Below are 51036 nucleotides of genomic sequence, written 5' to 3'. Positions count from 1 at the left end.
CAAATCAAGATGATACAGGCTTATGTAGCCACTTTTAAGGATGGGTGATCACACAGGAGAAAATACTAAAAAAAAAAAAAAGTCAAATGAAGGGAGTATTTCAAAGATCATAGACCACATGACTCAGGATGTCAGCGTTCCACGATATTTCCAGTCCAGGTTAGATGCTGTCCTGTGATGACTCAGCATTGTGGCCTTATGTCTAACACAGCATCTACCACACTATTTGTTCCTTTACTTTATGCCCACTACACTGTAAGGGCAGGGACTGTGTTACCAAGACTTGTATTCCTAACCAAATATATAATGTTTGTTAAGGAATATATTTTGTGAAGTTATGACGTGTCAGGCACAGTGCTAGGTATTTATAATCTTGAGACATAGTCGGTATTACCCTCAATTTCACAAACAAACTGAACCTCTGAGAAATTAAGAACTTAAAACAACTGGCAAATGGGTGGCACCAGTACACCTACTTCCAGAATATATTTTGAGTCAAGGTTCTGTTTGCAAGAACAAAAAAATTACAGGCTTCTAAGTATTTCTTGCACCTTGTAGCAATAGGTCTCCATTTACATACATTCTGAAGATGAACAATTTTTGTCTCATCTAAAATAATTAAGTTGCAGTCAACCCATCCTGACTCTAGAATAAAAGACTGAGAATACAGGAAATAAATAAGTTTAATTCAAATGTTACTGAGAAAAGGTTATCTATATTATAGTATTACAGCACTGATAACTAACATTCATGTCAGGCACCATTGCAAGTACCTTACATGTATGAAGTCGATTTTTCATTCCACTGTACAAAACTAGCAACTGAGGAAAATCTGCTAAGAGTGAATAGTCTCTATCACTGTACAATCATAATCCTTTACCTTCGGCAGAGACCTGCATACTATCTGGATGAAGGGCCATAAAGCCTTAGGAAAGATAAGCTGTAAGAGAACGGAGCCAGAGGTGGATCAAGTAACAGGAACATTCTTCCTTATCAGGATAAAATGTTTATCACTTTTCGAGCAAAGTCATCTCAAATGGAAAGAGACAGGAAAGAACATGGTTAAATGATGGAAAATGAAGTAAGAAAGGAGAAGCTGACCATAATCTTATAGCTGCAACATTATGAAGGTAAGGTCTGAGCTACGATAGGGATGAGGTAAAAGATATTTATATATAGATCAAAGAATTTAAAATTCTAGTGAACTTGAATAACCAGCCATATAAAAGGCATCTTATTGTGGCTCATATCACAAAAGGCCATAAACAAATTAAGAAACAGTGAAATAAAGAGAGCAGTAGGTTTATTCTTGGTAGACAGCCCGTGCTGCTTCTTGTCCATCCAAAAAAAAAAAAAAAGAAAAAAAGTGGGTGGGAAGGGGCATTCAACCTCAAGACTTTACTTCGCAATGTGGTTCCAAATGCCTCTCCACAGCATACATGACACGCTCTTTCACACTTGAAGGGAAAAATCCAGTTCACCACATTTGGGTGTTGTTATTTTTAGCATAAACTTTTGTTCTTCTGTAAGAAGCATCGCTCTGGATTCAAACCACATGAATGTCAATGAATGTTTTTTCCATTATATAATCATTTAAAAAATCACCTATGAATTGAAACTTGACATGATGCACTGATAGTTTAGGATCATTTTTCACTAGTCCCATGTTCTTGTAGTTGATTTCAAATGTTTGGTACAGGTGATTATAAGACAATATATTCCATGAAAACAACATTCATGCTGGAATCATAAAATCACATTTGTGATATTGTCTTTTTAGAAGTCTGTTTTTAACTTTTGTCCTCAGGAGTTACTTTCTTCTTGCTGTTCTGACCAGTGACCTTTTTCCTGTGACAATGAAAGGAAAGTTGAATTAGAAATTTTAGATATATGTACTTTCCAAAACTCTACCAGTTTAATAAACATTTACTGAAACCTCCTGTATAATCAAGTATACGAGGCACTAGGAACACAAAGATGTGTCTTTGCCCTTTAGAAAACCACATCCAGGTAAGTGAGACAGAAACACCACAGTAAACTACACTACAACATGGTATAAAAGACAGATTCTGATCCTGAATTAATAAGAAGAGTTCACGTTGATTAAATGCCAGATACTGTTTATAAGTCGTTTATATGTATCAACTCAGATAGTCTTCCTAACTTACGAAGAAGATTCTATTATTATCCTCATTTTACAGATGTGGAAAATGAGGTAGAGTGGTTAAGTAACTTGCTGATCATCACACACTGGTAATAAATATTAGACATGACACTGGTAAAAATTTTAGACATGACAGTCTGATTTTAGAGTTTGGTGAATGGTGAATGCCATCAACTAACTGTTAACACAGGAAAAGGAAAAAAAGTTTTGAGAAAGTAATCAATATTCACATACTACAGTATAGTAATGCAAAGTTCTTAGATGTATATCAGTTCATTTAATCCTCCACCAACTCTGAGTGGCAGAGTTAGTATTATTTATATAACTATTTCCATTATATATAGGGGGAAAGAGGCTTAGAGAAGTGAAGTGACTTGTCCAAAGTCACACAGGAAAAGGTGTTATTAGAGCCAGTTATTCTGGCTCCAAATCCAATCTCCCCTACGCCCTACTATACCAGTTTGAGTTTGCAGCGCCTGAAGTGACACCCACTAAGCAACAGGCTTCAGGTTTATAGCTCAGTTGGGAAGCTGGGCTTGAAGATATGGACTTAAGATTTATCAGCATAGAGCTGAGGCCACAGGTGTGGGTAGGATCATTAAAGCAACATCTACAGTGGAAAGGTAAGCTAGATTCAGGTCAGATCTTGTTTGTATGCTATGTTAAGAAGTATGGCCTTTAAATGTGAAGAAAATAGAGAACCAAAGCATCTTAAGCAGGGGGCTAGTGACAAGGTTTATACCAGGTGTCCTCAAAGTCTTAGCACAGCTTTTAAGTTTTAATAACCTCAGATCATTAAAAGCTACAAACTTACAAAAATCAGCAATTAAAGTGTCATTACTTAAAATATTGACTTTATTTTTACAGTTCAGCACAGCCATGACCTTATGCTCTAGTCAATTTTCGACCTTTGTAAAAACTTTTATCAGCTGCAGCTCAGTGCCTGAAAGGACTGCATTTCCAATCCTAGCTTTGAGATCACCCAAAGAATGAGGTTCTGATGTGTATGCAACAATTCTGCAGCAGCCCACCACAAGAAAAAGTCTAATGAGACAGATAAGGTGACCAAGCAGGGCAACCTTCTCTACCAATCCACTGGTCTGTCACCCAGGAACTGTTGCCACAAAGAATAAAAATAAAAATGTATTAAGAACGCACAAAACTGAATAAGTACCAGTTAAATTAAAATAATCTTTCAAATGATGTAGTTTTATAAGGTTGTAACATTTATTTTTCCCAAGTTATTAAAGCTTAAAACCACCAAACCCTTTGGGACACTCTGTACAGTCTATGTACTGGGGCTGAACATTATTTCCCACAACTAATACAAAATGTCAGGCAGACTCTTTCACTTAGAAGGAAAGTGCAGGTTTTCTCACCTGGGTTCACCTTGCTCCTTCTACATGCCTAAATTTTACCCATCCTTGAACATAATTCTACTTCATTGAAACTTTCTGTAACTACACCAATCCATAATGATTTTTTCCCTTCTCTAAACTTCTGTTTTATTTTAAAATTATTATCTAACTTTTTTCATGTATATTAATCTCCTTTCCCTAACTTCAGGAAAGGGGTCGTCTCATTTTACATCCATTCATACACCTTACTACATATTATATATGTAGTAAGACTGAAGGTGAACAGTAGAACTTGGTAAATGCCTACATTTTATATATGTTCTATATTAATTGGTACTGATAGAATTTGAAGAGTGTCATTTTTCCTTAAATAGTGGAAAGAATAGTATGGTGCAGAATATTTTAGCCCACCCCTATGAAATCATGTCGTTTCCTGGCAGTAATAGGCAAAAAAGGTAGTCCTTTTTTGTGTATGTCCTTTTTTGTGTGTATGCTAAAAAAAAAAACACCTATACTTTAAAATCCTCAAAAACTCAGCTAAATGACTACAAATTTACTCAAGTCATACTGTTCAGAGGTGTTACAGTGTGCTTCAGCATAAGCCCGAAATCCTGCCCAGAATATGGAGCTTGTAGGAAGACTCCATCAACGTGAGTCAGCAGTCCTAACTACTGGCCTCAGTAGTGTGCCCAGATACAGGCTGTGTGGAGATGGTGGACAGTGCGATTCTAATTCATAGTGAATTGAAATCATATTTTCAAAGATGGAGAAATACAGATCATTAATATACAGATAAAGAAAAATTCCAAGATTGAATTATCCAAGTTTCCAAATCACAGGCAACCTAAGATATATTACTTTTATTACATTCTATAATGGACTGTAGACCTATCAAATTCTACTTCTAAAAATCTATCCTAAGGAAAAATAATGCTTACGTTATAAGAATATGCCAGAATCAAACAGTAACTTTTACCATATACTTACCGTTTATCCTTAGCTTTTTCTAAGAAATATTTTGGAGTTGTACTAATGCTCTCTCTTTCCAAAGGCTTCTTAATCATCTTTTTCTTTTGTTTACTGAAAGTTACAAAGAAAGAACTGAATTAAGTGCAACTTAATTTAAAAGAGCTAAAACTAGTTTTGGTTCTTTGGTTCACAAAATTCGTTTCCTTCATCCACTTACAGGTTTACAGGGACACCACTGTATCCACTTTAATATACTAGGTTACCTAACATCATCTAGAGAGGTAACCCAAAGGGATGATAAATTCAACCAATTTTTTAAAAGGCACTGATTATGATTAAAATATGTCGTGTGTCACTCTTATATCTTGTGTTAACAAACACCAGAGTTTGATTTTGGCCAATTAACTGCTTTTTATCAGTTTTATGAATTAGAACAAAATCTCAGCATATTTCACTCATGTTGAATACTACTTTAAAAATCTGAATACTTAAAATTTCAAGGATGAAAAACTGGCAGGGAAAGAACAGACAGTATTCACAAATATTTAAAAGGAAAATTTTTAATCTTAAAATGTTCTAAAAATAGTAGTAGTATTAGAACTATAATGTATAAGAGTGTGAAATCAAGAATATATATGTAAAGAGAGAGAGAGAGAAGCTCCAGGTAAATTCAAGATTGTACCTTAGTAGTTTTTGGAAACCTTTTATGTATTCTGGGACAGGACATCCGGCCTGCTGGATAACATTGGCAACACTGAAAAAGGTACCCATAAACATAAATTTGTATCTTGTCAAACTGATGTTTATGTACATAAACCCTCTGCACAATACAAGAGGAACTAAAACTACACAAACAAAAAAGTAATCCAGTAAAGTGTTCTGATAAATTATTACCAATTATTACCAGATGCAGTCATATTGGATTACTGAGAGAACGGTCTGCTGGACTGAAATCAATGTCTTGATGAAAATTTTAGATAGCAGCTGTTTCTACTCAATATTTAACAAGCCCTAAAAAGCTACTAAGCCCAGTATTGGATGAGACACTGACTGAAGTCAGAGTCATACTTAAATTTATTAAATGATAAAGCTTGACATGGTCTCAAGCTTCTCATGTATACAGTAAGCCCCCTACACATGAACCTTCAAGTTTTGAACTTTCAAAGATGTAAACATGCGTTCGCATGCCCAATCAGGTAAATTAGTTCACATGTCTGACGTACATTGTCATAGGCATACATCCTCTACAAGAGGTTGTGCTTTTGTGTACTTTACTGTACAGTACTGTATAGAGTACAGTAGCACAGTATCTTTGTTTCAAGCCCAGGGTGTCCGGAAGCAAGCGTAAAAGCAGCGGTGGCGTAGCTGGTACTGCTAAGAGGCACCAGCTGTTGTGCTGCACTACTGTACTTCTCAAGGTACTTGCACTGTAAGATTAAAAGTGTTTTATTGGGGGTTTGTTTATTATGTGTTATTTGTGTGAAAACTATCATAAACCTAATACAGTACATACTATATAGCCGGCTGTGTTAGCTGGGTACCTAGGCTAACTTTGTTGGACTTATGAACAAAATGGACTTAACGAACACACTCTCGGAACGGAACTTGTTTGTATGTAGGGGACTTACTGTAGTAACTTATTCAATCCTTACAACCCTTTGTAGTAAATACTATCATTATCCCCATTTCCCAGATGGAAAACTGAGGTACACAGTTGCACTGATATGGGGGTCATCAGATGCACATGCTTGGAGTCGCTGAGAACTCAGGTGAATCTAGGCTGTTGGAATGTACTCCCCTACACACATGTGAAAGTCTGATCACAGCAAAATCAAGGCTGACAGAGCCAAGGCTCAGAAGGCACGAAGCAAAATCTTCGCCAAAAGTGATAAACAGAATAAAGTACAAACTGCCTACATCCACAACTCAACTTCATTTGTTAGAAATACGAACTGTTGCTAATTATCATCAGCCTAAAATTTCTGTAGGCAGCTCAAATGTAGGAAACTCAGCTTCTATATTAAAATCTATGACAATGGGCTAAATTAAGATAAGATTCTAAAAGTGTATCTATCATAGGTTACCCAGGCTTCAAGGGGCTACAACTGAATATTAGAGTGTGTTACTAAAAAAGTTTTTCCTCTATGACAGGTGATCCTGGAACTAAACATAAAACTCCAGCTGCTCCTAAGAGTAATGGGAAGAATACACCCATGCTAACAGATCATCTTGACGGGGCTATAAGAGACTCAGGGGTTAACTTTAAACTATTAATTAATCCAAAACCTTAGTATTACATTTTGAGTAATATCAAGTGAAGGCTATTGGGAGAATTCTGTGAGTCTGAAACTTTTTTTTTTTAATTAATTAATTTTTGCCTGCATTGGGTCTTTGTTACTGGGCGCAGGCTCTTTTTAGCTGCAACGAGTGCGGGCTACTCTTCGTTGTGCACAGGCCTCTCATTAAGGTGGCTTCTCTTGTGGAGTACAAGCTCTAGGTGCACAGGCTTCAGTAGTTCTGGCACATGGGCTCAGTAGTTGTGGCTCGAAGGCTCAGTAGTTGTGGCCCACAGGCTTAGTTGCTCCGTGGCATCTTCCTGGACCAGGGCTCGACCCCGTGTCCCCTGCATTGGTAGGTAGATTCTTAACCACTGTGCCACCAAGAAAGCCCGTGGGTCTGAAACTTAATGAATATTCCATTGTGAATATTTCCAAAATCTAACAATGGAAGGGCAAAAACGAGGCCCTTTGATCATTTTTCTTTTTTTCATGGCTAAGGTTTGTTTGACTAATACCATAACAGAATTTGGGACACAGCCATTTTGTAATTATCCGTTAACTGTGTATGAGAATAATGAATCAATTTTGCCAACTTAATGCTAAATTTTTTCTCCTAATTTACCTTCTTAATAATGGTTTATCATCTTCAGTGAAAAATGTAACAGCTTTTCCTTTATGCCCGGCTCTTCCAGTTCGACCTAAGAGAAACCAGACCATTAAAAAAAACCTACTTTTGGGCAGAATAGGACCTTCAAGAATCACATATACAAGTCACTGGATTTTCACAGCACTAAAAACTTGAGCATGCTGAAGGGACTGGTAGTGGTGCTAAGAGAGGTGAGTAGAGGGGTGGGGCACACGACTCACCTATCCTGTGGATATATTCCACTGAGCTGGTTGGAAAGTCATAGTTGATGACCAAGTTCACACCTTTAAAATCGATCCCTCTGGCTAGCAAGGCTGTACAAATAAGAACCCAGATTTTTCCTGCTCTGAAGCTATGGACTGTGTTATCTCTCTGGTTAACAGAACATATATTAAATGTTTTAGTACCACTCTAGGAATGGAAAACAAGTACTTCATAAATTTAATGCCAATTAAAAAAAATTTAGTTGTTCTTTATTGCTTTGAAAGTATGCATTTGACTTTACCTGTTGCTGAGTTCTGTCTGCATGAATAACATCCACATTAATACCTTCATATATGAGCTCATGAAAAAGTTCTTTAGCCCTTTCAATGGACTGAACAAAAACAAGAACAGGTGGATTGAAACCCTAAAAGAAAGCATACATAATCCATAATCAAGAATATAACTGCAGTATTTCATACGATTTTAGTTCATTTTAATTTAGAAATTGACAAATTTCTTAGACCAGAGGTCCAAGTCTGCCTGTCTTCCTCACCATCCATTCTCTACAATGTGGTTTTCTCTTGTTGTGGAGTACAGACTCTCCATCTAATTCCAATAATCTTGTCTTATTAATTCCCCTTCATCTTTCTACAGCAATGGATGCCCACTCTCTGAAATAATCATCTGATTGCTTCTGTGCTTCAGAACATTTTTGTTTCTTCTTAAAATGTAATAGCTGTCATTTTTTAAAAAATAAATTTATTTATTTCATTTATTTTTGGCTGCGTTGGGTCTTCGTTGTTGCGTGTGGGTTTTCTCTAGTTGCGGTGAGCGGGGGCTACTCTTCATTGTGGTGTGTGGTCTTCTCATTGTGGTGGCTTCTCCTGTTGCAGAGCACGGGCTACAGGTGCATGGGCTTCAGCAGTTGTGGCTCGCGGGCTCTAGAGCGCAGGCTCAGTAGTTGTGGTGCACAGGCTTAATTGCTCCACGGCATGTGGGATCTTCCTGGACCAGGGCTCGAACCCGTGTCCCCTGCACTGGCAGGCGGATTCTCAACCACTGTACCACCAGGGAAACCCCAATAACTGTCATTTTAATCTGTTATTTATCCTAACTGTGGGTATTCCCCAAAGCTTAGTCCTTGGTTCTCAGTTCTCTCAATATAATCTTTATCTTATCAAGTTCCATAAAATCTCAGTTATCAACCAGCAGCCCTAAGCAAATGATTTTTATTTTTTACATTAATATCATCAAACCCCACCTCTCTCTCAAACCAGCTTTCTATATTTTTGACTGTCAGCATTAGGGCTTAACCTTATTATTTTGGTCCACGCACCCTTTCAGAATCTAATGAAAGAAAGCTATGAAGCTTTCTAACAGGCAACCACACATTCACACAAAATGTTACATATAATTTCAGAAGGTTCACAGAACTCCTGAAGTTTATACATGGCTAAAAATCTCTGGTGTATAATTCCATTTGAGTATCTGTGAAAACCTTAAATTTCCTACTGCCAAATGATATCCTTAAGAACATTAGTAAAACATGCACATAATAGCATTTATTATGTGCCAAGCACTACTGTAAGTACTATATTTCTATTAACTCATTAATAAAACAAAAAACCCCACTCTAGTGTCCTATTCATTAATGCCCCAGTTCTCTAAGAAACCAGGAGAGTGATTGGGGGAGATTCAGGGGCAGATATATACAGGCATACTTTGTTTAATTGCACTTTGCAGATATTGTGTTTTTTACGAATTGAAGGTTTGTGGCGACTCAATGTTCAAGCAAGTCTATCAGCACCATATTTTTCCAACAGCATTTGCTCACTTCACGTCTCTGTATCACATTTTGGTAATTCTCGCAATATTTCAAACTTCTTCATTATTATTATATTTGCTGTTGTGATCTATGATCAGTGAGTGATCTTTAATGTTACTGCTATGACTCTGAAGGCTCAGGTGATGGTTAGCATTTTCAGCAATAAAGTATTTTTAAGTTAAGGTATGTACATTGTTTTTTAGACATAATGCTATTGCACACTTAATAGACTACAATATAGTATAAACATAACTTTTCTATATACACTGGGAAACCAGAAAATTCCTGTGACTCACTTTATTGTGACATTGGCTTTACTGTGGTGGTCTGAACAGAACCCGCAGTGTGCTGGTGTGGAAAAAGGAGGCATTCAGGGCAGCAGGTAGGTCTTTCCCTGGCCTACCCCGAGCTGGGAACAGAAATCTTAATATATTCTGAGAGGAGAGCGTCTCCTCTTCGAGACAAGAGTTGCTCCAATGTGCTTCTTACCAATTTACCACTGGATTACTAAATATGACGCAGGAATAGCACTCAACCTCCTTTTTTTTTTTTTTTTTTAAGTTTCTAAAACCTTTTATTTCATCTTAAATATGGAAACAGCCAGGGCACGGAGGGGGGCCCACCCAGGAATCCTGCGGCAGGACCCCCTCAATAGCACACAGCTCAGAGACCCAGGCCACAGCACTGATCACCCTACCTGGGGACAGGGAGGAGAGCTGGGGGCCCTGCAGCCAGTTCTGGATGGGAGTTAGAGTGTGGGCAGGGAGAAGCTGGGACAGAGAGACCCCAAAAACTGCCAGCAGGAGGCGGGAGACCCAGCAGAGCCCCAGTCAAGGGTCTGCCAGGAAGTTAAGCGCTCCTAATAAATACGTCTTCCAAGGCTAGTAATACAAGTAATTGCTAGTAATATTACACCTAGTAATACAAGGCTTGGTGAACATTAACAAAACTCAAGAATGTAGTCCAAATATACCTTTTTAACAAGTTCTCTCATGGCCAGAAGTTTTCCAGTCTCAGACCCAACGAAGAGAAGCTCTTGTTCTACGGTCTCTACTGCAGAATTCCTAAGAAGAAAACATCCCTTGTAGTTTGCAAGAGCCATTTTTTGTTTCCCCCCTTGAATTCTAAATAAATGAAAACATTTACACACAACTCCAACAGAATGACCTTTTCCACTGTCAATATAAGTACTGAATTATTTATATTTTAACTTAAAGACAAAGTTGTTATTTTTAAATGTTTTATTCGTTCTTTTAAAACATTTTTAATCCAAGTATAGTTGATTTACAATGTTATATTAGTTTCAGGAGCACAGCAAAGTGATCCAGTTATGTGTGTATATATGTGTGTGCTTGTATATATATATTATTTTTCAGATTCTTTTCCATTATAGTTTATTACAAGATACTGAATATAGTTCCATGTGCTATACAGTAGGACCTTGTTGTTTATCTATTTTATATACAGTAGCTTGTATCTGCTAATCCCAAACTCCTAATTTATCCCCACCTCTGCCTTTCCCCTTTGGTAATTGTAACTTTGTTTTCTATGTCTGTAAGCCTGTTTCTGCATTGTAAATAAGTTCATTTGTATCATTTTTTAGATTCCACATATAAGTGATATCATACGATATTTGTCTTTCTCTGTCTGACTTACTTCACTTAGTGTGATAATCTCTGGGCCCATCCATGTTGCTGTATGGCATTATTTCATTCTTTTTTATGACTGAATAATATTCCTCTGTGTGTGTGTGTTTAAGTGTGTGTGTGTGTGTGTGTACACCACATCTTCTTTACCCATCATCTCTCAATGGACATTTAGGTTGCTTCCATGTCTTGGCTATTGTAAATAGTGCTGCTGTGAACACTGGGGTGCATGTATCTTTTCGAATTATAGTTTTCTCAGGATATATGCCCAGGAGTTGAGATTGCTGGATCATATGGTAACTCTATTTTTAGTTTTTTAAGGAACCTCCATACTATTTTCCATAGTGGCTGCACCAATTTACATTCCCACCAACAATGTAAGAGGGTTCCCTTTCTCCACACCCTCTCTAGCATTTATTCTTTTTTCTTTTTTTAATTTTTATTGGAGTATAGTTGATTTACAATGTTGTGTTAGTTTCTCTAGCATTTATTCTTTGTAGACTTTTTGATGATGGCCATTCTGACTGGTGTGAGGTGATACCTCATTGTACTTTTGATTTGCATTTCTCTAATAATTAGTGACGTTGAGCATCTTTTCATGTGCCTACTGGCCATCTGGATGTCTTTGGAGAAATGTCTATTTAGGTCTTTGAATGTTTTGTTATGATTATAAAAATGTTATCTCAAGAAAATTTTAAAAAATAAAGACATAAACAATAAAATAAATTACCCACAATTCTACCATTTTAGAATAAACTTTGACATTTTGCTGTGTTCTAGTCATAAATTTTCATGTGTCTAATTACTTACAGAATCCTTCTAAAAGTAAAATTATTGGGTAAAATGAGAACATTTTAAAGGGGGTTGTTACATATGCCTAAATTTTTTTCTTAATGGTTAGCAAAGGTTTATTTATTGACAAACAGTTGGGGTGAGGTATCTTTAGGCTTTATTAACACTCTATACCATGTATAAATACTTTTTCCATTCTGTTATCTGCCTTTATAATTACGTTTATGGTTAATCTGTTCTATTTTTCTTTTTATACACAGGAGTTTTATGTTGAAAGTAGACAGGATATTCTTTACTGTTTCATTTGGCTTCTGTTTTACTTAACATGGTACTACAGGCACCTTTTCATATAGCTACAATCTTCACTCTGACCATTTCATGCATTGCATTATAGTATATCAAGTGGCAATATCATAATTTCATAAGACTTTTTCTCTATCATTTAGCATAAATGCTCCCCAAAATATTTTTAAAAAGCAATTATAAATCAAGTGGCTCAGTAACATCAGCTTCCTTCTCTGTGGCCCTACTTTGTTAAGCCATCAACGAGATTAAATCCTTTGGATGGCCACAGAGCTCATGTCATACTTTGTGGATTGGAAAAACCAACTAAACACATGAGGATAGGAATATTAATATGACAATATGAGAATCTCCCTTTGGATTATTCTAAAATAGAAAATACTTAATCAATCTTGACTTTAAAGAATATATTTCTTTCAGTCAAACTCTTTTTATCAATCTTAGGCCACACAACCTATCTCTTTTAGTCTAAAATAATGACTTGTGTTTTTTTAAAAAATGAGTGGGATAGTGTGGAAGAACAATTACCTTGCTCCAATGGAAACAGTAATGACATTATCCAAGTTGAGTCTGCACCACTGCTCAACATCATAGGCAAAAGTTGCACTGAACATAGCTCTTTTGACCTTGTGGGATGTGCAGGCCAAGAAAATGGAAGCCAGCTGGTCTCTGAACCCAGTTTTGCCATCTTCAAACAGTTTATCTGATTCATCTACTACCAGCCATTCAACACTAAGAAATAACAAAAAAAACTTGTGGGTATTGAACTGAAAGATCCAAGATGCTTCACTACCTGTGGGAACACATGAAGAAGTCCAACCACAATGATGCTTCTCAGATCTACATATCATACCAGAAAAAGGTATAAGAAAAATAAGCAAGAAAAAGGTAAAAACAAGATAAATATAAATTAATGTACCTATTCCATTAGCTCCAAAGATATGAGGTTCCATTGGCAATGACAGAAGCTCAGATAAACCTTATGAACGCCATCACCATTGCTGAAAGATGTGAAAATTTCTAGGGGAATTCTGTACTAACTGCTTATCGGAATCTGTTAACTTTCTTCCAGACCAGGATAGTTACTTTTCTATGAGTTTAATGAAAACCATTTTTCTCAGCATCAACATAGCAAGCTCCAAAGAGCAATAATACAAGTAATTGAGGACAAAATATAATCAATTTAATGAAAAACACACATAAAAGACATTATTAAAGTAATGTACCTTGTTAAGTCTATTCCCGGAGGATCTTGCTTTAATAAATAGATTAGTCGATTTGGAGTAGTCACAAGAATATCTGTAAGGAAAAATAAATGGTACAAATTGCAAAAACAACATTCATCCCTCTTGAATTAGGGGATTAAGTCTCCTGAATTTCCGTTAATAACCTCAGGTGGGGAGAAGCGGTTATATGCACTACACCAACAGCACAATAAGCTAACATACATATTTTTTTAATCCATCATAGCACAAACTACTATATCCTTACTCTCCTTTTATCTGATCTGCTTTCTCAGCTTCTAAGAGGCAAGAATACTATAATCCACCCATTTGCTTAACAAACATTTGTTTGTTTTTCAGGAAAGTACTTTCCTGAAATGCAACTTTACTCAGAAGCTCAAGATAAAAGACAAGTAAAACAGATTCTCTGGCTGATCTAAGAGTAGGGATGTAAATCAATCTTATCTGCAGAATATTTCCATGGCAGATTAACAATCAATAGAATAAGCAGGGATTCTCAGCCTCAGCACTACTGGCATTTTGGTTCAGACAACTCCTTGTTGTAGGAGGCTGACCTGTGTGTTGTAGGATGTTTAACAGCATCCCTGGCTTCTGTCCCTATACTAGTAGCACCTCTCCCCAGTTGTGATGACTTAAAATGTCTCCAGAAATTGCCAAGTATCCCTGGGATAGAGGGTGAGGTGGGGGTGAAGGGCAGAATCACCTCTGGTTGAGAACCACTGGTATATATTTATATATCTACTGGGTGGGGGTAAGGAGGAGATCTCTTTCAGCTTTTCTAAAACTCAAACCAACTACACTTTAAGAACTTCTAGGTAGCAATTAGGATACTTGTAATTTCTAAACCCCTTCCATCTCAAGCACGAACCCCCTTACCAAACTTCTTAGATGATTTAGGCCCAAATTTCTTGGCTGCAACTGCTGCTTTGTGGATCATGTGTATCCTGAATCCCGTTCCCTCAGATATTTTTACTAACTCTCGGTGAATCTACAACAGAAAATGATGAAAACATTAGCTGCTAAAATACTTGGATAAGATGTACAGTCTCTTTTTCATTATTAACAAAATAAATCTAGTATCAACTCATGAATACCTGAAATTAAGCCCATAATAATCTGTAGATTAACCTGGAATCTCAGCATTTTGGAACGTCAATACTAAGTAAGATTCAGTAGTTTCTTCCGGTCTAGTAAACTAGTTCCAAGAGATAAAACCAAAACTCTTCCATTCTGTTACATATTGTTTGTAGAATACAGTACTGTTACAAAACTATTTCATACTTGGCATGCATTTTATATTAAGCACATTGGGAGGGTAGAGTGGATCATTGTATAGTTTTACTTTCTCAAAAACTGAGATGAGGTTTCATTTCTCTAGGTGAGGAAAAGAAGTTTTAGAGGGGAACTATATATGATAGTAGCCTTCCAACTTCAAGGATCTTAGAGCATATACCAAAGTATAAATGTTAAGAACAACATATTTTATAAAACTGAAAAGACGTAAAAGACTGGCCCACATGCAGTAAGACACAGAGAAGTGTGCTTTGAACAGAATATGTGACAATGAGAAAGACACGGGCCTTACTCTTTTGGACCTTTCTATTACTCTCAAATAAGAAAGATGACTGACAAACACAAACCCAACCTCTTCAGAAAGTACCAGTCATACCTGGCTGGCAAGTTCTCGTGTTGGTGATATAATCAGGGCTCTGAAGCCTTTGTTTGTGGGTTGTTTCAGGTGCATTAAAATAGGAATGCTAAAAGCCAAAGTCTTTCCAGATCCAGTAGGAGCAGAAGCCAGAAGTTCTCGACCCTAAAAACAGAGTATGTTAAGTACAAGGAAGAGTACATACATTTTTCAGAGCCCAGTCAAATAATGCTACCAGCCATAAAAATAACAAAATTATACATAATAAATCCAAACACTCACATTCCCATCACTCTTCTAACTTCTCCCATATTTGCTTTTCTACCCACCCCTGCTACAACCGCCCCAATAGAGTTTCTGAGCATTATTACTAAAGTTCATTTGAACTGGGTAAAGAAAGTAGATAACTAAAACCCAAAGATGACTCACAACCTCATTTCCATTATTTCAATTTTTCTTTCCCCTAAACCTCTTTATCAAAGCAAAATTACAAAACCAACTTTTTGACCTGATATCTGCATTGCTCCATCCTTAAGGAAAGTTTTAATAAATAACAGAATGGCTAAAAGTAAGAAATAAAAAGTGGTGAGGGCCTCCCTGGTGGCGCAGTGGTTGAGAGTCCGCCTGCGGATGCAGGGGACATGGGTTCGTGCCTGGGTTCCTGCCCCGGTCCGGGAAGATCCTACATGCCGCGGAGCGGCTGGGCCTGTGAGCCATGGCCACTGAGCCTGCGCGTCCGGAGCCTGTGCTCCACAACGGGAGAGGCCACAACAGTGAGAGGCCCGCGTACCGCAAAAAAAAAAAAAAAAAAAAAAAAAAGTGGTGAAAACCTGAGTGACAGAGTCATTTATAGGTGACAATCTTCAAAAAGTCACTGTGATTTTTAAAGCTTTAAGTTAAGGTCACTACAGAAACAACCTTAAATGAAAACTAAAAGCAAATTTACTATAATGTCAGTCAACAACATCATTCAAATATATTCTTATTTCAGTTCCCAAAGAAAATGAAAAGGATTAGTATGGATGAGGAGAGAGGGAACTCATATCCTTTGGCTACTAGAACTGAAGGCCATCTTGGTTATGTTGGGGAAAAAAGTCAGCTCTCACCACTACAAAAAAAAAACCTCAGAAAAACTTAATTTCTAAAAGTCTAAGTTAACTCATACCTCTATCAACAACACATAAACAAATTATGGTATATTCATACAACAGAATACTACTCAGTAACAAACTACTGATATATGCAACATGGAGGAATCTCAAAAACTGTATTAGAGTGAAAGAAACCAAAAAGAGTAAATAATGAATGATTCCACTTACATGATTCTATAAGAGGAATAACTAAAACATGGCAATAGAAACCAGAAAAGTGCTTACCTCTGGGCGGGGGTCAGGTGAGGACTGAATGGAAGGGGTATGAGAGAACTGTCTGGAGTGACAGAAATGTTACACATCTTCACTGAGTTGATGGTTACATAGGGTATGCACAGTTGAAACTCACTGAACTGTGCACTTAAAATCTATGCATTTTTTTGGTACTTAAATAGACTTCAATAATAAAAAGTACTGGGATAAAAACAAAGTCAGGTTATGTACAAGAATTCTGTATTTCTGAAATAGTTCTTGAATATTACAAACTAAATCATGGATGAAAAAACAGAACATAGTCCCTATCCTCAGAAGATTAACACTCTTAGTTAAATGGAAGAGATGAATATAATTAATGCAAATATATAGTAAAGTGTAAGACAAATGTTGCAAGAAAAAGAAAACACGTGGAGAACTGGGTGGTAGGGGAAACAGTGTTGGTAAAGGAAAAAGATCACATCTAGCAGTAGTGATCAAGACAAATCTTACGGAGGCACAGGTATTAGAGACGGACCTTGAAATCAAGGGTAGGATTTCAACAAGGGGAGATAAGGCAGAAAGGAACATTTCAAAGACAGAGGAAAGAGAATGAACACACACACACACATACACATGCACGCATACTCACTTACAGGCCTTCATACTCACATGCAGCATAACTGGAATGGCTTGCATTTGGATTGGCGTAGGTATCTGGAAGCCTGCATCTAGAATGTTCTGAAGCAGTCGAGAATTGATTTTAAATTCCTGGTCAAGTTGCTGAAATGTAGCAATTGGGTCAGGAAGATCAGTTCCCTGGACATGAATTTTATGTTTATTCCGGAAGAAGTTTATCTGAAAAGTGAAATAAAGGAGTCGCCATGAATGTGGTCAAATACAGTGTCAGATGCTGTAAAGCAACAGTAACGGCTTCTGGGATAAGCTTTAGTAACATATGAAACTTTCTGGTTAAATTCCAATCCCTACAAGATACAGATATTAGGTATAATTCGTGCCCTTTCACAGAAGAAAGACCTTCATAACAATGAAACCTACCTATCCACACTTTCCTCATATTAATGTCAATGCCATGAATAATGTGTTATTCATATTAACGTGCTACTGTCACAGTCACAATCTTATATAAACTTCTAGAAGGCAGGCACTGAATCAATCTATTGTCTTTATATGGCACTTAGCAGACAAGTGCCAATGCTTTTTAATGATTACCCTAAACTCTACTTATTAAGACTGAGTGCCAAAAGCAGAATCAAGTGATGTTGATTTTTTTTTTGTTTTCCCATTCTCTGATCCAGACAGCCAAATTCTAGATTCGGGATTACTAACTGAGCTGAACAATACTCTCCATCTGCAATACAGCAGGAGAGCAGCAAACACGACAACGGCATATTTGTTGTTTCTTCTGAATTCTACTCCTCCTAGTCCCAAGTCATAAAATAGGTTCCTTAAGAATTCTAACTCTCAAATCCCTGTTGGAGGAAATCCTTCTAAACCAGTGTGAGCTTAACATAAAGGAGAAAGGGGGCCAATTTCATGTTTATCAAAAGGGAATAAGAAATTTTAAAAATTTAATTCTAAACACATCATCAATTTGGACCTAAGTTTCAAAATTTCAAGATACTTTCAAGAATTTTAAACTTTAAAACTTTCAGCCACAGCACAAACACTACTTTGCTTTAAGTTTCCATTAAAGTAAAATCTAATCTAATGTAAGTAATCTTCTAAAAAAAACCATACTTGCTTTTACCACCAGAATAACTCAAGGATAGCGAAGAAGTCATTAGGCCAGAAAAACAACTGGATGAAGCCATTTTTCTAACCTTTTCTTTTCTGAGCTGCTCCAACTTTCCTGAAGTTAGTTTACTTTCTCTTTTAACTTTTTTATCTTCAATCTTTGCTTCCACAGATGATATCCACTGTATAGTAGAAACTTCTTGAGAGGTAATTTCTAAAATATATTTTTAAAAAATTAAAAGATTTTCAGTGCAACATTCTTAGGTGGCACAAACAGGCCATACCTTACCTTCACAGTAAACAAAAGAAAAAGTACTAGTGGTTGCAACTAGATGAAAGAAAGTAATAGGAGGTATAAAAATTGGGGAAGGAGGGCTTCCCTGGTGGCACAGTGGTTGAGAGTCTGCCTGCCGATGCAGGGGACACGGGTTCGTGCCCTGGTCTGGGAAGATCCCACATGCCGCGGAGCAACTAAGCCCATGCACCACAACTACTGAGCCTGTGCTCTAGAGCCCGTGAGCCACAGCTACTGAGCCTGAGTGCCACAACTACTGAAGCCCGCGCGCCTAGAGCCTGTGCTCTGCAACAAGAGGAGCCACCCAATGAGAAGCCCACGAACTGCAACGAAGAGTAGCCCCTGCTTGCCGCAACTAGAGAAAAGCCCGCACGCAGCAACAAAGACCCAAGGCAGCCAAAAATAAAAATTAATTAATTAAAAAAAAATTGGGAAAGGAGAAGCAAGTTGTGTGTTGGTAAAATCAGAGCTCTGAAGCTCACTCTTTCCTTTTTATTCTTTTTAGTTATTTCAGCTTTGTAATATGTACCTAAATGTACACTTGAAAACAATGAGGGATTAATTCAAAAACTATTTAAACAGTAAGAGATGTCAATGAGGCAGCCAGCTTTTCTATATCCACAACCAGCTAGAAAATAAATACGATGCAAGAAAAGATTTCACTTATAATAGCAATAAACACAACACAATACTTAAGGACTACTCAATATTATAAAGAGAGCAATTCTCACTAAATCTGTAAATAACACTACCTCAATGAAAAGTAATGATAGGATTGTTTTGGTAACTGGAGTAGCTGACTTTAAAGTTTATATGGGAAAATAAATATGTACAAATACCTAAAAAATTCTAAGAAGAGTAATGAGCAAAGACTACTTCTGGAATTTCTTTTAAATTTTTTCAACTTCACCGATGTACAACCAACACAATAAACTGCATATATTTAAAGTATACAACTTGAGGCATTTTGACATTACGTATGCACCTGTTAAACCATCACCACATTTAAGACTATTTCCATCACTTCCCAAAATTTCCTTGTGGCCCCTTACAGTGCATCAGTCCATCCCTAGGTAACAACCTGTATTCATCCTTCCTCCCTTCCTCTCTTCCTCCCTTCCTCCCTTCCTTCCTTCCTTCCTTCCTTCCTCCCTCCCTCCCTCCCTCCCTCCCTCCCTCCCTTTCTCCTCCCTCCCTCCCTCCCTCCCTTTTTTTTCTTTTTTGGCTGTGCCGCACAGCACGCGCAATCTTAGTTCCCTGACCAGGGATTGACCCTGTGCTCCCTGCAGTGGAAGAGCAGAGTCTTAACCACTGGACTACCAGGGAAGTCCCCTGTTTTCTATCACTGTTGATTAATTAGCTTTTTTTTTCCTGGAATTTTATATAAATGGAATCATATAGTATTTAATAAATTTAGTCTGGTTTCTTTCACTCAGGATAGTTATTTTGAGATTCATCCATGTCGGAGCATGTATCAATAATTTTAACTTTTTATTTACAAGTAGTATTCCATTGTATGGATATACAATTTGTCTATCCTCCGCTTGCTGAAGGACATTTGGGTCATTTCCAGTGTTTGGCTGTTACATATAAAGCCACTATGAACACCTGTGTACAAGTCCTTGTGAGGACACACGTTTTCCTTTCTCTTGGGTAAATTCTAGGAGTGGAATAGGTGGGTCACATGGTAACTGAATGTTTATTTTTTTAAAAATCCTTTTCAATTTCTACCAGAAAAGCCTACTAGAGTTTTAACTGGGTTTGCACTGACTCTATAGATCACTTTAGGGAGAAAATATCCAGTTGCCCAATCAATAAAAAGAGTATGCCATACCACTCTACTGGAATTTATAAAGTAAGGCCACATTAATTAACACAAGCTGGTACTGGTGTAGGAATACAGAATTAGAAATCAATGAAATAGAATAGAGTCGAAAGACCCAAATATATATGGGAAGTAAGTTACAATAAAAGTTGTATTTAAATCCAACAGGAAAAAGATGTAATATCAATATATTAGGACAATTAGCTAGACATCTGGAAAAAAATTAGTTCCTCATTCATTCCTTATACCAACTAAAATCCCAGAGGGTCAAAGATTTCAATATAACAAAATGAAACTACAAATAAGAAAACATGGGAGAATTTTTGAAAAATAAGCTTAATGCTTAGAATGTAAAAACAAACCCAAAAAACCATAAAGGAAAAGTTAACACATAAAATGGCAATAAATAAAGACGATAAGTGACAAGGGACAAACTAGAAAACATATCTGTATACATAGTATGCTAGAATAGAGCTAACTTCCTTAATATATATAAGGCCTAACACATTAAGAAGAGACAGATGAACAATATTAACAGTAAAAAGGTGCAACAGTACACGAGGAGGCAAATTAATATAAAAAGGAAACTCTCGTACATGGCTGGTGGGCATCACCAATTGGAATGACTTCTTTTTTTGGAAAGACTTTTTGAAAAAATAAAATTTTGCTCCCTTTTATGAGACAGTTGGCATTAACAGACCTGAATCATTATTTATCCACAAGATCTTGAATTTTCCAATTAAAACTATATATATGTCTATCCACACTTGTTGCTAAATGGTTATAGGACATATCTGTGTGTTTCTGGCTACCCTGGAAAACAGGGCAACCTAAGCTTGTGTCAGGTCTTTTTTCAATTCATCTCGGTGGAAGGCTTTATTAAACTTCCTTGTAACCAGGAAAGTAACATGACTTGTTAACTATGAAATTCCACTTCTAAGAATTTATCAGACAGATATACCCACACATACACACAAAGTAAAACATTTACTGCAACACTGTAACAGTAAAAGTGAGGAAACAAACTAAAAGTCCATCACATAGGAACTTGTTAAATCACTTATGGAATGGACAATGGGATACTATGCTATGTTAAAATGAACAAGGCAATGCACTTCCTACTCATTCCAAACAATCTCCAAGATATATTGTTTTCTATAAAAGGAGTAGGGGTAGGGAAGGTTCAGAACAGAACAGCATACAGAGTACACTATCATTCACGTTTTGTAAGCGAGGTATAAATACATGTGAATAGAATATCTCTAGGAAAATACCTAAGAAATTGATTAACAGTGGTTGCCTCTGGAGAAATAGGGGACTAGAGACAAAACAGTGGAAAGAAAATTTACTTTTCACCATTGTATAACTTTTTAAAACCATGTGTAAGTATTTAGTTTATTAAAAAGGTAAAAGAGGGCTTCCCTGGTGGCACAGTGGTTGAGAGTCTGCCTGCCGATGCAGGGGACACGGGTTCATGCCCCAGTCTGGTCTGGGAAGATCCCATGTGCCGCAGAGCGGCTGGGCCCGTAAGCCATGGCCGCTGAGCCATGGCCACTGAGCCTGCGCGTCCGGAGCCTGTGCTCCGCAAAGGGAGAGGCCACAACAGCGAGAGGCCTGCGTACCGCAAAAAAAAAAAAGGGTAAAATGGTTAGGAAGCTTAATAGATGTAACAGACAAAGAAAAAAGGTAAATACTCCTATTTTTGAGTACAGAAAAAAACCTTGTGAAAAACAGGCAAGGTGTAAAAACAAACAAGTCACAAAATTTGAAATGTAAATATCCAACAAAGCCTATGAAAAGATGTTCAACCTCACCAGTTATCAAGAAAATACAGGGGCTTCCCTGGTGGCACAGTGGTTAAGAATCCGCCTGCCAATGCAGGGGACACGGGTTTGAGCCCTAGTCTGGGAAGATCCCACATGCTGTGGAGCAACTAAGCCCATGCACCACAACTACTGAGCCTGCGAGCCACAACTACTGAAGCCAGCAAGCCTAGAGCCCGTGCTCTGCAACAAGAGAAGTTACCCAATGAGTAGCTTACGCACCGCAACGAAGAGTAGCCCCTGCTCGCCGCAACTAGAGAAAGCCTGCGCTCAGCAACAAAGATTCAGCGCAGCCAAAAATAAATAAATTAAATAAATTAAAAAAAAATACAAATTAAAAAATAGTTTCACTCATGAGATTGGCTAAAATGTTAAGACCAACGGTATCCAGCATTGACATGGCTGTGGGAAGTCATTTTGTATCTGTTCAAAGAAAGAAGTGTGCATATCCTTTCACCTAGTGAATTCACATTTAGGATGCTAATTACAGAAACACAGCACCTGTACAAAAAGATATATGTACCGGTAAATTATTGTAGCAATATTCATAATCACAAATACCTGGAAACAACCTGAATGCCATCAACTGACAAATAGCTGTATACTGTCTGAGGTGTAATCATAAGCTTGCATAATTTCTGTAATTGAAAAAAAAAAAAAGAAAAAAAATACATCAAGCACTAACCTGAAGTCATCTTCTTCCTCTTTTTCTTGTTCTGCTCCCTCTTCCTTTCAGTTAGGCTCTCTTCATTTTTCTCTTCATCTTGTAGCTCCTGATGAGTTCTTGATGATTCACTCTCACCTGGGACAGACTTCTTGTTTCCAAAAAAGTCCAGTCCCTGTAGCACCTCCGAAGAATCAAAGTCATATTTCCTTTTTCCTATCTAAAACCCAGAAAATTTCAAATGAAATCTATAGACAGACTGGCACTGTTTTCACCCTAGCGGTGTTGGCAGTAAGGGTGTGGGTACAGTTACTCCCCATCTTTTTTATCTTTCACCAAATATTTGTTTGAGCTGACAAGTGTGTGTTTGGGCAAATGGAATCCAAGATGATACCTTTTCTGACCTTATAAAAGTAATAATAATAGTCATAATAGCAACTAACACTTATAATCATAACACATGCTGTCAGGCAGATTTCTAAGCATGTTTAGTAAATATATTAAATTCCTTCTTCCTTCAACAACCCTAACGAGGTAAATAGCAACATTACAGATGAGAAAATCGAGGCATTAAGAGGTTAAGTAACTTGACCAAGGTCTCAAAACTAGTAACTGGCAGACCCAGGATTTTACCTGAATAATCTGGTTCCAGAGTTCAAACTCTTAACTATGCTATGCCGTCAGATAGAGAAAGAAGAAACACACGTGCTGCGCACACACACAAATGTCCCTAATCCCAATACCAAGAAATCTTGATATTCAAGATTTTCCACAATTGGGCCCTAACTACTCCCGATTTATCACTCACTAATTCCCTATGTAAGATCTCCCATTTCTAAATCGCTCTTCTCATTGGTTACTTCACACACCATGGAGTTGCGGGAATTAAAAAAAAAAACATGCCCACTAAAGGCATACTTATGCCAAGACAAACCTGGAGAGACTACAGTGAAATCATCTGTTCTCTCCGTTTGGGGTTTTTCAAATTCTTTTCCAACTGTTTCGGAAAAAAGATAACTTCTGAAAGTAGGATTCTAACTGTGCTTTGAATAAACTCAGAAAGGAGGCCGGGAGGAAACGTTTCCTTGCTAGACCCAACAAAGTCTACAGAATGATGTGAAAAAGAGTTCATTCAGAAGGCTGCAGTGAGCTGAACGCCAAGGGAGGGAAAATGCCCCACAGCCAGGCCACGGGGTCTCCGAGTGCCGGCTCCCTCAGCAGCCAGTCCCTTCTCCGGCACCTGCCCCTTCTCAGTTACTCAGGCTTCTGACGCCTTGCACACAGTACCTTGAATCGGGCAGCGTCCGCCGAGAAGCGTCTCACGTCGAATTTGGCCCCCGCGCCGAGCCGGCGAAACAAATCGTGAGCATCCATCTTTTCCCAGAAAGCTCCGCGGTCCCACAGCGCCTGCGCAGAGGACTCCCCTCCCGGAAGGTCTGGGGCTAGACCTTGGGCGGAAGTGGCTCCGCGGGGCGGAGCCTGGCGGCAGTTAAGAGTTTGGGAGTTTTAATCGTCTTACAGTGGGTCGTTTTTTATTTGTTCTTTAAAGAAGTATTTATCAAGATCCTCTTAAGCCGGGCACTGTTCTACACTCTTAGGGATAGTTTGGTAAACAACACCCCAGGAATCTCACCTCGGGAAACATATTTTAGTGGGGATGGAAGATGTTGTTAACAAATAAATAAGCAGAATAATTCCTGAAAAAGTGCTATGAAACAAAACAGTGTAATTGATAGAGAAAGGGAGAGGAGCCACTTTTAGGTAGGTTAGTTAGGTTCATTCTGATGAAGTGATATTTGATCTAAGAGGAGGCAGCCTTTCCCAGATATGGGAAACAGCATTCCAGACACAGGATACATTGTATGAAGAAGGAAAAAGTTTTGGAACATTGAGAAAATAGAAAGAAGGCCAGGGTGACTGGAGCCAAGTTGCAGTGAGGGAGTGGTACAGATAGGGTTGAAGGGACAAATGAAAATCAGATCTCATAGACTTTTTTTTTTTTTTGCGGTACGCGGGCCTCTCACTGTTGTGGCCTCTCCCGTTGCGGAGCACAGGCTCCAGACACGCAGGCTCAGCGGCCATGGCTCACGGGCCTAGCTGCTCCACAGCAAGTGGGATCTTCCCGGACCAGGGCACGAACCCGTGTCCCCTGCATAGGCAGGCAGACTCTCAACCACTGCGCCACCAGGGAAGCCCTCATAGACTTTTATAACAGGGTCATGGTAAGGAATTTGGATTTTAATCTAAGCATGCTAGGAAGCTATTCAAATTTTTTTACTGAGAGTGCAACATGACTTAGTTTATTACATTTTGTATTTATTTTCTTCATTGTATTTGTACTGTACAAAATTATTTACTTATGAGTTGCCTCCCCCTTCTAGAATGAAGTCTAGGAGCACAGAGATCTAATTTGCTTCACTGCTGTATCCCCAGTTCCTGTGTGCTCTCAATAAATATTTGATGAATGAATGAGTGAATGCTTTGTAAAAGATTACTCTGGCTATTTGGAGGATGGACCATAGAAAGGGTAAGAGTGGAAACAGTTCAGTCAAAGTAGAAATGATGATGGTGGCTGGGATTAGGGTGGTATCTGTGCTGATGGAGTTAAATGGATAGATTTGGGGTATATTTTGGAGGTAGGTCTAAATTCACCTGATGAATTTCATGTGGAGGTGAAGGAAAGGGAGGAAATACTCCTAGGTTTTTTGTTTGAAATCCGGGGTAGGTGGCATGCCATTTACTGAGCTAGGAAAAACTGAAAGGAGAACAGCTTTTTTGTGTGTGAGGTTGAGGCATGGGGGGTGGAATCAGTTTTTATGTTTTAGGCATGTTAAGTTGCCTCGTTGACCTTAAGTGGAGATGTCCAGGTGGGTAGTTGATTCCATGAATCTGAAGCTCAGGGGAAAAGGTCAGGGCTAGAAAAATAAATTTAGGAGTCATCAACATATAAATGGTACAATGGAATCATACCAAACAAGCATTTAACTTATTAAAATTGAGTTATACATATTCAGCCAGAGAGTGTGAGAAATACTTTAAATTGTGTGATTCCTTTACACTCAAAGTAAGTGTGGAGTGAGGATGAGATGAGAGATGTGAGTCTGCTGTACCCTCAGATGGAGTCAGTCCCCAATTCTCTCATTGTGGGAGCAGCTTGCTGTTCCAATTGTGTCTGCTCTTTAAAAATAAGTATTTTTCATGAAATGTGGCTCCTAAATGAAAGCCCCAAGTACTTTTTCATCTATTGCTCAATAAAAACAATTTATATCAACATGACAAGGGAAAAATAATCAACTGAGATTTTTAGGAAATGGAGTGTTGGTCTTCAGTTTGGCACATAAATATGGCCACAATCATGTGTAAAATCAACATGTATGAAACCACAACTTCTGTAATTTATAGGTGATTTAAGTAGTTTCCAAGAGTAATTACACTTCATGAGTTTTTTTTTTTTCTTTATGAGCCGACTTTAGAACCCAATCCCTATGTAAGTGGTGACAAACCCATATCTAAAAGCACGGTCATAAATGTGATCACTTAGAGACATTGTGTGACTAGGGAAGAGAAGGGGACCCAGAACTCACCTTTAGAGCACACCAGCATTTAGAGATTGGGTAGAGGAGGCTATAACTATAAAACAAAAGTTTGAGAAGCAATCAGTGAGGTAGGAAGACGAGGAATGTGGTGTCCTGGCAGCCAGAGGGAAGTTTCAAAAAGGTAGTGATCAGATGTTTCAAAGGCTGTTGAGAGGCTGAGCACGAAGAAAAAAGATCACTGAACTTGGCAACATGGAGGTCACTAGTGACCTAATATCAGTTTCAGTGGCATGGTGGCTGGAGATGATTGAGCACTAGAGGTGGAGAAAGGGAGACTGTGATGAAGCCAACTCTTTTTTCTTTAAATAAATTTATTTATTTTTGGCGGTGTTGGGTCTTTGTTGCTGCATGCTCTTCGTTGCGGTGCACATGCTTCTCAATGCAGTGGCTTCTCTTGTTGCAGAGCGTGGGCTCTAGGTGCACCGGCTTCAGTATTTGTGGCTCGTGGGCTCTAGAGTGCAGGCTCAGTAGTTGTGGCGCACGGGCTTAGTTGCTCCACAGCATGTGGGATCTTCCGGGACCAGGGCCCGAACCTGTGTCTCCTGCATTAGCAGGCGGATTCTCAACCACTGCGCCATCAGGGAAGTCCCTGAATCCAACTCTTTCCAAAGGTTTAACTGAGAAGGAAAGCAGAGAAGTAGAGTAGTAACTAGAGGCAGATGTGGGTTCAAAGGTGAGTTTTGCTTTTTTTTTTTTTTTGATATAAACCTGGAGCAAGTTTTCACAAACTCCATCTTTTGGTTTGTGCCTTTTTCATACTTTATTACATTGTTTTTTTTAAAAATCACAACAGCAGTATCAAAGACGATCTATGTACAAACATTTTACAAAAGAAACATTGCTAGTATCAGCTGTAATAAGGGCAAGTTGAAGAATAGATGCTGAGTTTCTGGGCCAAAGTCTGCCCTCAAAGACATCTAAAATGTGTTCAGGCAGCTGAAATAGGCTTCTTTCTGATGACAAGCATGTGTGGTCGGTAATATTAATACAAATGATGGTAAATGAGGATACTACTGGGCCCAAGTAGCGAACTCCTCATCAGGAAGGCCACCATACAAGTGGAGCTAATCCAATAACCTAAACCCAAGACAGTAAAAGCGCTGTTTCCCATCTAAACGCATTTAAGCCTTCAGCAATGATTGCGTCACATGTAAACGATGCTGGGTTGTCATACAGACACTTGATTCTTAAACATAACCCTATGCCAAACTTCCCTTAACTCTCGAGTCAGGTTTCTGGTTGGACCGAAAGGGGAGGAATTTTAGAAATGCTTCCTTCAGGACAGAAGTCAGAAAGAGAGGTGATCCTGAGAACAGGATCTATTAAATTTGGTGGCGGCGGGGGGAGGCAGGAATTTGGGAGGAGGAATGACTCCTTGGGGCCAAGAATCAAGAAGCGTGACTCACTTGGGTCTGGGACCTTGCTGAAATCTGATCCCCACCACACCCCAGCCCCGCCGGTATCTACAAGCTCGGTTCCTTTCTCATCTCCCCCAGTTCCTTCATCTCCACCTTCTTGTATTTCCCCGACTTCCTCCGGTTGGTGATCACCAGGACGGTCACGCCGGCGACCAGGGCCACCACGACCACCACGATGACGGCGATGAGGCCGCTGGTGAGGCGCTTCATGGAGAACTGGGGGGACTTCTCATCCAGGAGGTAGATGAGCGTCCGCTCCAAAAGCAGGGGCTCTCCGTGCACGCGCACGTCGAGGCCGCGGTGGCCGGTGAACAGCGACTCGCCCTTGACGTCCCTCTCGAAGTAGTAGGCGATGTCCGCGGCGTCGGCGATGTCCACGTCGCCGGCGACCTTCTGCGACGTGTTCTGCTGCAGCTCGATCTGGATGGTGGGGTCCTCGTAGTGTACGGCCGCCACGAACTTGGGGTGCAGCGGGTCGCGCTCCCGGAAAAGCCGTCGCAGCTCGGCCTCCAGGTCCGAGGGGTTGAAGGCGCGGGCGGACGGGCGGTGGCGCAGGTCGATGAGGATGGGGTGGGTGCGCACCAGCTCGTCGCAGCGCAGGCTCAGGTCGCCCTTGTCGGTGCGGCGCATGCCCACCGAGTTCACGCACCACCACACGGACGTCTGGTTGCACTAGCGCGCCTTGAAGCGGCCCTGCTGGTCGCAGTCCGGGTCGAACAGGCCGTCGTTGTCCAGGAGCGCGTGCTCGCTCGGCCGTACCAGGGCGCGGACGCTCTTCCGGGCGCTCACGCGCGCCTTGAGCAGCAGGCACTTGGATGTGAGCGTGGAGCAGTCGACGTCCCGGCCCGAGCCGAGCACGCAGCACAGGCAGCGGCCACCCGGGCCGCTCCGGTCGCACACGGTTATCTTGCTGGTGTGGCACGTGCAGTTGTCCTGCGCGGCCGCTTGGTCGATCACCGCCGCCAGTAGTAGGAGCGGCGGCAGCAGCGACGGCGAAAGCAGCGCGAGGCCCGGACCCTGGGCCATGGTGGGGCGGGGCGGAGGAGTGCGGAAGGGGCGCGGGCTGGCGAGCGCTGGGGCCTCTTCCGAGCTCGGGCTCCGCTGTCTGAGAAGGTCTCCAGGTGTCTCGGGTTTTGCTTTTTGTTTTTGATGTTTTTAAGGATGGGTGCTAGGGAATATTTGTAAATTGCAAGGAATGGTCCAGTGAAAAGATGGAAATTGTTGATGTAACAGAGAAGGGAGAAAATAATGGGATGGGCGTGAGATGAGATTTTGTCAGGGAGTGTTGGAGGGCTGAGGAGGGAAGAAATTATATGAAATAACATCCTCAAAGAGTGGGAAAATGAACTTACTGGGAAAAAGAAATAATACCGATGGGCAGTGAATGCTCATTTGAGTTGGAAACAATGAATTAATCAGCATGATTCAGCTACCTAGATAAGGGTGTGAAGAAGTTGCATTGCTGGATTTAGCCGGGGTTAAAGTATTTTCAGGTAAATATGATAGAGGATTATGGAAGAACTCCTTGTGCGCCTTCTCCCGCCTCAAAAAGGTCCCCTGGGATTGATAGTTCAACAGAGATTTGACCTCCTGAAACCCAAGAAGGAAGGGGAAAATCACTGGGAATGGCAGTCTTATTCAGAACAATACTCTGGGTTAGATTAATAATCCAACTTGCTTCCCTTCTTTCAGAGGAAAGAATTGTATGAAGTGTTGAATATGTGCTCTATTTTACTTTCATAAGCATATAGTTAGAGTAAAACAAGTCTGAGTTTAAATTCCTCCCAGCTGTGACCTGGTCAAATTAACCTCTCTTGGTCTAATTTCCTCATTTGTAAAATGAGGATTATGATACCTACAGCAGGATTGTTATCAGCGTTAAGCTGGGCTCATAGGGCAATGGTGTATGATGGAAAAAGCATGGGTTTTGGGTGTCAGAAAGACTTATGTGTGAATCCAGTTGTATCATTTAATAATTTGACCATTGTAGGCAGGTTATTTCACTGTTCTGTGCCTCAATTTCCTCACTGGTAAAATGGGGATTATAGGATTATAATATCCTATAATCCTACCTTGAAGGCTAGGAGTAACACTGGTTCCCCACACAGAGATCAAAATGGTGGGAATTGGCTTAGGATTCTATCTATCTATCTACATTTATCCATATTAGAAATATGTATTATGTATATGTGTGTGTTATTGTATAAAGCTTTTGGAACAAAATCTCAAACACAGTAGGTGCTTAATAAATATTAGTCCTTTTCTTTCTTGCAGTCCATTCTCCTAGAGCAATAGTTCTTGGCCTTAACAGCACTTTAGAATCCTCTGAGAAACTTAAAAAACAAAAGAAAACTTGGTCCAACCCCCAGAAATCCTGGTTTCATTGTTCTGGAGGAGCTGTCTGGCCTGTAATTTTTGAAAGCTTCTCAAGTGAATCTAATTGCACTCAGGATTAAGAATCACTGCTAGAATTATCTTTCCAAAGCCCAAATGAGACTATGTTGCTTCTCTGCTTAAAAATTTCTCATGATTTTCCACTGTCTACTGAGTGTAGTCCGAGCTCCTGTGACTTGTACGCCAGACCCTTAGCAGGGATTCTCAACTGTCTCAGGACACATGACACACTTCCATAAATAACTTCAGCTTGAGTTCAACTGCCCCCAACCCTTTTACTTAGCAGTTGTGTGATCTTAGGCAAGTTACTTATCCTCTGTAAGCTTTAATTTTATCATCTGATTTTGCCTTTGCTTCTTCTAACTCTGAACCTTTGTACATGTTTTTTTTTCTTCTTGGAATGTCCTCTCTCTTTTTCCTCTCTGGCAAATGCCTTATATTCTTTGAAATTCAGTTTATACGACTTATGGTTACCAAAAGGGTAAGGGGGGGGCAGATAAATTGGGAATTTGGGATTAACAGATACACCGTACTATATATAAAATAGGTAAACAACAAGGACCTACTGTAGAGCACAGGGAACTATATTTGATATCTTGTAATAACTTATAATGGAAATGAATCTGAAAGAGAATATATATATGTATAACTGAATCACTTTACTGTACACCTGAAACATTGTAAATCAACTATACCTCAACAACAACAACAACAACAAAATTCAGGAGCTTCCCTGGTGGCACAGTGGTTAAGAACCCGCCTGCCAATGCAGGGGACACGGGTTTGAGCCCTGATCTAGGAAGAGCCCACATGCTGTGGGGCATCTAAGCCCATGAGCCACAACTACTGAGCCTGTGCTCTAGAGCCCGCGAGCCGCAACTACTGAGCCTTCATGCCACAACTACTGAAGCCCACGCGCCTAGAGCCCTGCTCTGCAACAAGAGAAGCCACTGCAATGAGAAGCCCATGCACTGCAAGGAAGAGCAGCCACTGCTCGACGCAACTAAAGAAAGCTGCATGCAGCAACGAAGACCCAATGCAGCCAAAAATAAATAAATTTATTTTTTAAAAATTCAGTTTATATGTTGTCTCCTCTGAAGCTTACCCTGAATGTCCCCTCCTTGACATAGTCCCTCTTCTTTCTTTGAGTTTTCATGCCACTTTGTAAATGCCTCTATTTTAGCTCTTTTCCTGTTGCATTGTAATTTTGTTTTCCACATCTGTCACATACCAGACTTTAAGCTTTTTGAGGGCTGGGCCTGTATCTCATTTATCTTCATATTATGTTGGCCTAGCATGGATACTGTTTCATAGTTAAGTGGTCAATAAATCTTGTTGAATTAATGAAGTGAAATAAAATAGACAAAGATTCCTGAAACTGCCAACCTTGTGGATTTAGGAAAGGACCTATATCTTTTGCTTGGTGCTTTGTAATAAATTTTGGCTGAAAGAGCGAATAAAGTCAAATGAAACTCAGACTGATATCATTTTCTACCTTGACAATGTCCAGCTGACTCATTAAGGGACCATTTCCTCTTGGAAAAAAAACAAAGCAAAACAATTAAAAACCATCGTCAATAAAAGTGGTGAGGAAATTGAATCATGGTTTTGTATAAATGGAATTTCTCCAAAAACCAGTATGGTCTGACTGGTAGACACACATGGTTTCTCAACTGTAGCAAGTGAGAACACAAATTTTGTATAATGCTGCAGTGGGAGCTGGTTGGGATATCTTGTTGTTATGGACAGAGTGATCACTTCATGTCCTAAAAGTATGTTTTTGAAAATTTTTTTCTCCTCCACTCCCTGCTCTCATTCAACAAACTTTGGCATTGTTTTCACAGTGTGATCGGCATGGACTTGGGCTTAGAGATGCAGAGATAGACACAGTCCTTGCTCTCAAGTAGCTTAAAGTCTGCTAAGGATAGGGACTAAAGTCTGTTAGAGTCTGTTTTCAAACAGAGCAAGAAAATTCCGTAAGCACTGTATAAGTTATAGGAGGTAAGGGAGTGTTTGCTCAGTGGTGGTAGGATGGGATGGGCTTTGTAGGAAGTTAGGAAAGGTTTGTAGAGGAAATAAAGCTTGCAAACCCTTAAAAAAAGATGTTGGCAAATTAGACAAGACGGGCAAGTCTCTTTTAAATAAAGGGAACAGTAGCAACAAATGTAAGAGGGTATGAAAATGCCTGTTGTGTGACTTCCTGGTGGCGCAGTGGTTAAGAATCTGCCAGCCAATGCAGTGGACATGGCTTTGAGCCCTGGTCCTCCGGGAAGATCCCACATGCCACGGAGAAACTAAGCCCGTGTGCCACAACTACTGAGCCCACATGCCACAACTACTGAAGCCCACACGCCTAGAGCCCGTGCTTTGCAACAAGAGAAGCTACTGCAATGAGAAGCCCACACACCGCAGCGCAGAGTAGTCCCCGCTCGCCACAACTAGAGAAAACCCACCCATAGCAACGAAGACCTAGCACAGCCAAAAAATAAAGAAAAAAAAAAAAGAAAATGCCTGTTGTGTTTGGGGATCTATTAGTGGTTCAACAAAACCTGAAGTGGATGATGCAGCAAGAGGTGGAATCAGACAGGTGGGTAAGGACTAGCTCTTGTACACCTTATGGGTACGCCAAAGAGCTTGGACTTGATCTTGCAGGCATTGAGAGCCATTAAAGGATGTCAAGTTAGTGATATAAACAGCTTTTTAGTTTTAAAAGATCACTCTAGCAGCAACATGGAAGGGAGGCAAGCCTGGAGTCAGGGAAACCAGAAGAATATCACGGTAGTAGTTTAGTGAGGGAAGAAGGCAGTAGCAAAAGGGAAGAGGAGAAAGGAGCAGATCTAAAGGACATTAAGGTGGTGACATTGATAGCACTCCCTTAGTGATTAGATGTAGGAAGACGGAGAGAGAGAAGCCTAAGGTAGCTCCCAGGTCTCAAACTTTGGTGACTGGGTGAGGGGGCCTCTGTTTATGGGGATGGGGAATATTGGAGGGCTAGGATAGTGTGAGAACAACATAATAAAGTTTAATTTTGAGAAGGTCTGAGTTTGAGATTTCTGTGGAACACCTGAGTGGAGTTTCTAATGGTCATTTGGAAATAGGAATTATTTCTTTGCAAAGGGAGCTAGAACCTTCTAGATCACAGCTTCAGGGTCTTAATTAAAAATAAGCTGAGGAGAGAGTGATTGGCTATAGATAATAAACACAGCAGCCATTCACACAGACAAAAATCTCACTTTCCCTGGGGCTAAGTTTTCAATATCAAATTCTCAAGCCTTACCCATAGTCTTGTACTTTAGAAATCCAAAGCAAGTACTTAAGGAATCCAGATTCTTACACTTTTTGTACATTTCTGTTTTGCCATCAAGAGTCCAATGTACAAAATGTTAAGAGTCAAAAGTATAACATGTTCTTTTCAGGCTTTAATGGAAGTTTAACGCAATATAAATGTAACCACTCAAATATGCTCGTAATCAGGACAGAATTCAAGTAAACATCGCCAGGACCAAAGCTGACCTCACGGTGGCACTCCAGTCTTGTCGGAATAAAGGGCTCTGGAATCATCTTACTAAACTCTTAAGTGGACAGTCCACTCTGAAGTAAAGAGTTGGCATAAACTCTGGGTCCATAGGCCACACAATTAAACTACCTGGGGAGAATTTACAGGGAAGGATATCCTTTTGTTTTTAAATCCGCTCTGACCTAAGGCTGGATCAACAGTACAGGGTATGATATGGCAGCAGGTCTCCATCCGAAAAAAGAAATTTCACCGGGGTTCAAAACTAACCAAAATAATACCCTCATTATTATTTATTAATAGCTACCATTTATTGGTACCTACTGTGTGCCACATACAGTTCAGAGTGCCTTTCATATTATATGAGCTCACTGAACTCTCATACCAGCTCCATGCAATTGATAATTATTCTCGTTTTTCTGAGGAAGAAGCTGAAGCTCAAAGACATTAAGTCACTTGCCTCTCAAGTCATCCAGGTAATAAGTATCCATGCTGTATTTTGAACTCAATCTGTATTATTCCAAAACTTGAGGTTTTTAAGCAAGGCTGCATGGCCTCGTATTATTGATGCCAAAATTAAAGCAGTAACAAATGAAACTTTGTGGTTTTCTTTGGGTATAGACTGTTTGGATTGAGGTGGTTTAAATAATACTGTATTTAGGGAGATCTAGTGAGGACCCCTATTGTGAATTTGAGGCCTCTTCCTGAAACTCTTCACCACCTATAAGAAACAGGATATTTACATATTCACAAAGTATGTCCCACAAGGTATTTATTAATTACAAAGAGAAAAAGAGCAAATTTACAGTGGAGAAATCTTGCAGATGCTATGTTAATACAATAAAGTATAAATGAGAAAGCAAATGTGGTAAAATATCAATATCTGTGCCACAGAGAGATTCTTTTCCTTTTACAGTGGAAAAAACAAGGGGACAGGGAGGTTCTGTTGACAGGATTGGTCAGCAGTGGAGCAGAGGACTAATTTCTATCTTTGATCTCCATCTGTGAAAGCCCAAAGCCCACAAAGGTTTCCAAATGAAATAGTTACCTTTCTAAGGGGTAGAGAATTATTGATGAATCCTGGACTCTATATAAAGGAAGACTCCCAAAAGAAAGACACAAATAATAAAACTCCAGAATAATGTTATTATACTGATTATAGACGGTAGAGATGGGAGTTAGTTGTCCTTACTCCTCCAATGCTTAATCAAGAGTGTCAAAGCATATTTACAAAGCATTTTTTAAATGCCTTACAGACTTCAAAGCCATAAATAGCTTCTCTGTCTCTCTAGGGCTAAATGCCAGCATTTTTGTACATCCTCAGTCTAAGAGAATTACCAATCTGTCTATTTCTTTAAAGAACTGTTCTTTTAGTGAGAAGGAAAAGATGTCTAGAGAAGCTTTTTGTTCAACATGTCGGTGTTCGCATGATTTACAGTATAATTAACCAGCCCTGTAGCACCAGCAGACCAGCTCCTTTTACTATTCATCATGTTTCCAGTGACTTCAGATCATCAACTCTGTTGGGAGAAAATACCTCCTCCTTAGAGATGTAAAAATATTATGTCCCTGATCATTCCCACAGGCAGAATGTGATCCATCCTTATATAAGTATTGTTTTTCAGATCTAAGGGATTCCTCCCCCACCCCATTATTTTTGCACATCATTACTCTCAGAGCTAAAATCTAATTAAATAAATACATGCAAAATCTAAAACTACTTAGGAAGAATTTTGTTATTCAATTGCTTATAATTACCAGAACACATTTGTTAAGATATGAAAGTCTGGTAACTCAAAATCTAAAACAAAATACCTATGTAAACAAATATGTAATAAATATTATCACAGATCTATTTTAAATCTCTATATTAAAACCTTATTAGGCATCTAAAAAACTTCAAAAGTGTTCACTTTGGGCCCAGTAATTCTACTTCCAAGGAGTTACCCTAAATATACACCTCCAACAATATGAAAGTACATATGCACGAGGTTAATTATTGCAGCACTGTTTGTATTTGCAAAATAAGGGACACAACCTAAATGCCCATGTAGAGGAGAGATGTTGAATAAACTATAGTACAAGCACATAATCGAGCACTACACATCTGTAAAAAAGAATGAAGAAGACGTTTGCAAACTGATAAGGAATAATTTCTAGGATATACTGTTTAGTGAAAAAAAGCAAAGTACAAAAGAGTATCTGTAGTATGCTACCTTTTGTGTAAGAAAAAAAGGGAAGTGAGAAATATACACAAGTGCCTGCATTTTGACCAAAAAGCAAACCAGGAAGGATAAACCAGAAATTAATGAGATTACTGTTACTTACAGGAGGTGGTTGGGGATGAGTTGAAAGGGTAAGTAGAAGGTAGAAAGTGACATTTCTCTTGAATACTCCTTTTTATATAGTTCTGTCTTTTGGATCCATGTTAATAATTCATATATTAAGTAAAACACACACACACACACACACACACACACACACACATAGGGGGAAAGCCTGAAAATGGAGCACAAACAAATCAACCTAATGGTTTTAAATGAATAATATAAACACATTGAAAAGCACATGTTTTTGTGTGGGAGGGAAAACTAACTCAAACCAAGTAACTTTAGAATATGATCTTTTTTGCTATATACTCTCAGACTAAAGAAAAAATGAACTGTAAATGAATGTTAAAATGAAATTGGTTTGTTTTTTTGCAGTGGTTGGGTTTTGTTTCGTTTTGATAGCAATTCTAAAACTACTTTCTGTGTAATCTGAGATTGGGTGAAGAAGTAAATGTATAAAATATATTATAAACAATGAGATTCAATTTTCTCACTGAGAGAAAAGAGAGTTACAAATATGGAAAGAGAGAAGAGTAGAATGAATTCTATAGTATTGGATCAGAATTGGACATGACAGCCCTGTCCACTGAGAAAGCCCAGAAGCAATGACACCCCAGGAGCAATTTGGTTTCTAAACTCTGTTTGCTGCTAAATGGAGCCCGGGCCCCTTGGAGGACTGGCGGATTCTAGAGCTAGAGCTGGGAAAGAACAAGATGAACCTTGAACATCGTATTAAATTAGTAAATTAGGAAATGCTCAAAGAATGGTAGGACAGGTCAGAATGACAAAAAGAGCTGTACTGAAGGGATTAGTACCAGCCAAATCTGGGACAATTAAACATAAAAATAAATACTGATAGTCATGTATTACAACCCACCGAGTAAAATAAGAACACATAGGCATATAAATAAATGAAAGAGTAAATAATGTGGGGGAAGGGAAAGTGAGCCTCAATAGAACGTCAGCTAATAAATTTAGAAGGAATGATGGAATTAGAAAAATCACTATTTGGCAACCATCATAGTAATAATTGAATAATCAATGCATGGTAGAATGAGTAGGTGAAATCTGGATGAGGAACAGGATATTTACATAGCTGCAAAGCATGTTCTCACAAGATATCATTATTATTATTTTGATTAATTAATTATTTATTTATGGCTGCATCACGTCTTAGTTGCAGGATCTTTCGTAGCAGCGCGCGGGCTCTTTTTCGAGGCGCGTGGGCTCAGTTGCCCCACGGTGTGTGGGATCTTAGTTCCCTAGCCAGGGATCGAACCCGTGCCCCCTACATTGGGAGTGTGGAGTCTTAACCACTGGACCACCAGGGAAGTCCTCTCACAAGATATTATTAATTACAAAGAGAAAAGTAGTAAATTTATAGTGGAGAAATCGTCAGGCACCATGTTAACAAAATGATCAAAGTAAATGATAAAGCAAATGGGGTAAAATCTCGATATTTGGGAAATCTTGGTGAGATGTATACGGGAATTTTTGGTACTATTTTTACAACTTTTCTGTAAGTCTGAGATTACCTAAAAATAAAAAGTTAAAAAGAAAAGCTTATTAAAGCATTTCTGAGGAGTTTGCCAGGCTATAGCAAAACAAAGGTTGTAATCAATGTATAGCAAGTTAATTCTGCCTGCCTCCTTGGCAAAATGGTGTATGGAAAGTCATTGTTGGGAAGTAGGAGGTGGCAGGAGGGCAAAAACCTTATTAGATGTTTCCTTGAACAAAATTTTTTCAAAAATTCTTTTTGAAAAGATGTAAACCTGTTGAAAAAGGGTTTTTGATAGCAATTTTAAAAACTACACATGTATAACTGAATCATTTTGTTGTATACCTGAAGCTAACACAACACTGGAAATCAACTATACTTCAATAAAAATAGGATAAAATAACAAAATATATAGCTAATTAAAAATGAAGCTTTTCTGTACTTAAAACTAAGCAAGAGAGTTCTATAACCATTTAAAGACTATTACTCACTCAAAATACTCTATATATAAAAAGAAAAGCACACTAAAACATAGGTAATTAACTGAAATAAAAATCAATGTGACATTCAAAAATAAATAAATAAAATAAAAGGCTCTCTAGTATGTAGCAGAGACAAATTCTGTTTCTAGTTGGTAAAAAAACACAATTGGATGAAAATTTAAATGCCAGGAGACATAAAAATCAAAGAAATAAAAAAATTTTTAATGGAGTAATTTCTGTTCTCTTCCCAGATAGTTAATTTAATAGAAATTTCTGATTATGATGACAGTTATAAATCTTTGATGTTACTGATGCAGAGACATACTCCAAAACTGTTGTTTTTTTTCTGTCACATAGAAAGATTGAAAACCATCCTAGGTAACAAATACTACTACTGCAACGACTTGCCAGATAGTATTCTAAATATCATTCGTACATTAACCCATTTAATCTCACTGCAACCCTGGGCAGTAGATACTATTATTAGACTCAGTTTACAGTTGAAAAAACCAAGGTTCTCAAACTTTCTTGATTAACTGTGCTCTTAGTGTCTTCAGTAGTTTTTTCATGGCAACTCAGGACAAAAGAAATAACGTAATAATTCAATTTATTGAGTTGCTAGAGCCAAATCTCTTAACATCTATTTATAATTTCACAATTTAGTAGCCATTAAAAATACTTATGAATTGAAAGAGAAAATATATTCTTATTTTCTTGTAAAATAATCACGATTACTTGCTAATGGGATGGATGAGCCTATTGAGGTCTGTACTTCTCAAACCATGAGCTCAGATCAGACATGGCCACACTCATTTTCTGTTCCACACCAATATTCACGCAGTACTTGCTTTTCATCACAACTTCAGAAAACCCAGCTTCTCAAAGACATAACATCAGAAGGATAATGGTCTAATGCTGAAAGCATGATTTACTGTGTACTAGAAGTTCACATGAATTCTGACAGATGTTGAGTGTCACTGTGTTGCTCTTGAAACTTTAAAAAATATTCTATGTTCTCCCATAGGCTTGCTGCTGTGGCACCTTGTGGTGCCTTGGGGCACAGTTTGAGAACTGTAGAGCTAATATAGAATTATTATTCAGTCTGGGGGACAAAATTCTTGGGGGAAAATCAAAATCAGAATAGTGTGAACATTAACAAAGTGTAGAAAGAGTTAATATTAAAAAAATCTTGCTCTCCATGTATCTTTTCAATGCATGTCTTTTGTTTTACCTGATTGCTTTGGGATAGATTACTTTAAAAAAAATTTTATTCAAGTATAGTTGACTTACAATATTTTATTAGTTTCAGGTATACAACATAGTGATTCAATATTTTTATAAATTATACAGCATAGACTTCTATTTTGCAGATAACAAAACAGAAACAATCATCTGGAATGAACAATAAAATGTTCACATCATATAGGTCAAAGGTAAATGCTGGCATTTAAGGAGTGGGAAGGACAGTACACAATAAATGTTTCGGCTGATAGTATATGTAATAAAAATATTTTATACCACCAAGTGCATAGCGTGAACTCAAGGAACTTGGCAAGTTTAACTGAACCTCTCTTTTAAGCAAATTTATTACTTGAAAACTTGAATGTTTTAAACCAGTGTACAAGGGGCTTGATTATTTTACAAAAGAGTATTATTCAAGATTCCTTGGTGCATCTAAAGTATGATGTGGTTCACTGAAATTAAAATGTATGCCGAACTGTTTTTGAACACATTAGTTTATGAAATATCTCTGTTGTTTACATTGCATTTTGAGTTTTCTGTCTTTTAGGAGGATAGACAGCAAAATATTCATCTCCTAATTGTCAACAGAGGGAAAATGAAGCACAGAGAGAAGCAGTGAGTTTATTTAGCATCATGCAGTAAGAAATGAGAAGGCATCACCTACTCATCTGGGTTGTAAAAAATCATGTTAAAAAATCGTGGATGGCATGTTAGTACCTAACGGCCACAGTTCTTTTCACAATAAGGTGATGATATGTAACAATCAATAAATAAAATCAAAAAGTGCCCATTTGTACAAGATTTTGTATGAGAGTGTGTGTGATTGTTGCCCAAGAATTTAAGTCTCAATTCTATTGACTATATTGACATAGTCAAGATAATGCCAGAGTATCCTGTGAGTGATGTGATGAAAATAGACTTAATGACAGATGGAAGGAACTGCTTACTCCTGTTTTACTCTAATGGCCACGATAAAGGGTTTATTTTGATTAGTGTAACTTCAGTTTATAGCAATAGCATGAAGAACCAAGAAAGTTTCACTTCACTTCACATCATCATTTTGACGGCAGATTGACTCAACGAAGCTGGGGTTCCCGGAGCACTGAGGAAGATAACCTTAGCTATCTCTGCAAAGGTATCCTGCAGCCCAGACTGAAATACCTTCCTTGGGGACTCTACTATTTTGATTATGGAGAAATTCCCAAGCAATGCCTCCCATAGCCAACTGGGAGCTCCCTGTTGCTCCCTTCCTTTTCACTGTTCAGGCTGAGTACCTGGCATTCTTTAAGGTAGAAATAAAGGCATTTCCTTGGGTCCTGGGGAAAAGCAGGGACTCTAAGATAATCCCAGTGGAGAGGTGGTCTTTTTTATAGATCTCAATACTAGGTCTGTTGTCTGCGTGTCCTGAACAACTGTCTTCAAGACTGTGAGCCATAGTTCACTACCCAAAGTTTGATTTAAATATCATGATTAATTGACTGCAAAAAGAAGATGGGGGAGGAATGTGAAAGGGTCTGTATAACAAAGAACCATAAATCATCTCTGGTAGGGTGGGCCCCCTATCATGCAGCCTGTGGGCTTGCCAGGGAGCTACAGGGAGAAAGATGAGACAGAATAGGGTCTTCCAGCTGCAGGGCTGCAGGAGCCCCAGACCAGGAAAGCTGTTTACCCCCAACCAAGTCCTCCCTGAGGTATCATTCACTTATTCATTTAGTAAATATCTATCAAGTGAGTACCTACTAGGTGCAAGGCACCATTCTAGATGCTGTTGAAGTGGGAGGGGGCGGGAGGGGGGAAGTAGGACCAAGATGAGTAAGACACAGCACCTGCCTTACTATTTAGTGGGCATGGTTATGACAAGGACTCTGCTCTCTTCTTCAGCGTAAACACTGGTACCTAATTAGGTATGTACTTCACTTTATGAAACAGATGTATTTCTGAGCCTTTCTGGCATTAAAGTGAATTTCCATTTAGTGAATTTCCTGTACATTCTCCATAAAGCTGTCCCTGTCACCCTCAGCTTTCCCTACTGGAACCCTCTTGTGTATACATTGTGTCTTTCTCAGTAGGCCCTTTTGAGGCAGCTGTCCCAGAGTGGAAAGTGGAAAGAGCATGGGCTCTGGAGCTGAACGGGCTCAAATCAGAATCCTAGCTCCACTACTTAATAGCCGTGTGTGATCTGGGTTAGTTTCTTCACACCGCTAAGCCTCAGTTTCTCTTGTAAAATGGGGATAAAAATAGTTCCTATTCATTACGACTTTGTGAGAATTTAGTGAGATAAGGTACGCTGGCATTTAGAAAATGCCTGGCATATAGAAAGCATTCAGGAGTGGTTAGTCATTACTATTAGGTGCTTTACAGGTGATTGTTTTACAGGTGAGGAAACCGAAGCTCATTAAGATTTAATAACTTAGGTACATTATAACTTGGAGGAAATACAGCATAGCTTTTAAAAACTCTGGAGTCATATAGACCTCATTCACATTCCTTTTCTGACATTTATCATGTATACAATCCTGAACAAATAATTTGATTTCTCTTAGCCTTCTTTTCTCTATTTGTAAAATGGAGATAATTGCTAATAATATCTACTTCACGCTTATTATGAGGATTAACTGAGATGATGTGTGTAATTGGCAAGTAGCAGGACCTGGATTTAATGGCTCTGAATCCCAAGTGCTTACACTTTTCTAATAAACTCACTCACCAGCTCCTTTGCTCTGTGAGCTAGAATTCTAAAGAGTTAGTGGATGTAATCAACACTTGGCAGATTTTTTCCAAGTGCAATAAAGTAGTTTGTTTTCCTGTTTTGATGATTGGTTTGTAGTTTTTCACAGATATGTACTCACACACCCATAATCTTGAACTAGCCTTTCCCCTCCCCGAATAGCCAACATCTCAAAGGAACATACTATTGCCTTCGCCCACATGGACTTTTCAAAATGCTTGCCTTTGAAAGAAATCATCAGCCCAGAGAAAGCATTACAGGGACTTTCTTGCATTGAGGAGTAGGACTAAAATTCAAGTTTGTGGAATGAAACCCAAGTGAAAAGAAAAGCAAGAGCTCGCCTTCTTCTTCCCAGCAAGCCCTGCCTCTGGTTACTGCCCCCTCCCCACCCCAGGAAGGGGAGAGAGCCCAGCTGTAGGGTCAAGTAGTGGTGACCAGGTTAGCAACAAGGGCAACAGAGGGAGGAGACAAAAGAACAGAAAGTGGCAGTGGCTGGCTGAATGCCTGAGCATGTTTCTTTGCTGAAAGAGAATGGCGGGACAGCGATTCAAACTGAGAGAGAGGAGGGTGGAGGGGGAAGAGGACAGCTAATGGATGGGGTGGCCCAGCAGGGGTCAGAGGTCAGGAGGGCACTCAGGGAACTAATTGGCCACTCTTCACATATTCACTTTCTGCTTCTAGCCTACAGCTGGGCCTTGAAGGAAAGCGCTGGGGTTGGAGCTGGCTTTATTTTTTATGCCCCGAGATTTGAGGCCAACTGGTGAAAAGCAAGTGAGACAAGAACCTTCTTTCCTTTTCTAGGGATAGCTGACCAGGGACAGCCTTCTGCAGAGGGCTGAAGATTCCACGTCACTCATTCATTCATTCATGCATTTCTTCTTCCTCCTCTTCTTCTTTTTCTTCTTCTCCTTCCTTTACCTTCTCATTCTTCTTTTTCTTCTCATTCGTCTTCTTTTCCTTCTCCTTCTCCTTCTTCTCCTTCTTCTCCATCATCACTATCTCCGTATGTTAATTGGATGCCCCAGGAAATGTTATGCTGGGCACATTCATAAGATGGGAAAGGATTATAGACACTTTTAGCTTGGATCATAAATGATTAGAGTTAGGCCTGGGCTTTAGGGGTCATCTAGTTTCATCTTGTTTCAGACTTATGGAAATGAGGAAAGCAGTTTGCTCAAACTCACAGAGAAAGGAGTAGAGGAGGGAGTAGAGCTCAGGTCTTCTCCCTCCTGGTCCAGAGATTTTTCCATGACACTCTTCTCAGAAACATATTAACTTTGAAAACTTGGGCAGACTGGTTAACAGCTCAGCCTCTGGGTCAGACAGCCTGAGCTAGAATGCTGGCTACTAGCTCTGGGACCTTAGGATTATTACTTAATCTTTCAAAGCAGCAAGTTGCTCATCTGTAGAAAAACAGGGTTGTTATGTGGATTAAGTGAGGTAAATGCATGTAAAGTGAGGATATGCTTCAATAAATGTTAACTATTACTACTGCTATTTCTTCAGAGCCCAGCATAGACTGTGTTTATGGTGATAAACACATAACACAATGAATACTGACTCTTCTCTTATAATCTCCATGGGCAACCCATTCCAAGATGAAAATTCTCATTCCCCCTTAGTTAAGAGACCTGTGAGGATCGGAGGGACATTTTGGAGTCCTGTCTGAACCTTCTTCTGAAGGGCTGGCCAAATTTGGAAGGAGCTGATTTGGGTCAATACATGCAAAGGGCTTAGAACAGTGCAGGGCACAGTTAGCACTCAGTAAAGGGCAGTTGTTGTTATTATTATTATTGGGAAGGAGGGAGCTTTTTGCCTCTGCAGAGGGTCAAGCATTAGACTGGCTTACCCTTTGTCAGGGATGTTGGGTGGGACATTCATGGATCAGATGGAGGTTGGCCAAGATGAGGTCTGAGTTCTGTGAATTTTCTTTCTAACTTTTGTGTAGTTTAATAGAATCAGTTTGCCTAGCTCTGCCCAGAGTTCTGAAGCATACCATTACTCTGGTACCACTGCACGTGGACTCTGGAGCAGATAAAAAGATGAAAATACGAAAGAGACCTAGATCATCTATGAACATTGGCTCTCCCACCTCAGAGTGGGGATTTACATTATGGACACCACAGGGTCACAGAGTGATATGAGCTTCTATCCAAAACATAATTTTGAAGTTCCCTTTTGCCACCTTTCCTTTTCAATTCACTGATTGATTCATTCATTATTGAAGTATAATTTACAGACAATAACATGCAGATCTTAATGTTCAGTTCAGTGAGTTTTGATAATTGTATACACTTATGTAACCTCCACTCAAAACTAGGTAAGGAACAGCTATATCACCCCAGAAAGTTCCCTCTTGCTCCTCTCCATTCAACCCCCTCAGTCTTCCTCTTCTCCTTGCTAGGCAATTGTGACTTCTATCACCCTAGTTTCATTTTGCCTGTTCCCAGATGCCACACATTTTTGTATCTGCCTCCTTTTGTTGAACATGTTTTTGAGATTCATTCACATTGTTCATGTATCAGTAATTCATTCCTTTTTTTTAATTGAATACCACTCCATTGTATGAATATACCATGACTTATCCATTTTCCCGTGATGGGCATTTGATTTTTTTTCCCCAGTTTTTAGCTGTTGTGAATAAGACCTTTATGATTATTCTTATATATTTTCCTGAGCCCCATTGCATTTATATTTTAATTATAAAATATATACAGAACAGTCCAGAGATTATTACAGATATTCATATATCACCACTTATATTTAATAAATGTTAACATTTTGCCCTATTCAGTTTTTTTTTTGAATAAAGTTTACAGATTTGGTTGCAACCCACTCTGCATCCCTCCCCACTCCTATTCTTCACCTCTCATCCTTCAGAAGTAACTACTTTTCTGCAGTTTGTTTGAATCCATTCTGTGTTTTTATGTGTTTGATAATACGTCTGTGTGGATGGATCTGTTTTCATTAATATGCTAGATACTTGGTGGGCCCTTTCCATCTGGAAAGTCATGTTTTACTGCTAAGAAATTTTTCTTGGATTGTTTATCTGAGAACTTCCTCTCTTTTGTTTTCTCTGTTCTCTCTTTCTGGAACTCCCGTTACTCAGATATTAGACCTCCTGGATTGCTCCTCTTATTTTATTTTCTCTTCTATGTTTTTTTTCTTTGTCTTTTTATTCAACTTTCTGGGAATTTTTTCAACTTTATTTTCCAACACATTCATTAAGTTTTCCATTGATGTTATCGTATATATTTAAAATTTCTAATTTTTTGTTTTTTAAAATTGTCTGAATGTTCCTTTTACAGTTTCCTGCTCTTGTTTTATGGATGTACTTTCGACTCTTACCTCTCAAGAATAATCATTGTAGTCTTTTTCATTTGTTTATATTTTGTTTGTTTATTTGCTTTTAGCTTCCTTTTCCTGAATCGAATCTGTTTTCTCCAGGTTGCTTTTTCCTGTTTGTTTTGGTCTCTATTGTTCATGCTAGAGGTCTTCCTTAGGAGTCTGGTGATTCTTGGATGCTCTCTAATATTTAAATATGGGCAACTTAAAAACTGATTGAAAGCTCTGAACTTGAGAGTAGGGCTTGCCAGTTATGGGGCTCACTGTAGATTTACCTGGCTGTGCCATTTCCTTGGGTGAACCCCTGATGTCAGAAGTGTTAAGCTTTTTCTCTTGGACTAGTCAGAATCCCTAGGGAAACATTGCCCAATCTCCTTCCTGGAGGGTAAACGCTTCCTTCACTTCACCAGCATTTGGTATATGAACATGCACTTAATCCTCTTGTTCTCCATATAATAACCTGCCCTCAGCTTTGTCTGTTGTTTGCTTTTCCAGAGACTCTCTCTTTTATTCTCTTCAAAGTCCCGGCTGAATGAAGCAAGGGGAAAAATTCTGGGAACCTATTGGCTTTTGAAAGATTTCCATCTGATCTAGACATATTTCACTCCATCTTCACTCATCCTCATTATTTGAATTACTTGGTAGAATAACATGGGTTACTTCCCAGCTTTCTCCACTTCTGGATTGGGATTCAGCTTTCTTAGGTTTACTGAGTCAGTTATCTCTCAATTATTTGCTTTCCAGCTTCCAAAATTTCCAAAATTTGCTGTAGTCTCCTTTTCCTTTCTCTTTATCCTTGTGAGTTTATGCCTTTTGTAAAAAGAATCTTTACTGTCATCTTAGTGATGACAAAAGTCTCTCTCATTGTGATTTTAAGTTACATTTCTCAAAATATTAGTGAGGTCTAGTACCTTTGCATATATTTTTTACCCATTGGGTTTCCATTTCCACCTGTTCATATTCTTTGAACATTTTCCTCATAGGTTGTTGGTCTCTTTCTTATTGATTTGTTAGAATTCCTTATATAATCCGGAACTCATCCTTTGTTAGTAGCATTCATTGTAAAGATTTTCTTCCCCTCTGTGGTTTCACTTCTAACTTTGTTTGTAGTGTTTTTTCCATTTCAATATAATTAATACATTAAACCTATTTAATGTATTAAATCTTCATTTTAATATAGTCAAATTTATCCTTTATAGTATTGTGCTTTGGAGGTCTTATCTAAGAAATCCTGCCCTACCCCAAGGGCACAAAACTATTCTCCAATATATTCTTCTAAAAGCTTTAAAATTTTGTCTTTTTACATAAAAGGCTTTAAGTTGCTCTTTATATATAGTGTGAGGTAGGAAGCTAATTTTATTTTATTTTTCCATTTTGATAATCAATTGCTCTAGCACCATTTATTGAATTGTCCATCCTTTTCCCAGTGACCTGTGATGCCATTACTATAATATACCAAATTCTCATATTCATGGGTCTATTTCTGAGCTCTCTATTCCATTCCATTGGTGCTATTTATCTCTCTGTGTGTCAAAATCATACCATTTAAGTTATTATAGCTTTATTAAAAGTTTTTTACATGTGGTAAAGCAAATGCCTCCTCCTTCCTCAAGATTGTCTTAACTATTCTTGCCTCTTGTATTTTAAGATTAGCTTTGAAAGTTTCCTATACACAGATACAGCCAAGTTGGTATTTTTATTGGAATTGCATTGAATCTATAGAGTAATTTGGGATCAAAATATAATATTGGGAGACTTCCCTGGTGGCACAGTGGTTAAGACTCTGTGCTCCCAATACAGGGGGCCCAGCTTTGATCCCTGGTTGGGGAACTAGATCCCACATGCATGCTGCAACTAAGAGTTTGCATGCCACAACTAAAGAGCCTGTAGCAACTAAGGAGCTGGCAAGCCATAGTTAAGGAACCCACAAACTGTAACGAAGGAGCCCACGTGCTGCAACCGAGGAGCCAGCGAGCTGCAACTAAGGAGCCTGCCTGCCACAACTAAGACCTGGTGCAACCAAATAAATAAATTAAATAAAGAAATAAATATTTTAAAAAAAGAGAGTCTGTCCTAAATAAATAAATAAATAAATAAATAAATAAATAAATAAATAAATAATATTGGGTTTTCCCATCCATGGACATGGTATATTGCTCTATTTATTTAGGCCTTCTGTCAGTCAATAAAGTTTTATTTTTCTCTATATGGGTCAACACTTCTTTTACTAGATCTGCTACTAATACCTTTTAGTTTTTTTGGATATGGTGATAGAAACTCCTAAAGATTACATTTTTTAATTAGTTTTTTCAGGTATATAGGAATGCTTTTGATTTTTTTGGTATGCTGATCCTGAATTCAGCAACCTGGCACAATTCTTTTAATAATTCTGATAATTTATCTACAAATTCTCTTGGATTCTCTATGAAGACAATCATATTGTCAACAAATAGAAGCAAATTAATTTTTTCGTTTCCAATCCTTATACTTTTTTTTTTTTTTTTTGCGGTATGCGGGCCTCTCACTGTTGTGGCCTCTCCCATTGCGGAGCACAGGCTCCGGACACTCAGGCTCAGCGGCCATGGCTCACGGGCCCAGCTGCTCCGCGGCGTGTGAGATCTTCCCAGACTGGGGTACGAACCCGTGTCCCCTGCATCGGCAGGTGGACTCTCAACCACTGCGCCACCAGGGAAGCCCCAATCCTTATACTTTTTGTTTGTTTGTTTTTGCCTTAATGTTTTGTCTGGGATATCCAGTAAAATACTGAATGAAAGTGGTAAAAACTGATAGCTGTTAGTCAAAGGAACATACTACCTGAACTGTGATATGTCACCAGAACTATTGGCTCTAGAGCTATGTTGTACCTACTAGATCTGTAGCAGCAAAATGTCTTCGGTGTTTGAGAATAGGTATTTTTATTCTCTTTTAATAGATGAAGAAACAGCAACTCAATGAGGTAAATAACTTGCTTAAGACCACACAGTTAATGAGTGGGAGATTCAACCCCAAATCTGATTCCCAGTTGAATGCTATTTCCATGATCTTCCTTCTAGCTATCTATTTGTGCTAATGTGTCACCTTTCTCAGATAATATATTGCATTTAAAAAGAGATATTCCAGAGCAAACAATGCCTTTATTCAATTAAATGACTCTAATAGTGGGAGTTTTAGGCAGATCTACTGTTTTGCCTAAACAGAAGATTTGGCCTACTTACAGTTTTTTACAGATTCATAGACTTTTAGAGTTGAATGGTTTCTTATCTTATCTAACCCCCTCTTTAATGAGTTATGCCTATACTACATCCCTGAGAGATCATTCTCCAGCCTTTACCAACTGCCAGGGTGGGTTCACCTCACTGTCAAACAGTTGAATAATTCTCACATGGATCCACAATCTGCCCACTGGTCCAGAGAGCAGTGTGTTTTCTCCTGTCCATAACACCTGTCCATGTATCTGTTCTCCTTAGGTCTTCCCTTTGAGACTATTAATTTCTAGGATATTTGCTATTGTCTGAATGAGATAGTTTCCAGACTTTTCATTATCCTGATTATTCTCCTTTCAATGCTTTCTAATTGATCCATGTCCCTTTTGAAAAGCGATGCTCAGACTTTAGGGTGGGGTCTGACTGCAAACAAAGTGGGACTCTTATGTACCGTGATCTGGACAGTTATCAGACACACCATTGATGCAGTCTAGAATTTTGTCTTTTTAGCAACTATGGCACATTGCACACTTAAGTTTAGGGTTAGCTAAGCCCACACATTTTTCATCTGAACTACATTACTGAAAATGTGTTATTTGTATGTTAAAAGAGAGAAAAGGGACTTCCCTCGTGGTACAGTGGTTAAGAATCTGCCTGCCAATGCAGGGGACACAGGTTCGAGCCCTGGTCTATGAAGATCCCATAGGCCACAGAGCAACTAAGCCTGTGCGCCACAACTACTGAACCTGTATGTCACAACTACTGAAGCCCGCGCACCTAGAGGCCGTGCTCTGCAACAAGAGAAGCCACTGCAATGAGAATCCCATGCAGCTCAACAAAGAATAGCTCCCGCTCGCCGCAACTAGAGAAAGCCTGTGCACAGCAACGAAGACCCAACACAGCCAAAATAAATAAAGAAATTTTTTAAAAAGTGTTCCTACTTCATAATCAACCATCTATAAATGTGCTAAAGCTTGCTCTCCGTATAGTGTGAGGTCTGGACTTGGAAAATGCAAGGAAGAGTTGTCCTGAATTACTAATCATTTAGGCCAGCAGCCATGCTAGGTTTTTTTTTTCTTCCATCTCCTATACCCTCTCCTGAGCACTTTGGAGCTCTCTAGGTCTAGGTCAGAGCCAAGCCTGTGGGGAGGCAACCAGGACAGAAATCTACTCTGTTATGGAGACAAATAAGGCATCACCTGCAGCTTGGAGTCTGCCAACAGACTACCAGGAAACACCTGGCTGGTCAGGGGTGGGTGAAGTCACTTGGGACTGCTGTCCCAGGACAGGATAAAATTCAAATTTCAGAGCATTGGTACTTTGACATTTTTGATTATAGAATTACAATTCAATTTCCTACACGAAACCAGAAATCTCATGATTTTTTAAAGAAATGATGGAAGGACCATAGGAAGGGAAGGGGAAGCAGGAGTCAGAGTCCTCTGCTCAGCTTTATATCACCTGGCTTAGTGGGGTTACCATCCACCCCTCTATGTGACTATCAAAAAGAATCTTAGGGTATATCTTTGAGACTGAAATCCTAGCTACCCAAATCTCCCTTGCCCTTGTTCTGCTCACAGATCCATACTTACAAACTAGTAAACCTTCTCCCACCCCAACACATATCCCTCATCTTCACCAAATATTTGTAATTTTGCCTGGACTGTATTTACAAGGGCAGTGTTGTGTGACTGCAGCATTGACAATGCAATAATAAAAACTGAAAACGTTCAATGGCACTTACTATATGCCACCCATTCTTCTAAGCACTTTATATATGTTAACTCCTTTTGCCTTAACAGCAGTTCTTTGTGGTAGAGACTGTTATTATCCTTGTTTTACAGATGAGGACACTGAGGCACAGAGATGTGCTTGCTCCAGGTCACACAGCTAAAAGTGGCAGGTGGGAGCAGACTCCAGGCAGTCAAACTCTAGTGTCTGGGCTCTAAACCACCATGGATGCTGCCCCTCTAAACTGTGAAGGGAGCTGCAGTGGATACCATATGTGTGAGAACTGCAGCCCCAAGCCTGCGTTTCTGCCCCAAAGCTATTCTTTGGCAAACGATTTCCTCTTATTATAATCATTAAGAAGATTCTTAGGGTAGAATCTTCCAGTAGGTTTTAGCCCCTTTACAGACAAAGAAACATAGGTTCAGAGTGTTAAATAATGTTCACATAGGGAGTAAGTGGCAGCATTAGGATGTGAACCCCACTCTGGGTGCCTCTATCTATCTATCTATCTATTTATTTTATTTTGGCCGTGACACGCAGCTTGCAGGATCTTAGTTGCCCGATCGGGGATCGAACCCATGCCCCCTGCAATGGAAGTGCGGAGTCCTAACCACTGGACTGTCAGGGAATTCCCTCTCGGTGTGTTTAGTGTCCACACATGTCCCCCAACCCTATACCGCCTCTATCATGGGGCCGTACCTTCAGAAAGAACCTGTACACTCTCAATACCCTCTTTTGCCTGGGATGGACAATATGTGGGGACCATTCT

The 51036-nt window shown here is 39.0% G+C and overlaps 2 protein-coding genes across 2 annotated transcripts; both read right to left on the bottom strand.

Annotated features, from left to right (window-relative positions):
- Window positions 1-1286: 1286 nt before the first annotated feature.
- DDX52 (DExD-box helicase 52) lies at window positions 1287-24171 on the bottom strand. The gene is made up of 15 exons (XM_065896933.1): window positions 24074-24171; window positions 22808-23006; window positions 18266-18393; window positions 17094-17279; window positions 15100-15243; window positions 14307-14418; window positions 13413-13485; window positions 12715-12918; window positions 10419-10509; window positions 7922-8044; window positions 7638-7788; window positions 7393-7468; window positions 5174-5245; window positions 4510-4602; window positions 1287-1848 (listed from the first exon to the last, which is right to left on the bottom strand). Exons 1-15 carry the CDS (start codon window positions 24158-24160, stop codon window positions 1791-1793), a joined length of 1797 nt encoding a protein of 598 aa, XP_065753005.1. The 5' UTR covers window positions 24161-24171; the 3' UTR covers window positions 1287-1790.
- A 3674-nt stretch (window positions 24172-27845) lies between these two features.
- Window positions 27846-28826, bottom strand: LOC136138961 (tumor-associated calcium signal transducer 2-like). Its single transcript, XM_065897854.1, is given in 1 exon segment — window positions 27846-28826. A coding segment is annotated over 1 exon segment (981 nt).
- Between the last annotated feature and the right edge of the window lie 22210 nt (window positions 28827-51036).

Source organism: Phocoena phocoena, chromosome 19 (genome assembly GCF_963924675.1).
Source record: "Phocoena phocoena chromosome 19, mPhoPho1.1, whole genome shotgun sequence".
NCBI classification, from domain to species: Eukaryota; Metazoa; Chordata; class Mammalia; order Artiodactyla; family Phocoenidae; genus Phocoena; species Phocoena phocoena.
The sequence above is the reverse complement of the archived record's forward strand: the minus strand, read 5'-3'. Positions and strand labels throughout refer to the sequence as shown.

What these genes read in the sequence shown, in the direction of transcription:
- DDX52 (XM_065896933.1), bottom strand. Translation starts at nt 24,160, where the DNA reads ATGGATGCTCACGATTTGTTTCGCCGGCTCGGCGCGGGGGCCAAATTC. An exon ending in TGAGAGAACTTGTTAAAAAG is followed by an intron (nt 8,045 to 10,418) that starts GTATATTTGGAC and finishes GCTTTCTTTTAG; the next exon opens with GGTTTCAATCCACCTGTTCT. An exon ending in CAGACAGAACTCAGCAACAG is followed by an intron (nt 7,789 to 7,921) that starts GTAAAGTCAAAT and finishes TCTGTTAACCAG; the next exon opens with AGAGATAACACAGTCCATAG.